The sequence below is a fragment of the Triturus cristatus genome, chromosome 10 (genome assembly GCF_964204655.1).
Source record: "Triturus cristatus chromosome 10, aTriCri1.1, whole genome shotgun sequence".
Taxonomy (NCBI): Eukaryota; Metazoa; Chordata; class Amphibia; order Caudata; family Salamandridae; genus Triturus; species Triturus cristatus.
Genome location: NC_140593.1, coordinates 737556486 through 737626665, shown reverse-complemented (window position 1 = coordinate 737626665; position 70180 = coordinate 737556486).

Sequence of the window (70180 nt, the reverse complement as noted above, 5' to 3'; positions counted from 1 at the left end):
GGGCTCAAGTGGACCGGTGAGAGCATCTCCGAATGCTAGGACTACCCGAATGGGCCTGCGCCACCACCCGGTCCATGGCCGCCCAGGCCCCCCGTTCGTCCATGGCCACCGACACCGCCGAGCCCGAGGGGCCCGTGCCACCACCTGTCTCCAGCGAGAAAGAAGCGGACACCGATGCCAGATCCACGGTGCCCCCCCCCCCGGACGAGATCGCCTCTCTCGGCACACTCCCGGAGCTTGCCCAATGGCGCCACGACGGGGGCCCCACCAGAGAACAGTTCTTGCAGGAACAGAAGACCTGCCCCTCCCTTGAAGGAGTCCGGCAGCAAGCAGCCTCGCAGGCCAACGGTGACCAGACCGGAACCCACTGGGTCTATTGGACCGAAGGACTACTGTACAGCGAGCAGAAGATTGCAGAACTGGGGGCCAGTCGAGTGCTGGTGGTCCCCCTCCGATTCCGGGAGTTCCTCCTTAACCTGGCACATGATGTGCCCCTCGCCGGGCACCTGGGGCAGGACAAAACCTACAGCCGCCTGGTGACCCACTTCTACTGGCCCCGGATGCGGAAGGACGTGGACAACCACTGCCGGTCCTGCCAGATCTGCCAAGCCAGCGGCAAGACGGGGGGACGGGTCAAAGCCCCTCTCCAGCCCTTCCCAGCAGTCAACACCCCGTTCGAACGGGTCGGAAAAGACATCGTAGGGCCCCTGGACCCCCAGACCGCCCTGGGTCACCGCTTCATCCTGGTCCTCGTAGACCACGCAACCAGTTACCCTGAGGCCATCCCGCTTCGAACTGTGACAGCCCCCGTAGTGGGCCGGGCCTTAATGGGGATCTTCTCGAGAGTGGGGTTCCCCCGAGAGGTGGTGAGCGACTGAGGTACGAACTTCATCTCTAAATACATGCGGTCCCTGTGGCAGCAGTGTGTGGTCACGTACAAGTTCACCACCCCATACCACCCTCAGGGGAACGGACTGGTCGAGCGGTTCAACAGAACCTTAAAAGGCATGATCAAGGGCCTGGAAGAACCCCTACAGCGGAGATGGGATGTCCTGCTGCCGTGCCTCCTGTTTGCCTATCGGGAGGTCCCGCAGAAGTCCCGCAGAAGTCCCTGGGATTCAGCCCTTTCGAATTGTTGTACGGGCATCCAGTCCGAGGACCCCTCAGCCTGGTCAAGGAGGGCTGGGAGACGAAGCCCCGAGATGGCCTTGATCAAGAGCCCGGCCCTTTGGAGGGCGGCCAGGGTGGCTTGGAGGTGAGTTAGGTGCTCAGCCCAGTGGTTGCTGTACACGGCAATTGTGAGAAGTTGGCCTGATATGTAGTGCTCACTATTCTAGTGATCACTGTGTATCATTCCAAACAACCCTCATTGATGATTGGTTGTAAGTCAACCTTATAGACCAGCTATCCTAGTAGCGTGGATACGAGCAGTCTTAGGCTAAACTCTAGAGGGCGTGTTAAGCCAGCTGTTTACCATCACATATACCCCTTGAACACCAAGTGAAAGGACACCACACAAGTTGTTATGAAAATAAAGGATATTTATTTATAACAAGACTACCCTGGCTCTTTATGAGTCAGGGAGCTAAGCACAATACAAAACTCTTAGGAAAATACTTCTGGTTGCACAATTTACACAAATGCCCGAGGGCACGAAACCATTACACTGCAAGTGGAAGGGGAGAGTTAGAACGTTTAAAGTTACTGATTCCGGAGTGATCCGATCAGTGGGACTAAACGAAAAAGGAACTGGACACTTGTAAAGCGAACCTGCGATGGGGCACCGAAATGCTCGAGTTACCTAGCCCAGAGGCTGCGGCGGTGGAAGGTTCGGCAAGATGTCGGAAGTCCTCGTTGTAGTCTCAGGAGCCTGAAAGAAGAGTTGCTGGCAGGCGACCAGTGTCGATGTTCAGCGAGATCCAGGCCTGGATCGGTGTTGAAGGAAACCTGAAAGCAGAGGGGACTCAGTTCTCAACCGCTAGCCAGCGATCGTGTGGGCACCAGGAGGGTACCGGCTGAAGTCACCTCGACCAGGTGAGTGGATGACGTCGGACTCGGCTGTTCCTCGGACCAGGAGGCGCGGCGGCGACCAGGATGGAGGGCGAGCTGTCCCACGAAGGTATCTGCTGTCGATGATGCTGGGCCCAGGAATGGGGCAGCGGATCTTGGCAGTGGCAAACCCACGCGGTGGAGTCAAGATGGCGTCTGGAGTGGACCAGGAGGGTCCGTGGTACTCCTCGGTTGAAGGGGAGCAAGAGCCAGTCTGGAGCAACCAGACTAGTGATGAAACAATCGTGGTGCGTCGTGAAGAGGGCCACAAGCCGGTCGGCAAGTGGTCGAACAACGCGGTGAACAGCAAGGAGCGGAAGGGCCCCCACGCAGATCTCGTGGATGCTGGGGAGGCAGACTTCGGTGCTGGAGCTGCTCAAGGTTAGGGCTTCTTAAACCCTAGGTGCACTCACTCGAGGGTCCCTCGGTGGGCGTGCTAGATAAGCGTCGTGCAGGTTCTGAAGATGGCCGGTCCCGCAGGTCTCGTCACACCTACAAATGTCAGCTGGGCTGATGATGTAGGTAGAGGTCAGAGATGGCAGGGAACCCGGGTCTCGTCGAGCTGGGCAGTCTTGATCCGTGGGAGAGACGTGCAGCAAACCGCAAGCGCTTAGGTGGTGCCTGCTGGTGCAGGGTGGCTACTCCTTAGCCACAAGGGAGAGTCTTCAGAAATAGTCAAGAGTTCCTTTCGTGGAAAGTAGTTCAAGATTCAGAATTATCCAATTTGGGAAGGGGACCCGCTCCCACCTTTATTCTAGGAAAAAGGGGCTGGCCCGTGACTAGGTCCTACCTATGGGTGGGACCAGGAGGGGGGTGGTTACACCCCTATCCTTTGTCCGGCTTCGCCCCAGCTCAGGGGCTGGTGTGCCCCCGAAACTGGTTTGAGCTGGGCTATGCACAGTGAGCACCGGGGTGCCACTTGCAATCACCTTCCTTTCAGCCCTGCCTACCTGGGATACACAAACCCTGTCTGGGATGGTGCTAACACCGCCCTTGACAGGAAACCCTTTGTCCAAGCTCCCCTCGCTGGAAGGTCTCCCAGCAGCAGGAGGTCAGACTTGTGTCTGGTGGCAGCATCCATTTTGTGATGCTGAGGCTTGAGTCAACTTTAACCGGGGTTCAAGGTTACTTCCATGTCGTGTCCCTCTAAAAGGGGGGAACGCTAACCCCGTCGCCAGAACTGGCGAGGGGTTCGTATTCCAATTCGTATGACACCTTACTCGACATGTGTAGGTGATGCGATGCCAAAGTTAGCAAATAACCGCAAGGATTATAATGCATTTAAAAGTAGTTGGCCCGCGTCACCATGGAACGGCTATTAGGACTTGGTTCCGCAAGCCGTCGACGGGCTCAGCTCGCGCCAGAGCACCGTCCCACATGATTCCCTGCACTCTGCCTTCAGGATTGATAAGGCCTGCCATAGGAGTGACTGATAGGAATCCATGTGTCCATTTTAGGGTTAGGTGTAGGAATACTACACCTACAGCAAAGGGTGATTACACCACGTTGCCCCAGCTGTCGTGCAGCCAGTTGTGTCAGATTTGGGCGGCCATTCCAGGGGTGGCATAATACATGCTGCAGCCCCTGGTAGGCCCTGGGTACACCGATGCCCTGGATACCTGTGGTATGCTGAGACAGGGACTGACAAGGCGGCCCAGTTCCAATTGGTGGATGCACCTAATGTACATGTGTGTTAATTTCGAGAGAGAACAGCTAGGCTGTGGGTCTGATTGGCAGGCCCACAGCCGGGGAAAGTCGTAAACCAATGAAGCAAAAGCAAAAAATCTGGGTGATCATAGGATTGCAGACCCTACTCTCCTACAGCAATGTCATCCAAATAGGCCGCGCTGAAGGCCTCGAGCCCGGCCAGAACCTTGTTTACAAGTCTCTGAAAAGTGGCCGGGGCGTTCTTCATGCCGAAGGGCATCACCCGAAAGTGGTAATGCCCATCAGGGGTAGAAAAGGCGGATCTTTCTCGGGCGCCGGGGGTGAGCTGGATCTGCCAGTACCCGGCGGTGAGGTCCAGCGTGCTCAGGTAGCGGGCGGACCCCAAGCGGTCGATGAGTTCGTCGGCCCGGGGTATAGGATGGGCGTCCGTCTTGGTCACAGCATTCAGGGCTCGGTAGTCTACACAAAATCGTAACTCCGGGGGATGGCCGGGGGCTGCGGCCTTTGGTACCAGGACGACAGGGCTGGCCCACGGGCTGTCGGAGGGCTCGATGACCCCCAGGGCCAGCATCTTCGCTACTTCGGCCTGGATGCATGCCCGTACTCGGTCGGGTACCCTGTAGGCTCGGTGTCGCACGGGGAGGCTGTCCCCGGTGTCGATGTCGTGGACGCACCAGTGGGTCACCCCCGGGGTGAGGGAGAAGAGGGCTGCGTAGTTCTGCAGCAGTTGTTGACAGTCGATACGCTGCTCCGGGGTCAGGGAGGAGGCGAGTTGGACACCTTTGTTGGATCCGTCGTGGACGTCGTTCTGTAAGAGGTCGGGTAGGGGCTCGGAGTCGTCCTCGCCCCCCTCGTCGGTCGCCAGCAGCAGGCTCAGTTCGGTCCGGGCAAAGTGGGGTTTGAGCCTGTTAGCATGTAGAACCCGGAGGGGGTTCCGGGGGGACTCCAGGTCGACTAGGTAGGTGACGGGGCTTTTCTTCTCCAATACCTTGAAGGGCCCGGTCCACTTGTCCTGGAGGGCGCAGGGCTCAACAGGGGCCATGACCCAGACTTGCTGGCCTGGCTCGAACTCAATGGTAGAGGTGTTCCGATCGTACCACCGCTTCATTTCCTCCTGGCTGGCCTCGAGGTTGGCTTCGGCCATGGCTCGGAACTTGCGGGTCTGGTTTCGTAGGGTCAGGAGGTATCGTAGACGTCAGGAGGGGCGCCTTGGAGCTTCGTCTCCCAGCCCTCCTTGACCAGGCTGAGCGGTCCGCGGACCGGATGTCCGTACAATAGTTCAAACGGGCTGAACCCCAGGGACTTCTGCGGGACCTCCCGATAGGCGAACAGGAGGCATGGTAGTAGGACATCCCATCTCCGCCGGAGGGGCTCTTCCAAGCCCTGAATCATCCCCTTCAGGGTTCTGTTAAAGCGTTCGACCAGCCCGTACCCCTGAGGGTGATAGGGGGTTGTGAATTTGTACGTGACCCCGCACTGTTGCCACAGGGACTGCATGTACTTGGAGATGAAGTTTGTGCCCCGGTCGCTCACCACTTCGCGGGGAAATCCCACTCGGGACAAGATCCCCATTAAGGCCCGGCCCACCACGGGGGCCATTACAGTTCTTAGTGGGACCGCCTCCGGGTACCGGGTGGCGTGGTCCACGAGGACCAGGATGAAGCGGTGGCCCAGGGCGGTCCGGGGGTCCAGGGGCCCCACGATGTCGATCCCGACCCGTTCGAACGGGGTGCTGACGGCTGGAAAGGGCTGGAGGGGGGCCTTGACCCGACCCCCCGTCTTCCCGCTGGCTTGGCAGGTCTGGCAGGACCGGCAGTGGTGGTCCACGTCTCTCCGCATCCAGTAGAAGTGGGTCACCAGACGGCTGTAAGTTTTGTCTTGCCCTAGGTGTCCGGCGAGGGGCACGTCATGTGCCAGGTTGAGAAGGAACTCCCGGAAGCGGAGGGGTACCACCAACACGTGGCTGGCCCCGAGTTCTGCCATTTTCTGTTCACTGTATGTTGGAAGGCGGACCCCGAGGAGTCGGTGAGACCACCAAGGGGGGGGCCCTCTCACTGCACGAAGTAGCCGAGCGCTGCCGAGAAGTCTCCTGAGAGATCCTTCTCCTATCACGTACTAGCACAGTAACCCCACCACACAGGACTCAAGGAGGTTGTCTTGTGACAAGCAATTCTTTATCAGCAATAAAAAGGTTACGAGGTCAATATTTACACGAAGGGATCAAGGGATCCACCAAAAGTCTCAGTGTCTCTTTGGAAGGGTCGGGGTAGCGGGACAGTCTTTGGCAGGAATGCGGTACGAGGGTACCTGGGGCCCAGTTCTTATCCTCAAGCTGGAGGACCTCCGGATCTCGGAGGGGTCGAGCCGCGACGGCGTCAGCAGGGCTCTGGCGTACAGTTCGTGGAGAGCCGCGATTCAATCAGCTGGGCTCTCAAGATGGTTTCTGCTCAGCTCGAGCCGCGACGTCGTCAGCAGGGCTCCGAGGAAGGTTTCAGCGAGGGAGGGCCGCGACAGCGTCAGCAGGGCTCCGATGTTCCAGGTGGTTCAGAAAGGGTTCACAAGAAGGAGCCGCGATGCAGTCAGCAGGGCTCGTGATGGTTCCGACAAGAGTTCTTCTCCGTAGGGTCAGCCGCGATTCAATCAGCAGGGCTCTCGACTCCGGGATACAACTGCCGAGCTGTGGTGGGGTCGCCCCAGATATAGGTCTGGAGCCCTTTGATGTCCGGACCTATGCGCCCGAGGGGGCGGAGTGGCCGGGTGGAGGTGGCCAGACACCCAGCAGGAGAGGCGCCAGGCCCATGGGAGTTGCCGGGCGATCACACCTCGAGAGGGGAGGACAGTTGGGGGTCTCATCGATACTGTCCTCCGCCGGGGGCGATGAATGGTTCCTGCGGCACCCCCTGGCTAGTTCGTGGTGCCTCGATATCGGGGCTTCGCTGGGGTCGAGGCCGGGTTGAGCGGGGTCGCGCCGGCTGGTGCACGGGGTGACGTGGATGCCAACAAGATGGCGGAGCCACGAGGAGTATGCGACCACGTGCAGCTCCGGGTGAAGGGCCTTGGTGCAGTTCAGACGGGTGGCCCGTGAAGGCCGGGGCGGGGAACGGGCACAATCCAGGGGGATAAGGACCACGCCACGAGGCCGGGTCCAACAGGCGTCCCCCCCAGCCGAAGGCATGGAGAGTCACCCATCTCCTTGGGGATTCTCCTCGTCAAGGCGGAAGAAGCGGGACAGGCCGTCGGCGTTGGCGTGGTCATTGCCGGGCCGGTGTTCGACGTCAAAGTCCATCCCTTGTAGCGAGATGGACCACCGCAGCAGCTTGGGGTTCTCGCCCCGCATTTGCATTAACCATTGCAAGGGCCGGTGGTCGGTCTGGACCCGGAAGTGGGTGCCAAAGAGGTAGGGCCGGAGCTTCTTGAGGGCCCACACCACAGCGAAGGCCTCGCGCTCAATAGTGCTCCAGCGTTGCTCTCGGGGCAGTAGTCGTCGGCTGATGAAGGCCACTGGTCGGTCGAGCCCCTTTTCGTCGGCTTGGGATAGGACGGCCCCGATCCCATACTCGGAGGCGTCCGTCTGTACCACGAACTCCTTCTGATAGTCCGGGGCCTGCAGCACCGGAGCAGAACACATGGCTGTCTTTAGGGTGTCGAAGGCTGTTTGGCAGCGGGGTGTCCAGTGTACCTTCTTGGGCTGCTTTTTGGACGTTAACTCTGTGAGGGGGCCAACAATGCTCCCATAGTCCCGGATAAACCGCCGGTAGTATCCGGTGAGGCCCAGGAAGGCCCGGACAGCGGTCTGGGTAGTGGGGGGTTCCCAGGTCTGGATGGCGTCTATCTTCGCTTGGAGGGGGGCCACCTGCCCGCTCCCCACTTGATGGCCCAGGTAGGTCACGGATCCGTGGCCGATTTGACATTTGCTGGCCTTGATTGTGAGCCCGGCCTGCTGGAGGGCGGCCAGGACGGCCTTCAGGTGGCGGAGGTGCTCGGCCCAGTGGTTGCTGTACACGGCAATGTCATCTAAGTAGGCCGCGCTGAAGGCCTCAAGCCCGGCCAAAACCTTGTTCACCAGTCTTTGGAAGGTGGCCGGGGCGTTCTTCATTCCGAAGGGCATCACCCGAAAGTGGTAATGCCCATCCGGAGTCGAAAAGGCGGATCTTTCTTGGGCGCCGGGGGTGAGCTGGATTTGCCAGTACCCGGCGGTGAGGTCCAGCGTGCTCAAGTAGCGAGCGGCCCCTAGGCGGTCGATGAGTTCGTCGGTCCGGGGTATCGGGTGTGCGTCTGTCTTGGTTACTGCATTCAGGGCTCGGTAGTCCACGCAGAATCGCAACTCCGGGCGGTGACCGGGAGCTGCGGCCTTGGGCACCAGGACGACAGGGCTGGCCCACGGGCTGTCGGAAGGCTCGATGACCCCCAGGGCCAGCATCTTCGCTACTTCGGCCTGGATGCAGGCCCGCACTCGGTCAGGCACCCGGTAGGCTCTGTGTCGTACGGGGGGGCTCTCCCCGGTGTCGACGTCGTGGACGCACCAGTGGGTCACCCCCGGGGTGAGAGAGAAGAGGGCTGCGTAGTCCCGCAGTAATTGCTGGCAGTCGTTGCGCTGTTCCGGGGTCAGGGACGAGGCGAGTTGGACCCCTTCGATCGATCCATCGTGAATGTCGGATTGCAAGAGGTCGGGCAAGGGCTCGGAGTCGTCCTCGCCCCCCTCGTCGGTCGCCAGCAGCAGGCTCAGTTCGGTCCGGGCGAAGTGGGGTTTTAGCCTGTTAGCATGTAGGACCCGGAGGGGGTTCCGGGGGGACTCCAGATCCACCAGGTAGGTGACGGGACTTTTCTTCTCCACCACCTTGAAGGGCCCGGTCCACTTGTCCTGGAGGGCGCCGGGTTCGACCGGGGCCATGACCCATACTTTATGACCTGGCTCGAATTCTACAGTAGAGGTGTTGCGATCGTACCACCGCTTCATGTCCTCCTGGCTGGCCTCGAGGTTGGCTTCGGCCATGGCTCGGAACTTGCGGGTCTGGTTTCGGAGGGTCAGGAGGTATCGGTAGACGTCAGGGGGGGCGCCTCGGGGCTTCATCTCCCAGCCCTCCTTGACCAGGCTGAGCGGTCCGCGGACCGGGTGTCCATACAATAGTTCAAACGGGCTGAACCCCAGGGACTTCTGTGGGACCTCCCGATAGGCAAACAGGAGGCAGGGCAGCAGGACATCCCATTTCCGCCTGAGGGGTTCTTCCAGGCCCTGGATCATCCCTTTTAATGTTCTGTTGAACCGCTCAACCAGTCCGTTCCCCTGAGGGTGATAGGGGGTCGTGAACTTGTATGTGACCCCGCACTGTTGCCACAGGGACCGCATGTACCTGGAGATAAAGTTCGTGCCGCGGTCGCTCACCACTTCGCTGGGGAATCCCACTCGGGAGAAGATCCCCATCAAGGCCCGGCCTACCACAGGGGCCGTTATAGTTCTTAGCGGGACCGCCTCCGGGTACCTGGTGGCGTGGTCCACGAGGACCAGGATGAAGCGGTGGCCCAGGGCGGTTTGGGGGTCCAGGGGTCCCACAATATCGATTCCGACCCGTTCGAACGGGGTGCTGACGGCGGGAAAGGGCTGGAGGGGGGCCTTGAACCGACCCCCCGTCTTTCCGCTGGCTTGGCAGGTCTGGCAGGACCGGCAGTGGTTGTCCACATCTCTCCGCATCCGGGGCCAGTAGAAGTGGGTCACCAGACGACTGTACGTTTTGTCTTGCCCCAAGTGTCCGGCGAGAGGCACATCATGGGCCAGGTTGAGAAGGAACTCCCGGAAGCGGAGGGGGACCACCAACACGCGGCTGGCCCCGAGTTCTGCTACTTTCTGTTCACTGTACAACAGGCCCTCGGCCCAGTAGATCCAGTGGGTGCCGGTCTGGTCACCGTTGGCTTGCGCGGTCGCCTGTTGTCGGACCCCTTCGAGAGAGGGACAGGACTGCTGTTCTTGCTGGAACTGCTCTCGGGTGGGGCCCCCTTCGTGTCGCCATTGTGTCAGCTCTGGTAGGGCGCTCGGAGAAGCCATCTCTTCGGGGGAGGATTCGCTGGGTCCAGGGTCGGTGTCCGCCGCCTCCTCGCTGCTGGTGGGAGGGGGTGTGAGCCCCTCGGGTTGGCCAGTCCCGGAGGTCGAGGATGAGCGGGGGGCCTGGGCGGTCATGGACCGGGTGATGGGGCAGGCCCAATCAGCCAGTCCCAACATTCGGAGGTGCTCTCGTCGCTCTACTTGAGCCCAGGGGGAACTTTCCAAGTCGTTCCCCAGGAGGCAGTCGACCGGGGCGTCGTCGCGCACTGTCACCTTCAGCAGGCCCGTCACCCCTCCCCACTCGAAGGGGACCAGGGCCATCTGGCATAGGCTTTCACTGTTGTCGGCCGTCCGCACGGGGCACAGCACATTCGGTAGAATCTGTTCAGGGGTCACCAGGTGGCAGCGGACAGCGGTGATACTGGCGCCTGTGTCACGAAGGGCTTCGGCCCGTTGTCCATTGACCGTGACCTGCTGCCGGTACTTCTGGGTGTTGGTTGGGATGGGGGTGCAGGGTACCATCTCTCGGCTACCCAGGCAGACCAGGGACATGGCTGCCGGCTCCCACTCAGTGTTCTCTCGGTCGAGGGCCTCCTCTTCCTCTTCTCCTCCCCCCAAGGCGGCGGCTGTCAGCTGCCGGGGCGGGGGCCCGCCGGCCCCGTTTCTTCGGTTCAGAGGGCAGGCCGGATCGCTGGCAAAGTGTCCGGTTTGTTGGCAGCCGTAGCAGGTCACTGGTGGCCGTGGCCCGGGTCGGGCCGGGCCCACCCTTCGGGCTAGGCTCGGGGAGAGATGTGGCTGCGGTGGCCCTCGAGGGGGGCTCCTGGGGGCCCCGGCGGGAGGGTCTCGGTTCCTGTTCGGCCCTCCCCCCCACCGCGCTGGCGGGGGGGTCCGTTGGGGTTCCTCTGGTACTCCCCCATTGAGTTCCGGGGGACCCGGGAGTTGACCCATCGATCGTCCTCGACGGCAAGTTTTCGCGGGTCGGTCATTTTGCTGTCGAGGAGGTGCTGTCTCAGTTCCACGAAGCAATTGTTGGAAAGGTGTTCCCACACGATGAGGTCGACCAGCTGCCCGTAGGTGGTTACTTTGCTCCCTTTGATCCACCCTTCTAGGGCCCGACTGAAAAAGTCCACATATTCCACCCATGTGGTACCCGGGATTTTCTTGCAGTCTCTGAACCGCTGGCGGTACATTTCCGCTGTTAGCCCGTAGCGGGTGAGCAGGGCCTCCTTCATGTGATCGTAGGAGGTCATCACCTCCTCCGGCAGCTGGAGCAGCGTGTCTCGACCCTCACTCAGGAACCGCCCCCACAGGCCCGCGCCCCAGTCCTTTCGGGGCACCCGATGAGAGGTCATGGCCACCTCGTAGGCCTTGAACCATTGTTGGATGTCGTCATTCTTGTAATACTCCTTGACGACTTCTTTCGGGATATGTACCTTGGCCTCGGAAGGCGGTAGAGTGTCTCTAGTACTGGGGGTGTCAGTCCCTCCGTTCTTGGCCTTGATCTCGAGCTCCTTGAGACTGCGCTCGTGCTCAAGAGTTAGTTTCTTTTCCTCCAACTCCCGGTGTCGTCTCTTCTCCTCTATCTCTTCTTGAAGGCGTAGCTGCTCTAGGGCCAGTTTCTTTTCTGCCAGCTGGAGTTCGCCGTCCAACCGCAGTCGGGCGAGCTCTAGCTCGTGGCTCCGGACCTTTTCCCGCTCTCGTATTTCTTCTTCGGAGAGGCCGGTTTCTAGGCTCTTTCTTCCTCCGGTTGCCGGAGTCAGTGCGGTTGCTGTGGTCTCAGTCAGGGGCAAGGGCCCTTCTTCCTGGGAGGGGCCTGCCCTGGCCTCCAACCATGCCCTCAGAGCTTTCTGCATCTCCTCTTTGGTACCTAGGCTGGTGGTTGCAATGCCTTTGTCTTTGCAGAACTGTTTTAATTCTTTGTGCGTATATTCTTGCAGCCGTTCGGGCTGGAACTCCATTGTCGCGTTGTTTTCCTGGCTGCTCATGATGCTGTTCGTTTGGATGGGTAGTTAGTGGGTACTGGCTGGTACGTACTGCGTTCGGCTCGGATCCCGTCGCTGGCCACCAAATGTTGGAAGGCGGACCCCGAGGAGTCGGTGAGACCACCAAGGGGGGGCCCTCTCACTGCACGAAGTAGCCGAGCGCTGCTGAGAAGTCTCCTGAGATATCCTTCTCCTATCACGTACTAGCACAGTAACCCCACCACACAGGACTCAAGGAGGTTGTCTTGTGACAAGCAATTCTTTATCAGCAATAAAAAGGTTACGAGGTCAATATTTACACGAAGGGATCAAGGGATCCACCAAAAGTCTCAGTGTCTCTTTGGAAGGGTCGGGGTAGCGGGACAGTCTTTGGCAGGAATGCGGTATGAGGGTACCTGGGGCCCAGTTCTTATCCTCAAGCTGGAGGACCTCCGGATCTCGGAGGGGTCGAGCCGCGACGGCGTCAGCAGGGCTCTGGCGTACAGTTCGTGGAGAGCCGCGATTCAATCAGCTGGGCTCTCAAGATGGTTTCTGCTCAGCTCGAGCCGCGAAGTCGTCAGCAGGGCTCCGAGGAAGGTTTCAGCGAGGGAGGGCCGCGACAGCGTCAGCAGGGCTCGGATGTTCCAGGTGGTTCAGAAAGGGTTCACAAGAAGGAGCCGCGACGCAGTCAGCAGGGCTCGTGATGGTTCCGACAAGAGTTCTTCTCCGTAGGGTCAGCCGCGATTCAATCAGCAGGGCTCTCGACTCCGGGATACAACTGCCGAGCTGTGGTGGGGTCGCCCCAGATATAGGTCTGGAGCCCTTTGATGTCCGGACCTATGCGCCCGAGGGGGCGGAGTGGCCGGGTGGAGGTGGCCAGACGCCCAGCAGGAGAGGCGCCAGGCCCATGGGAGTTGCCGGGCGATCACACCTCGAGAGGGGAGGACAGTTGGGGGTCCCATCGATACTGTCCTCCGCCGGGGGCGATGAATGGTTCCTGCGGCACCCCCTGGCTAGTTCGTGGTGCCTCGATGTCGGAGCTTCGCTGGGGTCGAGGCCGGGTTGAGCGGGGTCGCGCCGGCTGGTGCACGGGGTGACGTGGATGCCAACAAGATGGCGGAGCCACGAGGAGTATGCGACCACGTGCAGCTCCGGGTGAAGGGCCTTGGTGCAGTTCAGACGGGTGGCCCGTGAAGGCCGGGGCGGGGAACGGGCACAATCCAGGGGGATAAGGACCACGCCACGAGGCCGGGTCCAACACTGTACAATAGGCCCTCGGCCCAGTAGACCCAGTGGGTGCCGGTCTGGTCCCCGTTGGCTTGTGCGGACGCTTGTTGTCGGACCCCTTCGAGAGAGGGACAGGACTGTTGCTCGTGCTGGAACTGCTCTCGGGTGGGGCCCCCTTAGTGGCGCCATTGTGCAAGTTCTGGTAGGGCGCCTAGGGAAGCAATCTCTTCGGGGGAGGGTTCAGTAGGTCCAGTGTCGGTGTCCGCCTCCCCCTCGCTGCAGGCGGGGGGTGGTGCAAGCCCCTCGGGCTGGGCGGCACCGGGGGCCAGGGACGAGCGGGGGGCCTGGGCGGTCATGGACCGGGTGATGGCGCAGGCCCATTCGGACAGTCCCAGCATTTGGAGGTGCTCTCGTCGCTCCACTTGAGCCCAGGGGGAACTCTCCAGGTCGTTCCCCAGGAGGCAGTCTACTGGTGCGTCGTCGCGGACAGTCACTTTTAGTAGGCCTGTCACCCCTCCCCACTCGAAGGGGACCAGGGCCATCTGGCACAGGCTTTCGCTGTTGTCGGCCGTCCGGACGGGGAACAGCACATTTGGTAGGATCTGTTCGGGGGTCACCAGGTGGCAGCGGACAGCGGTGACACTGGCGCCGGTGTCACGAAGGGCTTCGGCCCGTTGTCCATTGACGGTGACCTGCTGCCGGTACTTCTGGGTGTTGTTTGGGATGGGGGTGCGGGGCACCATTTCTCGGCGGCCCAGGCAGACCAGGGCCATGGCCGCCGGCTCCCATTTGGTGGTTCCTCGGTCGAGGGTTTCTTCTTCTTCTTCTCCTTCCCCCAGGGCAGCGGCCGCCAGCTGTCGGGGCGGGGGCCCGCCGGCCCCGCTTCTTCGGTTCAGGGGGCAGACCGGATCGCTGGCGTAGTGTCCGGTTTGTTGGCAGCCGTAGCATGTTACTGGGGGCCGTGGTCCGGTTCTGGCTGGGGTCGCCCCTCTTCGGGCTGGGCTCGGGGAGAGGTGTTGCTGTGGCGGCCCTCGAGGTGGGCTCCTGGGGGCCCCGGCGGGGGGGTCCCGGTTCCTGTTCGGCCCTCCCCCTCCACCGCGTTGGCGGGGAGGTCCGGTGGGGCTCCTCTGGTACTCCCCCATCGAGTTCCGGGGGACTCGGGTGTTGACCCATCGATCGGCCTCGACGGCGAGTTTTCGTGGGTCGGTCAGCTTGCTGTCGAGGAGGTGTTGCCTCAGCTCCACGAAGCAATTGTTGGAGAGATGTTCCCAAACAATGAGGTCGACCAGCTGCCCGTAGGTGGTGACTTTACTACCCTTGATCCATCCTTCTAGGGCCCGGCTAAAAAAGTCCACATATTCCACCCAGGTAGTACCCGGGATCTTCTTGCAGTCTCTGAACTGCTGGCGGTACATTTCCGCGGTTAGCCCGTAGCGGGTGAGCAGGGCCTCCTTCATGTGGTCGTAGGAGGTCATCACCTCCTCTGGCAGCTGGAGCAGTGTGTCTCGACCTTCACTAAGGAACCGACCCCACAGGCCGGCGCCCCAGTCCTTTCGGGGCACCCGATGGGAGGTCATGGCCACCTCGTATGCCTTGAACCATTGTTGGATGTCGTCATTATTATAGTACTCCTTGACGACATCTTTCGGGATATGTACCTTGGCCTCGGCAGGCGGTAGGGTGTCTCTATTACTGGGGGTGTCGGTCCCCCCTTGCTTTGCCTTGATCTCGAGCTCTTTGAGACTTCGCTCGTGCTCAAGGGTCAGTCTTTTTTCCTCCAACTCTCGGTGCCGGCTCTCCTCTTCTATCTCCTCTTGTAGCCGTAGCTGCTCTAGGGCCAGTTTCTTTTCCGCCAGCTGGAGTTCGCCGTCCAGCCGCAGTCGTGCGAGCTCTAGTTCGTGGTTCCGGAGCTTCTCCCGCTCTCGTATCTCCTCTTCGGAGAGGCCGGTTTCTAGGCTATTTCTTCTTCCGGTTGCCGGAGTCGGTGCGGTGGATGTGGCCACAGTCAGGGGCAGGGGACCTTCTTCCTGGGAGGGGCCTGCCCCGGCCTCCAGCCAGGTCCTCAAGGCTTTCTGCATCTCCCCTTTGGTACCTAGGCCGGTGGTTGCAATGCCCTTGTCCTTGCAGAACTGTTTCAATTCTTTGTGCATGTATTCCTCCAACCGTTCGGGCTGGAACTCCGTGGTCGCGTTGTTTTCTTGGTTGCTCATGACTTCCGTTTGTCTGGATGGTTAGCTAGTGGGTTACTGGCTGGTACGTACTGCGTTCGGCTCGGATCCCACCGCTGCCACCAAATGTTGGAAGGCGGACCCCGAGGAGTCGGCGAGACCACTCAGGGGGGGGGGCCCCACACTGTACGAAGTAGCCGAGCGCTGCAGAGAAGCCTCCTGGGAGATCCTTCTCCTAGAATGTACTAGCACAGTAACACCACCACACCGGACTCAAGGAGGTTGTCTCAAGATGAGCAATTCTTTATCAGCACTTAAAAGGTTACGGGATCAATATGTACAGAAAAGGGGGATCAAGGGATCCGCAAAAAGTCTCAGTGTCTCAATTTAGGAGGGAAGAGGTAGCGGGACAGTCTTTGGTAGGGGTTTGGTACAAGGGTACCTGGGGCCTAGTTCTTATCCTCAAGCTGGAGGACCTCCGGGTCTCGGAGGGGTCGAGCCGCGACGGCGTCAGCAGGGCTCTGGCGTTCAGTTCGTGGGGAGCCGCGACCAGGTCAGCGGGACTCTCAAGATGGTTTCTGCTCAGCTCGAGCCGCGATGTCGTCAGCAGGGCTCCGAGGGAGGTTTCAGCGAGGTTGGGCCGCGACAGCGTCAGCAGGGCCCCGATGTTCCGGGGGACTCCAAGGTTTCAGCAAGAAGGAGCCGCGACGCAGTCTGCAAGGCTCGTGGTGGTTTCAAGCAAGGGTTTCTTCTCCGTAGGGTCGGCCGCGATTCAATCAGCAGGGCTCTCGACTCCGGGATACAACTGCCGGTCTGTGGCGGGGTCGCCACAGATATAGGTCTGGGACCCTTTGATGTCCGGACCCTTGCGCCCGGGGGGCGGAGAGGCCGGGTTGGGAGTGACCAGACGCCCAGCAGGAGAGGCGCCCGGCCCAGGAGAGATGGAGGCCGATCGCACCTCGGTGTGTGGGAGTGGTTGGGGGTCCCATCGATACCGCCCTCTGCCAGGGCGATGAGGTGTTCACGTGATACCCCCTGGCCAGTTCTTGGTGCCTCAATGTCTGGGCCTTGCTGGGGCCGAGGCCGGGTTGAGCGGAGTCATGAGGAATGGTGTGCAGGGTCACGTGGTAGGCGGCAAAATGGCGGAGCCCCGAGGTGTAGGTGACCTCGTGCGGCCCGAACGGGTAGCTCGTGGGGGCTAGGGCGGGGAACGGGCCCAACCCCCGGGAAGTCAGGACCACGCCACGAGGCCGGGTCCAACAAGTGAGTAGTAGAGAGTGAGTAATAGAGTGAGTAATAGAGAGTAGTAGAGTGAGTAGTAGAGAGTAGTAGAGTGAGTAGTAGAGAGTTAGTAGAGTGAGTAGCAATGAGTAGTAGAGAGAGTGTAGTAGAGAGTGTAATAGAGTAGTAGAGAGCGAGTAGTAGAGAGTGAGTAGTAGAGAGTGAGTAGTAGAGAGAGAGTACTGGAGAGAGTAGTAGAGAGTAGTAGAGAGTGAGTAGTAAAGTAGTAGAGAGTAGTAGTGAGTGAGTAGTAGAGAGAGAGTAGTAGAGAGAGTAGTTGAGAGCGAGTAGTAGAAAGCGAGTAGTAGAGAGCGAGTAGAAGAGAGCAAGTAGTAGAGAGTAGGAGAGAGTAGTAGAGAGAGTAGTAGAGAGTGAGTTGTAGAGAGTAGTAGAGTGAATAGTAGAGAGTAGTAGAGAGTGAATGGTAGAGAGTAGTAGAGAGTAGTAGAGTGTGAGTAGTAGAGAGTGAGTAGTAGAGTAATAGAGAGTGAGTAGTAGAGAGTGAGTAGTAGAGAGTGAGTAGTAGAGCGAGTAGTAGAGAGTAGTAGTGAGCGAGTAGTAGAGAGCGAGTAGTAGAGAGCGAGTAGTAGAGAGCGAGTAGTAGAGCGAGTAGTAGAGAGTAGTAGAGAGTGACTAGTAGAGAGTGACTAGTAGAGTGAGTAGTAGAGAGTGAGTAGTAGAGACAGTAGTAGAGCGAGAGTAGTAAAGAGAGTAGTAGAGAGTAGTAGTGAGTGAGAAGTAGAGTGAGTAGTAGTGAGTAGTAGAGAGTGAGTAGTAGAGAGAGTAAAAGAGAGCAGTAGTCAGTGAGTAGTAGAGAGTGTAGTAGAGAGTGTAGTAGAGAGTGAGTAGTAGAGAGTAGGAGAGAGTAGGAGAGAGTAGTAGAGAGTGAGTAGTAGAGTGAGTAGTAGAGAGTGACTAGTAGAGTGAGTAGTAGAGTGTTTGGTAGAGATTGTAGTAGAGTAGTAGAGTGAGTAGTAGAGTAGTAGAGAGTGAGTAGTAGAGAGAGTAGTAGAGAGTGAGTAGTAGAGAGTGAGTAGTAGAGAGTGAGTAGTAGAGAGAGTAGTAGAGAGAGTAGTAGAATGAGTAGTAGAGCTAGTAGAGAGCAAGTAGTAGAGAGAGTAGTAGAGAGAGTAGTAGTGAGTGAGTAGTAGTGAGTAGTAGAGAGCAAGTAGTAGAGAGTAGAAGAGAGTGAGTAGTAGAGTGAGAGTAGCAGAGAGAGTAGTAGAGAGAGTAGTAGAGTAGTAGTGAGTAGTAGAGAGAGAGTAGTAGTGAGTGAGTAGTAGAGAGTGAGCAGTAGAGTGAGTAGTAGAGAGTGACTAGTAGAGTGAGTAGTAGAGTGTTTGGTAGAGAGTGTAGTAGAGAGTGTAGTAGAGTAGTAGAGTGAGTAGTAGAGTGGTAGAGAGTGAGTAGTAGAGAGAGTAGTAGAGAGTGAGTAGTAGAGAGTAGTAGAGAGAGTAGTAAAGAGAGAGTAGTGGAGAGTGTAGTAGAGAGTGTAGTAGAGAGTGTAGTAGAGAGTGAGTAGGATAGAGTAGGAGAGAGAAGGTGAGAGTAGGAGAGAGTAGGAGAGAGTGAGTAGTAGAGAGTGAGTAGTAGAGAGTGAGTAGTAGAGAGTGAGTAGTAGAGAGTAGTAGAGAGAGAGTAGGAGAGAGTAGGAGAGAGCGAGTAGAAGAGAGAGAGTAGTAGAGAGTGAGGAGTAAAGTAGAGAGTAGTAGAGAGTGAGTAGTAGAGAGTGTGTAGTAGAGAGTGTAGTAGAGAGTGTAGTAGAGAGTGTAGTAGAGAGTGTAGTAGAGAGTGTAGTAGAGTGAGTAGTAGAGAGTGAGTAGGAGAGAGTAGGAGAGAGTAGTAGAGAGTAGTAGAGAGTGAGTAGTAGAGAGTGAGTAGTAGAGAGTAATAGAGTGAGTAGTAGAGAGAGAGTAGGAGAGAGAGTACTAGAGTAGTAGAGTAGTAGAGAGAGTACTATAGTAGTAGAGTAGTAGAAAGTAGTAGTGAGTAGTAGAGAGTGAGCAGTAGGAGTAGTAGAGAGTTAGTAGAGAGTGAGTAGTAGAGTTAGTAGAGTGAGTAGTAGAGAGCAAGTAGGAGAGTGAGTAGTAGAGTGAGTAGTAGAGAGTGAGCAGTAGAGAGTGTGTTGGACCCGGCCTCGTGGCGTGGTCTTAACCCTCTTGGATTGTGCTCGTCCCCCGCACCGGCCTACACGGGCCGCCCTTTCAGGCCGCCAGGGACCCCTCCTCCCTTCGAGGCCCCCTTTGGATTGTACCCATTTTCCTACACCCGCCTCAGCGGCCCCCTTTTCCAGGCTGCACTGGGACCCCTCCTCCCTTCGGGGTCCCCCCCATGCTTCCTCCACGCACCTACCCACGCAGCCCGGCTCCCTCCGGCCTCGGCCCCAGCGAAGCCCCGACATCGAGGCACCAAGATCTGGCCAGGGGGCACTGCATGACCACTTCACCACTCCCGGAGGAGGAGAGTTTCGATGGGACCCCCACCGTCCCTCAATACCTAGGTGCGATCGTCCTCCGGCCTCCCCGGGCCTGGCGCCTCTCCCGCTGGGCGTCTGGCCTCTCCCAGCCCGGCCTCTCCGCCTCCCCAGGCGCAAGGGTCCGGACATCAAAGGGCTCCAGACCTATATCTGGGGCAACCCCGCAATGGGACAGTAGTTGTATCCCGGAGTCAAGAGCCCTGCTGATGGAATCGCGGCTGACCCTACAGAGAAGAACTCTTGCTTGACACTACACCACGAGCCCTGCTGACTGCGTCGCGGCTCCCCCTTATTGAGACAAGGAACCTCACGGAACATCGGGGCCCTGCTGACGCTGTCGCGGCCCAACCTCGCTGAAACCTCCCCCAGAGCCCTGCTGACGTCGTCGCGGCTCGAGCTGAACTGAAACACCTTAAGAGCCCTGCTGACCTGGTCGCGGCTCAAGCTCCACGAACTGATCGCCAGAGCCCTGCTGACGTCGTCGCGGCTCGAGCTGAACTGAAACACCTTAAGAGCCCTGCTGACCTGGTCGCGGCTCAAGCTCCACGAACTGATCGCCAGAGCCCTGCTGACGTCGTCGCGGCTCGAGCTGAACTGAAACACCTTAAGAGCCCTGCTGACGCCGTCGCGGCTCGACCCCTCCGAGACCCGGAGTCCCCCCAGCTTGAGGATCAAGAACTGGGCCTAAGGTACCCTCGTACCCAGCGGCTACTAAAGACTGTCCCGCTAACCCGTCCCTACCAAAGACTTTGAGACTCTTGCGGATCCCTCGATCCCCCCTTGTATATATCGATAACCGTAACTTCCTAAATGCTGATAATGAATTGCTCGTCTTGATAAACATCCTCGAGTCCTGTGTGGTGGTGTTACTGTGCTAGTACGGTGTAGGAGAAGGACCTCTCCTAGGAGGCTTCTCAGCAGCGCTCGGCTACTTCATACAGTGTGGGGGCCCCCCTGGGTGGTCTCTTCGACTCCCCCGAGGTCCGCCTTCCAACATTTGGTGGCCAGCGACGGGATCCGAGCCAAACGCAGATCGTACAAGCAAGTAACCCACTCGCTATCCATCCAGACGAACAGAGACCATGAGCAACCAGGAAACCACCGCGACCATGGAGTTCCAACCAGAACGATTGGAAGAGTACACGCACAAAGAGTTAAAACATTTCTGCAAGGACAAGGGCATTGCGACCACCGGCCTAGGTACCAAGGAAGAGATGCAGAAAGCCCTGAGAACCTGGATAGAGTCCGAAGCGGGTCCCTCCCAGAGTGAAAGTTCCCTGCCCCTGAATGCAGCCACGCCACCAGCACCGACCCCAGCGAACGGAGGGAGAAACAGCCTGGAAACCGGCCTCTCCGCGGAAGAAATACGAGAGCGGGAGAAGGTCCGGACCCATGAGCTAGAGCTCGCACGACTTCGGCTGGATGGCGAACTCCTGCTGGCCGAAAAGAAATTGGCCATGGAACAGCTACGGCTACAAGAGGAGATAGAGGAGAAGAAGCAGCATCGAGAGCTGGAGGAGAAAAGGCTGACCCTCGAACATGAGCGGGGCCTCAAAGAACTCGAGCTCAAGGCCCAGAAGGGGGAGACCGGCACCCCCAGCAATAGAGACGCTCTGACACCCACCGAAGCCAAGGTCCATATTCCCAAAGATGTCGTCAAGGAGTACTATAAAAACAACGACATCCAGCAGTGGTTTAAGGCGTACGAGGTGGCCATGACCTCCCATCGGGTACCCCGGAAGGATTGGGGTGCCGGCCTATGGGGTCGGTTCCTTAGCGAGGGCCGAGACACCCTACTCCAGCTCCCGGAAGAGGTGATGACCTCGTACGACCATATAAAGGAGGCCCTGCTCACCCGCTATGGACTAACCGCGGAAATGTACCGCCAGCGTTTCAGAGACTGCAAGAAAATCCCCGGTACCACGTGGGTAGAGTATGTTGACTTTTTCAGCAGGGCCCTGGAAGGTTGGATCAAGGGGAGCAAGGTCACCACCTACGGGCAGCTGGTCGACCTCATTATTTGGGAACACCTCTCCAACAACTGCTTCGTGGAGCTAAGACAACACCTCCTCGACAGCAAGCTGACCGAGCCGTGGAAGCTCGCCGCCGAGGCCGATCGATGGGTCAACACCTGAGTCCCCCGGAGCTCGATGGGGGAGTACCAGCGAAACCCCACCGGACCCCCCCCCGCCAGCGCGGCGGGGGAGGAGGGTCGAACAGGAATCGAGACATTCCAGCCGGGCCGCCCCGGAGTCCGCCTCGGGGGCTGCCTCAGCAACACACCTCCACGAACCTAGCCCGAAGAGGGACGACGCCAGCCAAAACCGGACCCCGGCCCACGATAACCTGCTACGGCTGCCAACAAACAGGACACTATGCCAGCGACCCTGCCTGCCCCCGGAACCGACGAAGTGGGACCAGCGGGCCCCCGCCCCGACAACTAGCGGCTGCCGCCCTGGGAGAAGGGGAGGAAGAGGAAGAACCCCTCGACGGGGGGTCCACTGAGTGGGAGCCGGCGGCCATGTCCCTGGTCTGCCTGGGCAGCCGAGAAATGGTGCCCCGAACACCCATCCCGAGCAACACCCAGAAGTACCAACAGTGGGTCACTATCAATGGACGACGGGCCGAAGCCCTCCGTGACACCGGAGCCAGTGTCACCGCTGTCCGCCGCCACCTGGTGGCCTCCGAACAGATCCTGCCGAATGTGCTATGCCCCGTCCGGACGGCCGACAACAGCGAGAGCATGTGCCAGATGGCCCAGATTCCCTTCGAATGGGGAGGGGTGACGGGCATGCTGAAGGTGACTGTCCACGACGACGCTCCGGTGGACTGCCTCCTGGGGAACGACCTCGAGAGTTCCCCCTGGGCTCAAGTGGAGCGGTGAGAGCATCTCCGAATGCTAGGACTACCCGAATGGGCCTGCGCCACCACTAGGTCCATTGCCGCCCAGGCCCCCCGTTCGTCCATGGCCACCGACACCGTCGAGCCCGATGGGCCCGTACCACCACCTGTCTCCAGCGAGAAAGAAGCGGACACCGATGCCAGATCCACGGTGCCCCCCCCCGGACGAGATCGCCTCTCTCGGCACACTCCCGGAGCTTGCCCAATGGCGCCACGACGGGGGCCCCACCAGAGAACAGTTCTTGCAGGAACAGAAGACCTGCCCCTCCCTTGAAGGAGTCCGGCAGCAAGCAGCCTCGCAGGCCAACGGTGACCAGACCGGAACCCACTGGGTCTATTGGACCGAAGGACTACTGTACAGCGAGCAGAAGATTGCAGAACTGGGGGCCAGTCGAGTGCTGGTGGTCCCCCTCCGATTCCGGGAGTTCCTCCTTAACCTGGCACATGATGTGCCCCTCGCCGGGCACCTGGGGCAGGACAAAACCTACAGCCGCCTGGTGACCCACTTCTACTGGCCCCGGATGCGGAAGGACGTGGACAACCACTGCCGGTCCTGCCAGACCTGCCAAGCCAGCGGCAAGACGGGGGGACGGGTCAAAGACCCTCTCCAGCCCTTCCCAGCAGTCAACACCCCGTTCGAACGGGTCGGAATAGACATCGTAGGGCCCCTGGACCCCCGGACCGCCCTGGGTCACCGCTTCATCCTGGTCCTCGAAGACCACGCAACCAGTTACCCTGAGGCCATCCCGCTTCGAACTGTGACAGCCCCCGTAGTGGGCCGGGCCTTAATGGGGATCTTCTCGAGAGTGGGGTTCCCCCGAGAGGTGGTGAGCGACCGAGGTACGAACTTCATCTCTAAATACATGCGGTCCCTGTGGCAGCAGTGCGGGGTCACGTACAAGTTCACCACCCCATACCACCCTCAGGGGAACGGACTGGTCGAGCGGTTCAACAGAACCTTAAAAGGCATGATCAAGGGCCTGGAAGAACCCCTACAGCGGAGATGGGATGTCCTGCTGCCGTGCCTCCTGTTTGCCTATCGGGAGGTCCCGCAGAAGTCCCGCAGAAGTCCCTGGGATTCAGCCCTTTCGAATTGTTGTACGGGCATCCAGTCCGAGGACCCCTCAGCCTGGTCAAGGAGGGCTGGGAGACGAAGCCCCGAGATGCCCCTCCCGACGTCTACAGATACCTCCTGACCCTACGAAACCAGACACGAAGGTTCCGAGCCCTGGCCGAAGCCAACCTCGAGGCCAGCCAAGAGGACATGAAAAGATGGTACGATCAAAACGCCTCTACCATCGAGTTTGAGCCGGACCAGCAAGTCTGGGTCATGTCACCGGTTGACCCCTGCACCCTACAGGACAAATGGACCGGGCCCTTCAAGGTGGTGGAAAAGAAGAGCCCTGTCACCTACCTGATCGACATGGAGTCTCCCCGGAACCCCCTCCGGGTTCTACACGCTAACCGGCTCAAACCCCACTTTGCCCGGACCGAACTAAGCCTCCTGCTAGCGACCGACGACGGGGGCGAAGGCGACTCCGAGCCCCTACCCAACCTCCTGCGGTCCAGCGACCACGACGGGACCATCGAAGGCGTCCAACTCGCCTCCTCCCTGACCCCGGAACAGTACCACGACTGTCAGCAACTGTTGCAGCCCTTTGCGGCCCTCTTCTCCCTCACTCCGGGGGTGACTCCATGGTGTGTCCACGACGTCGACACTGGGAACAGTCCCCCCGTGCGACACAGAGCCTACAGAGTACCCGACCGGGTGCGGGCCTGCATCCAGGCTGAGGTGGCGAAGATGCTGGCCCTCGGGGTCATCGTGCCCTACGACAGCCCGTGGGCCAGTCCCTTCGTCCTGGTGCCAAAGGCCGCCGCACCAGGCACCCCCCCGGAGCTACGATTTTGTGTGGACTACCGGGCCCTGAACGCTGTTACCAAGACCGATGCCCATCCTCTTCCCCGGGCCGACGAGCTCATCGACCGCTTAGGGGCAGCCTGCTACCTGAGCACTTTTGACCTCACCGCCGGGTACTGGCAGATCCAGCTCACCCCCGGTGCCCAAGAGAGATCCGCTTTCTCCACCCCTGATGGGCACTACCACTTTCGGGTGATGCCCTTCGGCATGAAGAACGCCCCGGCCACCTTCCAGAGACTAGTGAACAAGGTCCTGGCCGGGCTAGAGGCCTTCAGCGTGGCTTATTTAGATGACATTGCCGTATACAGCAGCCACTGGGCTGAGCACCTGGGGCACCTCAAAGCAGTCCTGGCCGCCCTCCAAAGGGCCGGGCTCACGATCAAGGCCAGCAAATGCCAGATAGGCCAAGGATCGGTGACCTATCTGGGCCATCGAGTAGGGAGCGGTCAGGTGGCTCCCCTCCAACCAAAAGTTGATGCCATCCAGGCGTGGGAGCCCCCCACCACCCAGACAGCTGTCCGGGCCTTCCTGGGCCTCACCGGGTAGTACCGGCAATTCATCAGAGACTATGGGAGCATTGTCGGCCCCCTCACAGAGCTCACGTCAAAAAAGCAGCCCAAGAAGGTACACTGGACCCCCCGCTGCCAGACGGCCTTCGAGACTCTCAAAACGGCGATGTGCACTGCCCCCGTGCTACAGGCCCCTGACTATAGCAAGGAGTTCGTGGTGCAGACGGACGCCTCCGAATATGGAATTGGGGCCGTCCTGTCCCAGGTAGATTCGGAGGGACTCGACAGACCCGTGGCCTTCATCAGCCGACGGCTGCTGCCCCGGGAGCAGCGGTGGAGCACCATCGAGCGGGAGGCCTTCGCTGTAGTGTGGGCCCTCAAAAAGCTCCGGCCCTATCTCTTCGGCACCCACTTCCGGGTCCAGACCGACCACCGGCCCTTGCGGTGGTTAATGCAAATGAGGGGCGAGAACCCCAAGCTGCTGCGATGGTCCATCTCGCTGCAAGGGATGGACTTCTCTGTTGAACACCGGCCCGGCAATGACCACGCCAATGCCTATGGCCTGTCCCGCTTCTTCCGCTTCGACGAGGAGAACCCCCAAGGAAATGGGTGACTCTCCCTGCCTTTGGCTGGGGGGGGATGCCTGTTGCATCGGCCTCGTGGCGTGGTCTTAACCCTCTTGGATTGTGCTCGTCCCACGCACCGGCCTACACGGGCTGCCCTTTCAGGCTGCCAGGGACCCCTCCTCCCTTTGAGGCCCCCTTTGGATTGTACCTGTTTTCCTACACCCGCCTCAGCGGCCCCCTTTTCCAGGCCGCACAGGGACCCCTCCTCCCTTCGGGGTCCCCCCCATGCTTGCGCCACGCACCAGCCCACGCAGCCCGGCTCCCTCCAGCCTCGGCCCCAGCGAAGCCCCGACATCGAGGCACCAAGATCTGGCCAGGGGGCACCGCATGACCACTTCACCACTCCCGGAGGAGGAGAGTTTCGATGGGACCCCCACCGTCCCTCAACACCTAGGTGCGATCGTCCTCCGGCCTCCCCGGGCCTGGCGCCTCTCCCGCTGGGCGTCTGGCCTCTCCCAGCCCGGCCTCTCCGCCCCCCCAGGCGCAAGGGTCCGGACATCAAAGGGCTCCAGACCTATATCTGGGGCAACCCCGCAATGGGACAGTAGTTGTATCCCGGAGTCAAGAGCCCTGCTGATGGAATCGCGGCTGACCCTATGGAGAAGAACTCTTGCTTGACACTACACCACGAGCCCTGCTGACTGCGTCGCGGCTCCCCCTTATTGAGACAAGGAACCTCACGGAACATCGGGGCCCTGCTGACGCTGTTGCGGCCCAACCTCGCTGAAACCTCCCCCAGAGCCCTGCTGACGTCGTCGCGGCTTGAGCTGAACTGAAACACCTTAAGAGCCCTGCTGACGCCGTCGCGGCTCGACCCCTCCGAGACCCGGAGTCCCCCCAGCTTGAGGATCAAGAACTGGGCCTAAGGTACCCTCGTACCCAGCGGCTACTAAAGACTGTCCCGCTACCCCGTCCCTACCAAAGACTTTGAGACTCTTGCGGATCCCTCGATCCCCCCTTGTATATATCGATAACCGTAACTTCCTAAATGCTGATAAAGAATTGCTCGTCTTGATAAACATCCTCGAGTCCTGTGTGATGGTGTTACTGTGCTAGTACGGTGTAGGAGAAGGACCTCTCCTAGGAGGCTTCTCAGCAGCGCTCGGCTACTTCGTACAGTGTGGAGGCCCCCCTGGGTGGTCTCTCCGACTCCCCCGAGGTCCGCCTTCCAACAGAGTGGTAGAGTGAGTAGTGGAGAGTGAGTAGTAGAGAGTTAGTAGAGAGTGAGTAGTAATGAGTAGTAGAGAAAGTAGTAGAGAGTGAGTAGTAGAGAGTAGTAGAGAGCAAGTAGTAGAGAGTGAGTAGTAGAGAGAAGTACAGCGAATACTAGAGTGAGTAGTAGAGATTGAGTAGTATAGAGAGTGTAGTAGAGAGTGTAGTAGAGTAGTAGAGAGCAAGTAGAAGAGAGAAAGTAGTAGAGAGTAGTAGAGAGTGAGTAGTAAAGTAGAGAGTAGTAGAGAGTGAGTAGTAGAGAGCGAGTAGTAGAGAGAGTAGTAGAGAGCAAGTAGTATAGAGTAGTAGAGAGTGAGTAGTAGAGAGAGTAGTAGAGAGTGAGTAGTAGAGAGAGTAGTGGAGTGAATATTAGAGAGTAGTAGAGAGTGAATGGTACAGAGTGGTAGAGTGTGAGTAGTACTAGAGAGTAGTAGAGAGTAGTAGTAGAGAGAGTAGTAGAGAGAGAGTAGTAGAGAGTAGTAGAGTGATGTTGGAGCCGGCCTTGTGGCGTGGTCCTGTTCCCCCTCGCTAAGCCGCACGAGGTCCCATGCACCTCGGGGCTCCTCCATTTTGGATTACACGTGACTCTACGTAACCACCTACGTGACCCCGCTCCACCCGGCCTCGGTCCCAGCGAGGCCCGACATCGAGGCGCCAACCCCTGGCCCGGGGGATACCACGTGAACCCTTCCCACTCCCGGCGGAGGGAAGTATCGATGGGACCCCCAACCGTCTTTCCACACCTAGGTGCGATCGCCCCACAGCTCTCTGGGGCCTGGCGCCTCTCCTGCTGGGCGTCTGGCAGCTCCCGACCCGGCTTCTCCGCCCCCCCCGGGCGCAAGGGTCCGCACATCAAAGGGCTTCAGACCTATATCTGGGGCGACCCTGCAACAGCTCAGCAGTTGTATCCCGGAGTCAAGAGCCCTGCTGATCGGATCGCGGCTGACCCTACGGAGAAAGACTCATCCTGAAACCACACTCTGAGCCCTGCTGACGACGTCGCGGCTCCACCGTGCTTAAAGACCTTCACGAACCTTTGGGGCCCTGCTGACGCTGTCGCGGCCCGACCTTGTTGAACGTACCGTCAGAGCCCAGCTGACCCGTCGCGGCTCGACCAAAGCGGACCTACCACCGGAGCCCTGCTGACTGTGTCGCGGCTCGACCCAAGCGGAACTACCACCCGAGCCCTGCAGACGCCGTCGCGGCTCTCCACGTCCGAGCTGCTTTGAGACCAGCACGCAAGGTCTGGCGCAGAGCCTCCCCGTACCTGGCTGGCACTGAGACTGTCCCGCTACCCTATCCCTCTAAGGACATAGAGACTCTTTTCTGGATCACTCGATCCCACTGTAAATATTGAAGGTGCTACCATTGATAAAGAACCAAGATAAGCAACTGATACGGAGTCCTGTGTGGTGGTGTTACTGGGCCTAGTACGATCACAGGAGAAGGACCTCTCCTAGGAGGCTTCTCAGCGGCGCTCGGCTATAACTTTGCGGTAGGAAGGTGCCCCGGAGCAGTCCCCCCGACTCCCCGGTGGTCCTCCCTCCAACATTTGGTGGCCAGCGACGGGATCCGAGCCAGACGCAATCGTACAGGCAAGTAACGCAACCACTACCTAACCAAACGGAAAGAAGGGAACCATGAACGACCAAGAAGCAACCGTCGCCGCAACCTTCCAGCTGGAAAAGCTGGAAGAATACACCCACAAAGAACTGAAACAATTCTGCAAGGACAAAGGGATCCCAACCACAGGATTGGGCACCAAGGAAGAAATGCAGAAAGCCCTGAAAGCCTGGGCAGAATCCGAGACCGCTCCACCCCGAGCCGAAGGGACCTCGGCCCGAGGCGGAAACCTGCCACCGACCATAACCTCGACCGATGGGGGACGAAGCATCCCGGAAGCCGGCCTGTCCCACGAGGAGATGCAAGAACGGGAGAGGGCCCAGACACACGAAATGGACCTTGCACGACTCCGGCTGGACGGTGAACTCCTGCTGGCAGAGAAGAAACTCGCCTTGGAGCAACTACGGCTGCAGGAGGAAATCGAAGAAAAGAAACGGCAGCGAGAACTAGAAGAGAAACGGCTAACCCTCGAGCACGAGAGGGGCCTCAGGGAACTCGAACTGAAATCCAAAACGGGGGAGACCAGCACCCCCGGGCCCGGGACACTCTGCCACTAACCGAGCCGAAGGTCGAGAATTCCCGACCGGGCCGCCCAGAAGCCCGCCACGAGGCCAAGCCGCCAACCACACGTCCCCGACCCTGGCCCGAAGGGGGACCCCCATCGCCAGGCCTGGACCCCGACCAACAGTGACCTGCTTCGGCTGCCAACAGACCGGCCACTATGCGAGCGACCCGGCCTGCCCCGTGAACCGACGGAGCGGGACCGTTGGGCCCCCTCCCCGACAAATAGCCGCCGCAGCCCTGGGGGAAGGAGAGGAAGAGGAGTAAAACCGCGAGGACGGGTCCCCCGAGTGGGAACCCGCTGCCATGTCACTCGTATGCCTGGGCTCCCGAGAAATGGTGCCCCGAGCTGCCATCCCAAGCAACACCCAGAAGTACCAGCAGTGGGTCACCATCAATGGACAACAGGCCGAAGCCCTCCGGGACACTGGGGCCAGTGTGACCGCTGTCCGCTGCCACCTGGTGACCCCCGAGCAAATCCTGCCGCATGTCCTATGCCCTGTCCGGACCGCGGACAACACCGAAAGCATGTGCCGGATGGCCAGGATCCCCTTCGAGTGGGGAGGAGTGTCAGGCACCCTCAAATTAACTGTCCGCGACGACGCCCCAGTGGACTGCCTCCTGGGGAATGACCTAGAGAGCTCCCCCTGGGCCCAGGTGGAGCGCCGAGAGCATCTGGGGATGCTAGGTCTGCCCGAGTGGGCCTGCGCCACCACCCGGTCCATCACCGCCCAACCTGCCGCTGCTGCGGCCCCTGACAAGCCTACGGGCCCAGAACTACCACCCTCCTCCGGCACGGAGGAACCTGCCGATGAGGCCGGGCCATCCGAACTTTCTCCCGGCGAGGCCGCCTCCCTCAGCGAGATCCCCGAGCTGGCCCAGTGGCGCCACGACAGGGGCCCCACCCGCGAACAATTCCAGCAAGAGCAGAAGGCCTGCCCATCCCTCGAGGGGGCCCGACAGCAAGCGGCCGCCCAGGCCTCGGGAGACCCCACAGGAACCCACTGGATCTATTGGGACAATGACTTATTGTATAGCGAGCAAAAAGTCGCCGAACTGGGAGCCGGCCGGGTGTTGGTGGTTCCCCTCCAATTCCGAGAGTTCCTCCTGAACCTGGCGCATGACGTGCCCCTCGCCAGACACCTCGGGCGAGACAAAACTTACAGCCGCCTAGTGACCCATTTCTATTGGCCCCGAATGCGGAGAGATGTGGACCATCACTGCCGGTCCTGCCAGACCTGCCAGGCTAGCGGAAAGACTGGGGGTCGAGTTAAGGCCCCCCTCCAACCATTTCCAGCCGTCCACACCCCGTTCGAACAAGTAGGGATCGACATCGTGGGGCCCCTCGACCCCCGAACCGCCCTGGGACACAGCTTCATCCTGGTACTGGTCGACCACGCCACCCGATACCCCGAGGCCATCCCACTCCGCACTGTGACAGCTCCAGTGGTGGGCCGGGCCCTGATGGGCATCTTCTCCAGGGTGGGGTTCCCCCGAGAAGTGGTGAGCGACAGGGGTACGAACTTTATTTCGAAGTACATGAGATCCCTCTGGCAACAATGTGGGGTCACCTACAAATTCACCACCCCTTACCACCCCCAGGGGAATGGACTGGTCGAGCGGTTCAACAGAACCCTGAAGGGGATGATCAAGGGCCTGGAAGAGCCCCTGAGGAGGAGATGGGACGTCCTGCTGCCCTGCCTCCTGTTCGCCTATCGAGAGGTACCACAGAAATCCTTGGGCTTCAGCCCCTTCGAACTGTTGTATGGGCACCCCGTCCGAGGGCCCCTCAGCCTGGTCAAGGAGGGCTGGGAGGCGAATGTCCAAGGTGCCCCCCCCGACGTCTACCGGTACCTCCTGACCCTGCGGAGCCAGACTTGGAAGTTCCGGGCCCTGGCAGAAGCCAAACTCGAAGCCAGCCAAGAAGACATGAAACGCTGGTATGACCAAAATGCATCGACCATCGAGTTCGAATCGGGCCAGCAAGTCTGGGTCATGTCACCCGTGAACCCCTGCGCCCTGCTGGACAAGTGGACCAGGCCCTTCAAGGTGGTTGAGAGGAAGAGCCCCGTCACCTACCTGGTCGACATGGAGTCCCCGAGGAACCCCCTCCGGGTCCTACACGCCAACCGGCTCAAGCCCCACTTTGCCCGAACTGAACTAAGCCTGCTGCTGGCTACCGACGATGGGGGCGAAAGCGACTCCGAGCCCCTACCAGACCTCCTGGGGTCTTCGGGCCAAGACGGCTCCTTGGAGGGCGTCCACCTCTCCGCCACCCTGACCCCAGAACAGCGCCATGACTGCCGGAAGCTGCTGCAACCCTTCGCTGCCCTCTTCTCTCTCCCGCCCGGGGTGACCCCCTGGTGCGTCCACGACGTGGACACCGGGGACAGCCCCCCTGTGCGGCACCGCGCCTACAGAGTACCCGACCGAGTCCGAGCCTGCATACAGACCGAGGTCTCCAAGATGCTCGCCCTCGGAGTCATCGAGCCATCAGACAGCCCGTGGGCCAGCCCGGTGGTCTTGGTGCCGAAGGCCGCCGCCCCCGGCACCCCCCCCGGAACTCAGATTTTGTGAAGACTACCGGGGCCTGAACGCAGTCACCAAGACCGATGCCCACCCCCTGCCACGGGCAGACGAGCTGATCGATCGCTTAGGGGCCGCCCGCTACCTAAGCACCTTCGATCTCACCGCTGGGTACTGGCAGATCAAGCTCACTCCCGGAGCCCAGGAACGATCCGCCTTTTCCACCCCCGATGGGCACTACCACTTTCGGGTGATGCCCTTCGGTATGAAGAACGCCCCAGCGACCTTCCAGAGGCTGGTGAACAAGGTCCTGGCCGGGCTAGAAGCTTTCAGCGCGGCCTACCTCGACGACATTGCCGTCTTCAGCAACCACTGGACCGCGCACCTAGGACACCTCGGAGAAGTCCTGGCCGCTCTCCAAAGGGCCGGGCTCACAATTAAGGCCAGCAAATGCCAGATCGGTCAAGGAACTGTGACCTATCTGGGCCACCAGGTGGGGAGTGGCCAGGTGGCACCCCTCCAGTTAAAGGTCGATGCCATCCAGGCGTGGGAGCCCCCCGCAACCCAAACCGCTGTCCGGGCCTTCTTAGGCCTCACATGCTACTACCGGCAATTTATTAAGGATTATGGCAGCATTGTGGGGCCCCTTACGGAGCTCACTTCCAAGAAACAGCCCAAGGCGGTGCACTGGACGCCCCGCTGTCAGTCCGCTTTTGAAGCCCTCAAGGCGGCCATGTGTGCTGCCCCTGTGCTACAGGCCCCTGACTACAGAAGGGAATGTGTGGTTCAGACCGATGCATCGGAGTACGGGGTCGGTGTCGGGGCGGTCCTCTCCCAGATGGACGCCGAGGGCCTCGACCGACCTGTGGCCTTTATCAGCCGCCGACTGCTGCCACAGGAACAGAGGTGGAGCACCATCGAGCGGGAAGCCTTCGCTGTGGTATGGGCTCTCAAGAAGCTCCGGCCCTACCTTTTCGGCACCCACTTCAGAGTCCAAACTGACCACCGGCCCCTGCGATGGCTAATGCAAATGCGGGGCGAGAACCCCAAGCTGTTGCGATGGTCCATCTCGCTGCAAGGGATGGACTTCACAGTGGAGCACCGGCCCGGCAACGACCACGCCAATTCTGACGGCCTGACCAGATTCTTCCGCCTCGGCGAGGAGAACCCCCGAGGAGATGGGTGACTCTCCCTGCCTTCAGCTGGGGGGGACGCGTGTTGGAGCCGGCCTCGTGGCGTGGTCCTGTTCCCCCTCGCTAAGCTGCACGAGGTCCCATGCACCTCGGGGCTCCTCCATTTTGGATTTCCACACCTAGGTGCGATCACCCCACAGCTCTCTGGGGCCTGGCGCCTCTCCTGCTGGGCGTCTGGCCGCTCCCGACCCGGCCTCTCCGCCCCCCCGGGCGCAAGGGTCCAGACATCAAAGGGCTTCAGACCTATATCTGGGGCGACCCTGCAACAGGTCAGCAGTTGTATCCCGGAGTCAAGAGCCCTGCTGATCGGATCACGGCTGACCCTACGGAGAAAGACTCATCCTGAAACCACACTCTGAGCCCTGCTGATGACGTCGCGGCTCCACCGTGCTTAAAGACCTTCACGAACCTTTGGGGCCCTGCTGACGCTGTTGCGGCCCGATCTTGTTGAACGTACCATCAGAGCCCAGCTGACCTCGTCGCGGCTCGACCGAAGCGGACCTACCACCGGAGCCCTGCTGACTGTGTTGCGGCTCGACCCAAGCGGAACTACCACCCGAGCCCTGCAGACGCCGTCGCGGCTCTCCACGTCCGAGCTGCTTTGAGACCAGCACGCAAGGTCTGGCGCAGAGCCTCCCCGTACCTGGCTGGTACTGAGACTGTCCCGCTACCCTATCCCTCTAAGGGCATTGAGACTCTTTTCTGGATCACTCGATCCCACTGTAAATATTGAAGGTGCTACCATTGATAAAGAACCAAGATAAGCAACTGATACGGAGTCCTGTGAGGTGGTGTTACTGGGCCTAGTACGATCACAGGAGAAGGACCTCTCCTAGAAGGCTTCTCAGCGGCGCTCGGCTATAACTTTGCGGTAGGAAGGTGCCCCGGAGCAGTCCCCCCGACTCCCCGGTGGTCCTCCCTCCAACAAGTGAGTAGTAGAGAGTAGTAGCGAGTGAGTAGTAGATAGAGAGTAGTAGAGTAGTAGAGAGTGAATAGCAGTGTAGTAGAGAGTGAGTAGGAGAGAGTAGTAGAGAGTAGTAAAGAGTGAGTAGTAGAGAGTGAGTAGTAGAGAGTGAGTAGGAGAGAGTAGTAGAGAGTGAGTAGTAGAGAGTGAGTAGTAGAGAGTGAGTAGTAGAGTGTGTAGTAGAGTGTAGCAGAGTAGTAGAGAGTGAGTAATTGAGAGAGTAGTAGAGTAGTAGAGAGTGAGTAGTGGAGAGTGAGTAGTAGGGAGTAGTAGAGAGCGAGTAGTACACAGCGAGTAGTAGAGAGTGAGTAGTACACAGCGAGTAGTAGAGAGTGAGTAGTAGAGAGTAATAGAGTGAGTAGTAGGGAGAGTAGTAGAGAGAGAGTAGTAGAGAGAGTACTAGAGTAGTAGAGAGTAGTAGAGAGAATAGTAGAGAGAGTACTAGAGTAGTAGAGAGTAGTAGAGAGTAGTAGTGAGTAGTAGAGAGTGAGAAGTAGCGAGTGAGTAGTAGACTAGTAGTAGAGAGTTAGTAGAGAGTGAGTAGTAGAGTGAGTAGTATAGTGAGAAGTAGAGTGAGTAGTAGAGAGCAAGTAGTAGAGAGTGAGTAGTAGAATGAGTAGTAGAGAGTGAGTAGTAGAGTGTGAGTAGTAGAGTTAGTAATAGAGAGTAGTAGAGTGAGTAGTAGAGAGTGAGTAGTAGAGAGTTAGTAGAGAGTGAGTAGTAATGAGTAGTACAGAAAGTCGTAGAGAGCGAGTAGTAGAGAGTAGTAGAGAGCAAGTAGTAGAGAGTAGTAGAGAGTGAGTAGTAGAGTGAGTAGTAGAGAGTGAGTAGTAAAGAGTAGTAGAGAGAGTGTACTAGAGAGTGTAGTAGAGTAGTAGAGAGCGAGTAGTAGAGAGCGAGTAGTAGAGAGAGTAGTAGAGAGTAGTAGAGAGTGAATAGTAGAGAGTAATAGAGAGTAAATAGTAGAGAGTGGTAGAGAGAGTAGTAGAGAGTGAGTAGTAGAGAGTGAGCAGTAGAGAGTGAGTAGTAGAGAGAGTAGTAGAGAGTAGTAGAGCTAGTAGTAGAGAGCGAGTAGTAGAGAGCGAGAGGTAGAGAGCGAGTTGAAGAGAGCGAGTAGTAGAGAGAGTAGTAGAGTGAGTAGTAGAGAGTGAGTAGTAGAGAGTGAGTAGTACAGAGTGAGTAGTAGAGTGTGTAGTAGAGTGTAGCAGAGTAGTAGAGAGTGAGTAGTAGAGTGAGTAGTAGAGAGTGAGTAGTAAAGAGTAGTAGAGAGAGTGTACTAGAGAGTGTAGTAGAGTAGTAGAGAGCGAGTAGTAGAGAGCGAGTAGTAGAGAGCGAGTAGTAGAGAGCGAGTAGTAGAGAGAGTAGTAGAGAGTAGTAGAGAGTGAATAGTAGAGAGTAATAGAGAGTAAATAGTAGAGAGTGGTAGAGAGAGTAGTAGAGAGTGAGTAGTAGAGAGTGAGCAGTAGAGAGTGAGTAGTAGAGAGAGTAGTAGAGAGTAGTAGAGCTAGTAGTAGAGAGCGAGTAGTAGAGAGCGAGAGGTAGAGAGCGAGTTGAAGAGAGCGAGTAGTAGAGAGAGTAGTAGAGTGAGTAGTAGAGAGTGAGTAGTAGAGAGTGAGTAGTACAGAGTGAGTAGTAGAGTGTGTAGTAGAGTGTAGCAGAGTAGTAGAGAGTGAGTAATTGAGAGAGTAGTAGAGTAGTAGAGAGTGAGTAGTAGAGTGAGTAGTAGAGTGAGTAGTAGAGAGAGTAGTAGAGAGAGAGTAGTAGAGAGAGTAGTAGAGAGTAGTAGTGAGTGAGTAGTAGAGTGAGTAGTAGGGTGAGTAGTAGAGTGAGTAGTAGAGAGAGAGTAGTAGAGAGAGTAGTAGAGAGTAGTAGTGAGTGAGTAGTAGAGTGAGTAGTAGAGAGAGAGTAGTAGAGAGAGAGTAGTAGAGAGAGTAGTAGAGAGAGAGTAGTAGAGAGAGTAGTAGAGTAGTAGTGAGTAGTAGAGAGTGAGTAGTAGATAGTGAGTAGTAGAGTGAGTAGTAGAGAGAGAGTAGTAGAGAGAGTAGTAGAGAGAGATTAGTAGAGAGAGTAGTAGAGAGAAAGTAGTAGAGAGAGTAGTAGAGAGAGAGCAGTAGAGAGCGAGTAGTAGAGAGTGAGTAGTAGAGAGTGAGTAGTAGAGAGTGAGTAGTAGAGAGAGTAGTAGAGAGTAGTAGAGCGAGTAGTTGAGAGCGAGTAGTAGAGAGCGAGTAGTAGAGAGCGAGTAGAAGAGAGCAAGTAGTAGAGAGTAGTAGAGAGAGTAGTAGAGAGAGTAGTAGAGAGAGTAGTAGAGAGTGAGTAGTAGAGAGTGAGTAGTAGAGTGTGTAGTAGAGTGAATAGTAGAGAGTAGTAGAGTGAATAGTAGAGAGTAGTAGAGTGAATGGTAGAGAGTAGTAGAGTGTGAGTAGTAGAGAGTGAGTAGTAGAGTAATAGAGAGTGAGTAGTAGAGATTGAGTATTAGAGAGTGAGTAGTAGAGAGTAGTAGTGAGCGAGTAGTAGAGCGAGTAGTAGAGATCGAGTAGTAGAGAGCGAGTAGTAGAGAGCGAGTAGTAGAGCGTAGTAGAGAGTGAGTAGTAGAGAGTGACTAGTAGAGTGAGTAGTAGAGAGTGAGTAGTAGAGACAGTAGTAGAGTGAGAGTAGTAAAGAGAGTAGTAGAGAGTAGTAGTGAGTGAGTAGTAGAGAGTGAGTAGTAGTGAGTAGTCGAGAGTGAGTAGTAGAGAGTAATAGAGAGCAGTAGTGAGTGAGTTGTAGAGAGTGAGTAGTAGAGAGAGTAGTAGAGAGTGAGTAGTAGAGAGTGAGTAGTAGAGAGTGAGTAGTAGAGAGTGAGTAGTAGAGAGTAGTAGAGAGAGTAGTAGAATGAGTAGTAGAGCACGAGTAGTAGAGAGAGTAGTAGAGAGAGTAGTAGTGAGTGAGTAGTAGTGAGTAGTAGAGAGCAAGTAGTATAGAGAGTAGTAGAGAGCAAGTAGAAGAGAGTGAGTAGTAGAGAGAGTAGTAGAGAGTGAATAGTAGAGAGAGTAGTAGAGTGAATAGAAGAGTAGTAGAGAGTAGTAGTGAGTGAGTAGTAGAGAGTGAGTAGTAGAGAGTAGAAGAGTGAGTAGTAGAGTGAGAGTAGTAGAGAGTGTAGTAGAGAGAGTAGTAGAGAGAGTAGCAGAGAGTAGTAGAGTAGTAGTGAGTAGTAGAGAGTGAGTAGTAGTGAGTAGTAGAGAGTGAGTAGTAGAGAGTGAGTAGTAGAGTGAGTAGTAGAGTGAGTAGTAGAGTGAATAGTAGAGTGTGTAGTAGAGTGTAGTAGAGTAGTAGAGTGAGTAGTAGAGTAGTAGAGAGTGAGTAGTAGAGAGAGTAGTAGAGTGTAGTAGAGAGTGAGTGGTAGAGAGTGAGTAGTAGAGAGTGTGGTAGAGAGTGTAGTAGAGAGTGAGTGGTAGAGAGTGAGTAGTAGAGAGTGTAGTAGAGAGTGAGTAGGAGAGAGTAGGAGAGAGTAGGCGACAGTAGGCGAGAGTAGGAGAGAGTAGGAGAGAGTAGGAGAGAGTGAGTAGTAGAGAGTGAGTAGTAGAGAGTAATAGAGTGAGTAGTAGAGAGTAGGTAGTAGAGGGAGTAGTAGAGAGTATGTAGTAGAGTGTGTAGTAGAGTAGTAGAGAGTGAGTAATTGAGAGTAATAGAGTGAGTAGTAGAGAGAGTAGGAGAGAGAGAGTACTAGAGTAGTAGAATAGTAGAGAGAGTACTATAGTAGTAGAGTAGTAGAGAGTAGTAGTGAGTAGTAGAGAGTGAGTAGTAGAGAGTTAGTAGAGAGTGAGTAGTAGAGTTAGTAGAGTGAGTAGTAGAGAGCAAGTAGGAGAGTGAGTAGTAGAGTGAGTAGTAGAGAGTGAGCAGTAGAGAGTAGTAGATTGAGTAGTGGAGAGGGAGTAGTAGAGAGTTAGTAGAGAGTGAGTAGTAATGAGTTGTAGAGAGAGTAGTAGAGAGTGAGTAGTAGAGAGTAGTACAGTGAATACTAGAGTGAGTAGTAGAGATTGAGTAGTATAGAGAGTGTAGTAGAGAGTGTAGTAGAGTAGTAGAGAGCGAGTAGTAGAGAGTAGTAGAGAGCGAGTAGAAGAGAGAGAGTAGTAGAGAGCGAGTAGAAGAGAGAGAGTAGTAGAGAGTAGTAGAGAGCGAGTAGAAGAGAGTAGTAGAGAGTAGTAGAGAGTGAGTGTTGGAGGGAGGACCGCCGGGGAGTCGGGAGGGCTACTCCGGGGCACCTTCCTACCGCAAAGTTATAGCCGAGCGCCGCTGAGAAGCCTCCTAGGAGAGGTCCTTCTCCTATGATCGTACTAGGCCCAGTAACACCACCACACAGGACTCCGTGTTAGTTGCTTATCTTGGTTCTTTATATAAAAAGGAGCACGGTTCAATATTTACAATGGGATCGAGTGATCCGGTAAGAGTCTCAATGTTCTTGGAGGGATAGGGTAGCGGGACAGTCTTAGTACCAGCCAGGTGCGGGAAGGCTCTGCGCCAGACCTTGGGTGCTGGTCTCAGAGCGGCTCGGACGTGGAGAGCTGCGACGGCGTCTGCAGGGCTCAGGTGGTAGTTCCGCTTGGGTCGAGCCGCGACACGGTCAGCAGGGCTCCGGTGGTAGGTCCGCTTGGGTCGAGCCGCGACGAGGTCAGCTGGGCTCTGATGGTACGTTGCAACAAGGTCGGGCCGCGTCAGCGTCAGCAGGGCCCCAAAGGTTCGTGAAGGTCTTGTAAGCACGATGGAGCCGCGACGTCGTCAGCAGGGCTCAGAGTGTCGGTTCAGGAAGAGTCTTTCTCCGTAGGGTCAGCCGCGATCCGATCAGCAGGGCTCTTGACTCCGGGATACAACTGTCGTCTTGTTGCCGGGTTGTTGGACCCGGCCTCGTGGCGTGGTCCTTAACCCCCTGGATTGTGGCCGTTCCCCGCCCCGGCCGTCACGGGCCACCCGTCTGAACTGCACCAAGGCCCTTCACCCGGAGCTGCACGTGGACGCATACTCCTCGTGGCTCCGCCATCTTGTTGGCATCCACGTCACACCGTGCACCAGCCGGCGCGACCCCGCTCAACCCGGCCTCGACCCCAGCGAAGCCCCGACATCGAGGCACCACGAACTAGCCAGGGGGTGCCGCAGGAACCATTCATCGCCCCCGGCGGAGGACAGTATCGATGGGACCCCCAACTGTCCTCCCCTCTCGAGGTGTGATCGCCCTGCAACTCCCATGGGCCTGGCGCCTCTCCTGCTGGGCGTCTGGCCACCTCCACCCGGCCACTCCGCCCCCTCGGGCGCATAGGTCCGGACATCAAAGGGCTCCAGACCTATATCTGGGGCGACCCCACCACAGCTCGGCAGTTGTATCCCGGAGTCGAGAGCCCTGCTGATTGAATCGCGGCTGACCCTACGGAGAAGAACTCTTGTCGGAACCATCACGAGCCCTGCTGACTGCGTCGCGGCTCCTTCCTGTGAACCCTTTCTGAACCACCTGGAACATCGGAGCCCTGCTGACGCCGTCGCGGCCCAACCTCGCTGAAACCTCCCTCGGAGCCCTGCTGACGACGTCGCGGCTCGAGCTGAGCAGAAACCATCTTGAGAGCCCTGCTGATTGGATCGCGGCTCTCCACGAACTGTACACCAGAGCCCTGCTGACGCCGTCGCGGCTCACCCCCTCCGAGATCCGGAGGTCCTCCAGCTTGAGGATAAGAACTGGGCCCCAGGTACCCTCGTACCGCATTCCTGCCAAAGACTGTCCCGCTACCCCGACCCTTCCAAAGAGACACTGAGACTTTTGGTGGATCCCTCGATCCCTTCGTGTAAATATTGACCTCGTAACCTTTTTATTGCTGATAAAGAATTGCTTGTCACAAGACAACCTCCTTGAGTCCTGTGTGGTGGTGTTACTGTGCTAGGACGTGATAGGAGAAGGATCTCTCAGGAGACTTCTCGGCAGCGCTCGGCTACTTCGTGCAGTGTGAGGGCCCCCCCTTGGTGGTCGCACCGACTCCTCGGGGTCCGCCTTCCAACATTTGGTGGCCAGCGACGGGATCCGAGCCGAACGCAGTACGTACCAGCCAGTACCCACTAGCTACCCATCCAAACGAACAGCATCATGAGCAGCCAGGAAAACAACGCGACAATGGAGTTCCAGCCCGAACGGCTGGAAGAATATACGCACAAAGAATTGAAACAGTTCTGCAAAGACAAAGGCATTGCAACCACCAGCCTAGGTACCAAAGAGGAGATGCAGAAAGCTCTGAGGGCATGGTTGGAGGCCGGGGCAGGCCCCTCCCAGGAAGAAGGGCCCTTGCCCCTGACTGAGACCGCAGCAACCGCACGGACTCCGGCAACCGGAGGAAGAAAGAGCCTAGAAACCGGCCTCTCCGAAGAAGAAATACGAGAGCGGGAAAAGGTCCGGAGCCACGAGCTAGAGCTCGCCCGACTGCGGCTGGACGGTGAACTCCAGCTGGCAGAAAAGAAACTGGCCCTAGAGCAGCTGCGCCTTCAAGAAGAGATAGAGGAGAAGAGACGACACCGGGAGTTGGAGGAAAAGAAACTAACTCTTGAGCACGAGCGCAGTCTCAAGGAGCTCGAGATCAAGGCCAAGAACGGAGGGACTGACACCCCCAGTACTAGAGACACTCTACCGCCTTCCGAGGCCAAGGTACATATCCCGAAAGAAGTCGTCAAGGAGTATTACAAGAATGACGACATCCAACAATGGTTCAAGGCCTACGAGGTGGCCATGACCTCTCATCGGGTGCCCCGAAAGGACTGGGGCGCGGGCCTGTGGGGGCGGTTCCTGAGTGAGGGGCGGGACACGCTGCTCCAGCTACCGGAGGAGGTGATGACCTCCTACGATCACATGAAGGAGGCCCTGCTCACCCGCTACGGGCTAACAGCGGAAATGTACCGCCAGCGGTTCAGAGACTGCAAGAAAATCCCGGGTACCACATGGGTGGAATATGTGGACTTTTTCAGTCGGCCCCTAGAAGGGTGGATCAAAGGGAGCAAAGTAACCACCTACGGGCAGCTGGTCGACCTCATCGTGTGGGAACACCTTTCCAACAATTGCTTCGTGGAACTGAGACAGCACCTCCTCGACAGCAAAATGACCGACCCGCGAAAACTTGCCGTCGAGGCCGATCGATGGGTCAACTCCCGGGTCCCCCGGAACTCAATGGGGGAGTACCAGAGGAACCCCAACGGACCCCCCCGCCAGCGCGGTGGGGGGGAGGGCCGAACAGGAACCGAGACCCTCCCGCCGGGGCCCCCAGGAGCCCCCCTCGAGGGCCACCGCAGCCACATCTCTCCCCGAGCCTAGCCCGAAAGGTGGGCCCGGCCCGACCCGGACCACGGCCGCCAGTGACCTGCTACGGCTGCCAACAAACAGGACACTTTGCCAGCGATCCGGCCTGCCCTCTGAACCGAAGAAACGGGGCCGGCGGGCACCCGCCCCGGCAGCTGACAGCCGCCGCCTTGGGGGGAGGAGAAGAGGAAGAGGAGGCCCTCGACCGAGAGAACACTGAGTGGGAGCCGGCAGCCATGTCCCTGGTCTGCCTGGGTAGCCGAGAGATGGTACCCTGCACCCCCATCCCAACCAACACCCAGAAGTACCGGCAGCAGGTCACGGTCAATGGACAACGGGCCGAAGCCCTTCGTGACACAGGCGCCAGTATCACCGCTGTCCGCTGCCACCTGGTGACCCCTGGGCAGATTCTACCGAATGTGCTGTGCCCCGTACGGACGGCCGACAACAGTGAAAGCCTATGCCAGATGGCCCTGGTCCCCTTCGAGTGGGGAGGGGTGACGGGCCTGCTGAAGGTGACAGTGCGCGACGACGCCCCGGTCGACTGCCTCCTGGGGAACGACTTGGAAAGTTCCCCCTGGGCTCAAGTAGAGCGACGAGAGCACCTCCGAATGTTGGGACTGGCTGATTGGGCCTGCGCCATCACCCGGTCCATGACCGCCCAGGCCCCCCGCTCATCCTCGACCTCCGGGACCGCCCAGCCCGAGGGGCTCACACCCCCTCCCCCCAGCAGCGAGGAGGAGGCGGACACCGACCCTGGACCCAGCGAATCCTCCCCCGAAGAGATGGCTTCTCCGAGCGCCCTCCCAGAGCTGACACAATGGCGACACGAAGGGGGCCCCACCCGAGAGCAGTTCCAGCAAGAACAACAGTCCTGTCCCTCTCTCGAAGGGGTCCGACAACAGGCGACCGCGCAAGCCAACGGTGACCAGACCGGCACCCACTGGATCTACTGGACCGAGGGCCTGTTGTACCGTGAACAGAAAGTAGCAGAACTCGGGGCCAGCCGCGTGTTGGTGGTCCCCCTCCGCTTCCGGGAGTTCCTTCTCCACCTGGCCCATGATGTGCCCCTCGCCGGACACTTGGGGCAAGACAAAACGTACAGTCGTCTGGTGACCCACTTCTACTGGCCCCGGATGCGGAGAGATGTGGACAACCACTGCCGGTCCTGCCAGACCTGCCAAGCCAGCGGAAAGACGGGGGGTCGGGTCAAGGCCCCCCTCCAGCCCTTTCCAGCCGTCAGCACCCCGTTCGAACGGGTCGGGATCGATATTGTGGGACCCCTGGACCCCCAAACCGCCCTGGGCCACCGCTTCATCCTGGTCCTCGTGGACCACGCCACCAGGTACCCGGAGGCGGTCCCGCTAAGAACTATAACGGCCCCTGTGGTAGGCCGGGCCTTGATGGGGATCTTCTCCCGAGTGGGATTCCCCAGCGAAGTGGTGAGCGACCGCGGCACGAACTTTATCTCCAGGTACATGCGGTCTCTGTGGCAACAGTGCGGGGTCACATACAAGTTCACGACCCCCTATCACCCTCAGGGGAACGGACTGGTTGAGCGGTTCAACCGAACATTAAAAGGGATGATCCAGGGCCTGGAAGAACCCCTCTGGCGGAAATGGGATGTCCTGCTGCCCTGCCTCCTGTTTGCCTATCGGGAGGTCCCGCAGAAGTCCCTGGGGTTCAGCCTGTTTGAACTATTGTATGGACACCCGGTCCGCGGACCGCTCAGCCTGGTCAAGGAGGGCTGGGAGATGAAGCCCCGAGGAGCCCCTCCTGACGTCTACCGATACCTCCTGACCCTCCGAAACCAGACCCGCAGGTTCCGAGCCATGGCCGAAGCCAACCTCGAGGCCAGCCAGGAGGACATGAAGCGGTGGTACGATCGCAACACCTCTACTATAGAATTCGAGCCAGGACAGAAAGTATGGGTCATGGCCCCGGTCGAACCCGGCGCCCTCCAGGACAAGTGGACCGGGCCCTTCAAGGTGGTGGAGAAGAAAAGTCCCGTCACCTACCTGGTCGATCTGGAGTCCCCCCGGAACCCCCTCCGGGTCCTACATGCTAACAGGCTAAAACCCCACTTCGCTCGGACCGAACTGAGCCTGCTGCTGGCGACTGACGAAGGGGGCGAGGACGACTCCGAGCCCTTGCCCGACCTCTTGCAATCCGACATTCACGATGGATCGATCGAAGGGGTCCAACTCGCCTCGTCCCTGACCCCGGAACAGCGCAACGACTGCCAGCAATTACTGCGGGACTACGCAGCCCTCTTCTCTCTCACCCCGGGGGTGACCCACTGGTGCGTCCACGATGTCGACACCGGGGAGAGCCCCCCCATACGACACAGAGCCTACCGAGTGCCTGACCGAGTGCGGGCCTGCATCCAGGCCGAAGTAGCGAAGATGCTGGCCCTGGGGGTCATCGAGCCTTCCGACAGCCCGTGGGCCAGCCCTGTCGTCCTGGTGCCCAAGGCCGCAGCTCCCGGTCACCCCCTGGAGTTGCGATTCTGCGTGGACTACCGAGCCCTGAATGCAGTAACCAAGACAGACGCACACCCGATACCCCGGGCCGACGAACTCATCGACCGCCTAGGGGCCGCTCGCTACTTGAGCACGCTGGACCTCACCGCCGGGTACTGGCAAATCCAGCTCACCCCCGGCGCCCAAGAAAGATCCGCCTTTTCGACCCCGGATGGGCATTACCACTTTCGGGTGATGCCCTTCGGAATGAAGAACGCCCCGGCCACCTTCCAAAGACTGGTGAACAAGGTTTTGGCCGGGCTTGAGGCCTTCAGCGCGGCCTACTTAGATGACATTGCCGTGTACAGCAACCACTGGGCCGAGCACCTTCTCCACCTGAAGGCCGTCCTGGCCGCCCTTCAGCGGGCCGGGCTCACAATCAAGGCCAGCAAATGCCAAATCGGCCACGGATCCGTGACCTACCTGGGCCATCAAGTGGGGAGCGGGCAGGTGGCCCCCCTCCAAGCAAAGATAGATGCCATCCAGACCTGGGAACCCCCCACTACCCAGACCGCTGTCCGGGCCTTCCTGGGCCTCACCGGATACTACCGGCGGTTTATCCGGGACTATGGGAGCATTGTTGGCCCCCTCACAGAGTTAACGTCCAAAAAGCAGCCCAAGAAGGTACACTGGACACCCCGCTGCCAAACAGCCTTCGACACCCTAAAGACAGCCATGTGTACTGCTCCGGTGCTGCAGGCCCCGGACTACCAGAAGGAGTTCGTGGTACAGACGGACGCCTCCGAGTATGGGATCGGGGCCGTCCTATCCCAAGCCGACGAAAAGGGGCTCGACCGACCAGTGGCCTTCATCAGCCGACGACTACTGCCCCGAGAGCAACGCTGGAGCACTATTGAGCGTGAGGCCTTCGCTGTGGTGTGGGCCCTCAAGAAGCTCCGGCCCTACCTCTTTGGCACCCACTTCCGGGTCCAGACCGATCACCGGCCCTTGCAATGGCTAATGCAAATGCGGGGCGAGAACCCCAAGCTGCTGCGGTGGTCCATCTCGCTACAAGGGATGGACTTTGACGTCGAACACCGGCCCGGCAATGACCACGCCAACGCCGACGGCCTGTCCCGCTTCTTCCGCCTTGACGAGGAGAATCCCCAAGGAGATGGGTGACTCTCCATGCCTTCGGCTGGGGGGGACGCCTGTTGGACCCGGCCTCGTGGCGTGGTCCTTAACCCCCTGGATTGTGGCCGTTCCCCGCCCCGGCCGTCACGGGCCACCCGTCTGAACTGCACCAAGGCCCTTCACCCGGAGCTGCACGTGGACGCATACTCCTCGTGGCTCCGCCATCTTGTTGGCATCCACGTCACACCGTGCACCAGCCGGCGCGACCCCGCTCAACCCGGCCTCGACCCCAGCGAAGCCCCGACATCGAGGCACCACGAACTAGCCAGGGGGTGCCGCAGGAACCATTCATCGCCCCCGGCGGAGGACAGTATCGATGGGACCCCCAACTGTCCTCCCCTCTCGAGGTGTGATCGCCCTGCAACTCCCATGGGCCTGGCGCCTCTCCTGCTGGGCGTCTGGCCACCTCCACCCGGCCACTCCGCCCCCTCGGGCGCATAGGTCCGGACATCAAAGGGCTCCAGACCTATATCTGGGGCGACCCCACCACAGCTCGGCAGTTGTATCCCGGAGTCGAGAGCCCTGCTGATTGAATCGCGGCTGACCCTACGGAGAAGAACTCTTGTCGGAACCATCACGAGCCCTGCTGACTGCGTCGCGGCTCCTTCCTGTGAACCGTTTCTGAACCACCTGGAACATCGGAGCCCTGCTGACGCCGTCGCGGCCCAACCTCGCTGAAACCTCCCTCGGAGCCCTGCTGACGACGTCGCGGCTCGAGCTGAGCAGAAACCATCTTGAGAGCCCTGCTGATTGGATCGCGGCTCTCCATGAACTGTACGCCAGAGCCCTGCTGACGCCGTCGCGGCTCACCCCCTCCGAGATCCGGAGGTCCTCCAGCTTGAGGATAAGAACTGGGCCCCAGATACCCTCGTACCGCATTCCTGCCATAGACTGTCCCGCTACCCCGACCCTTCCAAAGAGACACTGAGACTTTTGGTGGATCCCTCGATCCCTTCGTGTAAATATTGACCTCGTAACCTTTTTATTGCTGATAAAGAATTGCTTGTCACAAGACAACCTCCTTGAGTCCTGTGTGGTGGTGTTACTGTGCTAGGACATGATAGGAGAAGGATCTCTCAGGAGACTTCTCGGCAGCGCTCGGCTACTTCGTGCAGTGTGAGGGCCCCCCCTTGGTGGTCGCACCGACTCCTCGGGGTCCGCCTTCCAACACGGGTCGCCCCAGATATAGGTCTGGAGCCCTTTGATGTCCGGACCCTTGCGCCCAGGAGGGCGGAGAGGCCGGGTAGGGCACGGCCAGACGCCCAGCAGGAGAGGCGCCAGGCCCCAGAGAGCTGTGGGGCGATTGCACCTAGGTGTGGAAGGACGGTTGGGGGTCCCATCGATACTGCCCTCCGCCGGGAGTGGGAAGGGCTCACGTGGTATCCCCCAGGCCAGGGGTTGGCGCCTCGATGTAGGGCCTCACTGGGACTGAGGCCGGGTAGAGCAGGGTCATGTAGGTGGTCACGTGGAGTGACGTATAATCCAAAATGGAGGCGCCCCGAGGTGCATGGGACCTCGTGCGGCTTAGCGAGGGGGAACAGGACCACGCCACGAGGCCGGCTCCAATGCGCGTCCCCCCCAGCTGAAGGCAGGGAGAGTCACCCATCTCCTTGGGGGTTCTCCTCGCCGAGGCGGAAGAATCTGGACAGGCCGTCAGCATTGGCGTGGTCGTTGCCGGGCCGGTGTTCCACGGTGAAGTCCATCCCTTGCAGCGAGATGGACCATCGCAACAACTTGGGGTTCTCTCCCCGCATTTGCATGAGCCACCGCAAGGGCCGGTGGTCAGTCTGGACCCGGACGTGGGTGCCGAAAAGGTAGGGCCGGAGCTTCTTGAGAGCCCATACCACAGCGAAAGCCTCCCGCTCGATGGTGCTCCACCTCTGTTCTCGGGGCAGCAGTCGGCGGATGATAAAGGCCACAGGTCGGTCGAGGCCCTCGGCGTCCATCTGGGAGAGGACCGCCCCGACCCCGTACTCTGACGCGTCGGTCTGCACCACAAATTCCTTGCTGTAGTGCGGGGCCTGTAGCACCGGGGCAGCACACATGGCCGCCTTGAGGGCTTCAAAAGCGGTCTGACAGCAGGGCGTCCAGTGCACCACTTTGGGCTGTTTCTTGGAAGTGAGCTCTGTAAGGGGGCCCACACTGCTGCCATAATCTTTAATAAAGTGCCGGTAGTAGCCTGTGAGGCCTAAGAAGGCCCGGACAGCGGTTTGGGTTGCGGGGGGCTCCCACGCCTGGATGGCATCGACCTTCAACTGGAGGGGCGCTACCTGGCCACTCCCCACCTGGTGGCCCAGATAGGTCACAGATCCTTGACCGATCTGGCACTTGCTGGCCTTAATTGTGAGCCCGGCCCTTTGGAGAGCGGCCAGGACTTCTCCGAGGTGCCCTAGGTGCGCGGCCCACTGGTCGCTAAAGACTGCAATGTCATCGAGGTAGGCCGCGCTGAAGGTTTCTAGCCCGGCCAGGACCTTGTTCACCAGCCTCTGAAAGGTCGCTGGGGCGTTCTTCATACCAAAGGGCATCACCCGAAAGTGGTAGTGCCCATCGGGGGTAGAAAAGGCGGATCGTTCCTGGGCGCCGGGAGTGAGCTTGATCTGACAGTACCCAGCGGTGAGATCAAAGGTGCTTAGGTAGCGGGCGGCCCCTAAGCGGTCGATCAGCTCATCTGCCCGTGGCAGGGGGTGGGCATCGGTCTTGGTGACTGCGTTCAGGCCCCGGAAGTCTACACAAAATCTGAGTTCCGGAGAGGTGCCGGGGGCGGCGGCCTTCGGCACCAAGACCACCGGGCTGGCCCACGGGCTGTCGGAGGGCTCGATGACTCCGAGGGCGAGCATCTTGGCGACCTCAGTCTGTATGCAGGCTCGGACTCGGTCAGGTACTCTGTAGGCGTCGTGGACGCACCAGGGGGTCACCCCGGGCGTGAGAGAGAAGAGGGCAGCGAAGGGTTGCAGCAGCCTCCGGCAGTCATGGCGCTGTTCCGGGGTCAGTGTGGCGGAGAGGTGGACGCCCTCCAAGGAGCCGTCTTGGCCCGAGGACCCCAGGAGGTCTGGTAGGGGCTCGGAGTCACTCTCGCCCCCATCGTCAGTAGCCAGCAGCAGGCTTAGTTCAGTTCGGGCAAAGTGGAGCTTGAGCCGGTTGGCGTGTAGGACCCGGAGGGGGTTCCTCGGGGACTCCATGTCGACTAGGTAGGTGACGGGGCTCTTCTTCTCAACCACCTTGAAGGGCCCGGTCCACTTGTCCTGCAGGGCGCAGGGGTCCACGGGTGACATGACCCAGACTTGCTGGCCCGGCTCGAACTCGATGGTCGAGGCATTTGCGTCATACCAGAGCTTCATGTCCTCTTGGCTGGCTTCGAGGTTGGTTTCTGCCAGGGCCCGGAACTTCCGAGTCTGGTTCCGCAGGGTCAGGAGGTACCGGTAGACGTCGGGGGGGGGCATCTTGGACGTTCGCCTCCCAGCCCTCCTTGACCAGGCTGAGGGGCCCTCGGACGGGGTGCCCATACAATAGTTCGAAGGGGCTGAAGCCCAGGGATTTCTGTGGTACCTCCCGATAGGCGAACAGGAGGCAGGGTAGCAGGACATCCCACCTCCTCCTCGAGGGCTCTTCCAGGCCCTGGATCATCCCTTTTAGGGTTCTGTTGAACCGCTCGACCAGTCCGTTCCCCTGGGGGTGGTAAGGGGTGGTGAATCTGTAGGTGACCCCACATTGTTGCCAGAGGGATTTCATGTACTTTGAAATAAAGTTCGTACCCCTGTCGCTCACCACTTCTCGGGGGAACCCCACCCTGGAGAAGATGCCCATCAGGGCCCGGCCCACCACTGGAGCTGTCACAGTGCGGAGTGGGTTGGCCTCGGGGTATCGGGTGGCGTGGTCGACCAGTACCAGGATGAAGCGGTGTCCCAGGGCGGTTCGGGGGTCGAGGGGCCCCACGATGTCGATCCCCACTCGTTCGAACAGGGTGTGGACGGCTGGAAATGGTTGGAGGGGGGCTTTAACTCGACCCCCAGTCTTTCCGCTAGCCTGGCAGGTCTGGCAGGACCGGCAGTGGTGGTCCACGTCTCTCCGCATTCGGGGCCAATAGAAATGGGTCACTAGGCGGCTGTAAGTCTTGTCCTGCCCAGGTGTCCGGCGAGGGGCACGTCATGCGCCAGATTCAGGAGGAACTCCCGGAACCGGAGGGGAACCACCAACACCCGGCCGGCTCCCAGTTCGGCGATTTTCTGCTCGCTGTATAGTAAGTCATTGTCCCAATAGACCCATTGGGTTCCCGTGGGGTCCCCCGATGCCTGGGCGGCCGCTTGCTGTTGGGTCCCCTCGAGGGACGGGCAGGCCTTCTGTTATTGCTGGAATTGTTCGCGGGTGGGGCCCCATCGTGGCGCCACTGGGCCAGCTCGGGGATCTCGCTGAGGGAGGCGGCCTCATCGGAAGAAAGTTCGGATGGCCCGGCCTCATCGTCGGGTTCCTCTGTGCCGGAGGATGGTGATAGTTCTGGGCCCGTAGGCTTGTCGGTGGCCGCGGCAGCGGCTGGTTGGGCAGTCATGGACCAGGTGGTGGCGCAGGCCCACTCGGGCAGCCCTAGCATCCCCAGATGCTCGCGGCGCTCCACCTGGGCCCAGGGGGAGCTCTCTAGGTCATTCCCCAGGAGGCAGTCCACGGGGGCGTCGTCGCGGACAGTCACTTTTAGGGTGCCGGACACTCCTCCCCACTCGAAGGGGATCCTGGCCATCCGGCACATGCTCTCGGTGTTGTCCGCGGTCCGGACAGGGCATAGGACATGTGGCAGGATTTGTTCGGGGGTCACCAGGTGGCAGCGGACAGCGGTCACGCTGGCCCCAGTGTCCCGGAGGGCTTCGGCCCGTCGTCCATTAATGGTGACCCACTGCTGGTACTTCTGGGTGTTGCTGGGGATGGCCGCTCGGGGCAGCATTTCTCGGGAGCCCAGGCATACGAGCGACATGGCAGCGGGTTCCCGCTCGGGGGATCCGTCGTCGCGGTTTTCCTCCTCGTCCTCTCCTTCCCCCAGGGCTGCGGCTGCTATTTGTCGGGGAGGGGGCCAAGCTGTCCCGTTCCACCGGTTCATGGGGCAGGCTGGGTCGCTGGCATAGTGGCCGGTCTGCTGGCAGCCGAAGCAGGTCACTGGTGGTCGGGGTCCAGGCCGGGCGATGGGGGTCCCCCTTCGGCCCATGGTCGGGGACGTGTGGTTGGCGGCTTGGCCTCGTGGCGGGCTTCTGGGCGGTCCGGCCGGGAATTCTCGACCGTGGTGGGATCCCCCCTCCTCCGCCCCGCTGGCGAGGAGGACCCGTGGTACTCCGTTGGTAGTCCCCCACGGGGTTCCGGGGAACCCGGGTGTTGACCCATCGGTCTGCTTCGGCGGCGAGCTTCCGGGGCTCGGTCAGTTTACTGTCCAGGAGGTGTTGCCTTAGTTCCACAAAGCAGTTGTTGGCGAGGTGCTCCCAGACAATGAGGTCGAACAGTTCATTGTACGATGTGACCTTGCTCCCTTTTATCCACCCTTCAAAGGCCCGGCTGAAAAAGTCCACGTACTCGACCCATGTGGTACCGGGGAGCTTCTTGCAGTCTCGGAAGCGCTGCCGGTACATCTCGGCGGATAGTCCGTAGCGGGTGAGTAGGGCTTCTTTCATGTGGTCGTAGGAGGTCATCACTGCGTCGGGGAGTTGCAGCAGGGTATCACGGCCCTCGCTGAGGAACCTCCCCCATAGGCCGGCACCCCAATCCTTCCGGGGTACCCGATGGGAGGTCATGGCTACCTCGTAGGCTCGGAACCATTGCTGGATGTCGTTGTTCTTGTAGTATTCTTTGACGACATCCTTGGGGATATGAACCTTTGGCTCGGTCAGTGGCAGAGCGTCCCGGTTCCCGGGGGTGCTGGTCTCCCCCGTTTTGGCTTTCAGTTCGAGTTCTTTGAGGCTCCTCTCGTGCTCGAGGGTTAGCCGTCTCTCTTCGAGTTCCCGATGCCGTTTCTTTTCTTCAATTTCCTCTTGCAGCCGTAGTTGCTCCAGGGCTATTTTCTTCTCCGCCAGTTGGAGCTCGCCGTCCAGCCGGAGTCGTGCGAGGTCCATTTCGTGTGCCCGGACCCTCTCTCGTTCTCGCATTTCTTCGTGGGATAGGCTTGCTTCGGGGATGCCTCGCCCCCCATCTGTCGGGGTTGTGGTCGGCAGGTTTTCGTCCCGGGCCGAGGTCCCTTCGGTGCGGGGTGGAGTGGCCTCGGCTTCTGCCCAGGCTTTCAGGGCTTTCTGCATTTTCTCCTTGGTGCCCAATCCGGTGGTTGGGATCCCTTTGTCCTTGCAGAATTGTTTGAGTTCTTTGTGGGTGTATTCTTCCAGTTTTTCCAGCTGGAAGGTTGCGGCCACGGTTGCTTCTTGGCCGTCCATGGTTCCCTTTTTCTTTTTCCGTCTGGTTAGGTAGTGGGTGCGTTAATTGCCTGTACGATTGTGTCTGGCTCGGATCCCGTCGCTGGCCACCAAATGTTGGAGGGAGGACCACCGGAGAGTCGGGAAGGCTACTCCGGGGCACCTTCCTACCGCAAAGTTATAGCCGAGCGCCGCTGAGAAGCCTCCTAGGAGAGGTTCTTCTCCTAGGATCGTACTAGGCCCAGTAACACCACCACACAGGACTCCGTGTTAGTTGCTTATCTTGGTTCTTTATATAAAAAGGAGCACGGTTCAATATTTACAATGGGATCGAGTGATCCGGTAAGAGTCTCAATGTTCTTGGAGGGATAGGGTAGCGGGACAGTCTTAGTACCAGCCAGGTACGGGAAGGCTCTGCGCCAGACCTTGGGTGCTGGTCTCAGAGCGGCTCGGACGTGGAGAGCCGCGACGGTGTCTGCAGGGCTCAGGTGGTAGTTCCGCTTGGGTCGAGCCGCGACACGGTCAGCAGGGCTCCGGTGGTAGGTCCGCTTGGGTCGAGCCGCGACGAGGTCAGCTGGGCTCTGATGGTACGTTGCAACAAGGTCGGGCCGCGACAGCGTCAGCAGGGCCCCAAAGGTTCTTGAAGGTCTTGTAAGCACGATGGAGCCGCGACGTCGTCAGCAGGGCTCAGAGTGTCGGTTCAGGAAGTCTTTCTCCGTAGGGTCAGCCGCGATCCGATTAGCAGGGCTCTTGACTCCGGGATACAACTGTCGTCTTGTTGCCGGGTCGCCCCAGATATAGGTCTGGAGCCCTTTGATGTCCGGACCCTTGCGCCCAGGAGGGCGGAGAGGCCGGGTAGGGCGCGGCCAGACGCCCAGCAGGAGAGGCGCCAGGCCCCAGAAAGCTGTGGGGCGATCGCACCTAGGTGTGGAAGGATGGTTGGGGGTCCCATCGATACTGCCCCCTGCAGGGAGTGGGAAGGGCTCACGTGGTATCCCCCAGGCCAGGGGTTGGCGCCTCGATATCGGGCCTCGCTGGGACTGAGGCCGGGTAGAGCAGGGTCATGTAGGTGGTCACGTGGAGTGACGTATAATCCAAAATGGAGGTGCCCCGAGGTGCATGGGACCTCGTGCGGCTTAGCGAGGGGGAACAGGACCACGCCACGAGGCCGGCTCCAACAGTGAGTAGTAAAGTAGAGAGTAGTAGAGAGTGAGTAGTAGAGAGTGAGTAGTAGAGAGTGAGTAGTAGAGAGTGTAGTAGAGAGTGTAGTAGAGAGTGTAGTAGAGTGAGTAGTAGAGTGAGTAGTAGAGAGTGAGTAGGAGAGAGTAGGACAGAGTAGTAGAGAGTAGTTGAGAGTGAGTAGTAGAGAGTGAGTAGTAGAGTGTGTAGTAGAGTAGTAGAGAGTGAGTAATTGAGAGTAATAGAGTGAGTAGTAGAGAGAGAGTAGGAGAGAGAGTACTAGAGTAGTAGAGTAGTAGAGAGAGTACTATAGTAGTAGAGTAGTAGAGAGTAGTAGTGAGTAGTAGAGAGTGAGTAGTAGGAGTAGTAGAGAGTTAGTAGAGAGTGAGTAGTAGAGTTAGTAGAGTGAGTAGTAGAGAGCAAGTAGGAGAGTGAGTAGTAGAGTGAGTAGTAGAGAGTGAGCAGTAGAGAGTGGTAGAGTGAGTAGTGGAGAGTGAGTAGTAGAGAGTTAGTAGAGAGTGAGTGTTGGAGGGAGGACCAACGGGGAGTCGGGGAGACTACTCCGGGGCACCTTCCTACCGCAAAGTTACAGCTGAGCGCCGCCGAGAAGCCTCCTGGAAGAGGTCCTTCTCCTGTGATCGTACTAGGCCCAGTAACACCACTACACAGGACTCCGTATCAGTTGCTTATCTTGGTACTTTATCAATGGTAGCACATTCAATATATTTACAGGGGGATCGAGTGATCCAGAAGAGTCTCAATGTCTTTGTGGGGGTAGGGTAGCGGGACAGTCTTAGTACCAGCCTGGTACGGGGAGGTTCTGCGCCAGACCTTGCGGGCTGGTCTCAAAGCAGCTCGGACGTGGGGAGCCGCGATGGTGTCTGCAGGGCTCGGGTGGTAGTTCCGCTTGGATCGAGCCGCGACACAGTCAGCAGGGCTCCGGTGGTAGGTCCGCTTCGGTCGAGCCGCGACGAGGTCAGCTGGGCTCTGATGGTAAGTTCAACAAGGTCGGGCCGCGACAGCGTCAGCAGGACCCCAAAGGTTCGTGAAGGTCTTTTAAGCACGATGGAGCCGCGACGTTGTCAGCAGGGCTCAGAGTGTGGTTTCAGGATGAGTCTTTCTCCATAGGGTCAGCCGCGATCCGATCAGCAGGGCTCTTGACTCCGGGATACAACTGTCGTCTTGTTGCCGGGTCGCCCCAGATATAGGTCTGGAACCCTTTGATGTCCGGACCCTTGCGCCCGGGGGGGGCGGAGAGGCCGGGTAGGGAGCGGCCAGATGCCCAGCAGGAGAGGCGCCAGGCCCCAGAGAGCTGTGGACGATCGCACCTAGGTGTGGAAGGACCGTTGGGGGTCCCATCGATACTGCCCTCCGCCGGGAGTGGGAAGGGTTCACGTGGTATCCCCCGGGCCAGGGGTTAGCGCCTCGATGTCGGGCCTCACTGGGACCGAGGCCGGGTGGAGCGGGGTCACGTAGGTGGTTACGTAGAGTCATGTACAATCCAAAATGGAGGAGCCCCGAGGAGCATGGGACCTCGTGCGGCTTAGCGAGGGGGAACAGGACCACGCCACGAGGCCGGCTCCAACACGCGTCCCCCCCAGCTGAAGGCAGGGAGAGTCACCCATCTCCTTGGGGGTTCTCCTCGCCGAGGCGGAAGAATCTGGACAGGCCGTCAGCATTGGCGTGGTCGTTGCCGGGCCGGTGCTCCACGGTGAAGTCCATCCCTTGCAGCGAGATGGACCATCGCAACAACTTGGGGTTCTCGCCCCGCATTTGCATTAGCCACCGCAAGGGCCGGTGGTCAGTTTGGACTCTGAAGTGGGTGCCGAAAAGGTAGAGCCAGAGCTTCTTGAGAGCCCATACCACAGCGAAGGCTTCCCGCTCGATGGTGCTCCACCTCTGTTCTCGTGGCAGCAGTCGGCGGCTGATAAAGGCCACAGGTCGGTCGAGGCCCTCGGCGTCCATCTGGGAGAGGACAGCCCCGACCCCTTACTCCGAGGCATCGGTCTGAACCACAAATTCCTTGCTGTAGTCAGGGGCCTGTAGCACAGGGGCAGCACACATGGCTGCCTTGAGGGCTTCAAAAGCGGTCTGACAGCGGGGCATCCAGTGCACCGCCTTGGGCTGTTTCTTGGAAGTGAGCTCCGTGAGGGGCCCCACAATGCTGCCATAATCCTTAATAAATCGCCGGTAGTAGCCTGTGAGGCCTAAGAAGGCCCGGACAGCGGTTTGGGTTGCGGGGGGCTCCCACGCCTGGATGGCATCGACCTTTAACTGGAGGGGCGCCACCTTGCCACTCCCCACCTGGTGGCCCAGATAGGTCACAGATCCTTGACCGATCTGGCATTTGCTGGCCTTAATTGTGAGCCCGGCCCTTTGGAGAGCGGCCAGGACTTCTCCGAGGTGTCCTAGGTGCGCGGCCCAGTGGTCGCTGAAGACGGCAATGTCGTCGAGGTAGGCCGCGCTGAAAGCTTCTAGCCCGGCCAGGACCTTGTTCACCAGCCTCTGGAAGGTCGCTGCGGCGTTCTTCATACCGAAGGGCATCACCCGAAAGTGGTAGTGCCCATCGGGGGTGGAAAAGGCGGATCTATCCTGGGCGCCGGGAGTGAGCTTGATCTGCCAGTACCCAGCGGTGAGATCAAAGGTGCTTAGGTAGCGGGCGGCCCCTAAGCGATCGATCAGCTCGTCTGCCCGTGGCAGGGGGTGGGCATCGGTCTTGGTGACTGCGTTCAGGCCCCGGTAGTCTACACAAAATCTGAGTTCCGGGGGGGTGCCGGGGGCGGTGGCCTTCGGCACCAAGACCACCGGTTTGGCCCACGGGCTGTCTGAGGGCTCGATGACTCCGAGGGCGAGCATCTTCGCGACCTCGGTCTGTATGCAGGCTCGGACTCGGTCAGGTACTCTGTAGGTGCGGTGCCGCACAGGGGGGCTGTCCCCGGTGTCCACGTCGTGGACACACCAGGGGGTCACCCCGGGCGTGAGAGAGAAGAGGGCAGCGAAGGGTTGCAGCATCCTCCGGCAGTCATGGCGCTGTTCTGGGGTCAGCGTGGCGGAGAGGTGGACGCCCTCCAAGGAGCCTTCTTGGCCCGAGGACCCCAGGAGGTCTGGTAGGGGCTCGGAGTCGCTTTCGCCCTCATCGTCAGTAGCCAGCAGCAGGCTTAGTTCAGTTCGGGCAAAATGGGGCTTGAGCCGGTTGGCGTGTAGGACCCAGAGGGGGTTCCTCGGGGACTCCATGTCGACCAGGTAGGTGACGGGGCTCTTCCTCTCAACCACCTTGAAGGGCCCGGTCCACTTGTCCTGCAGGGCGCAGGGGTCCACAGGTGACATGACCCAGACTTGCTGGCCTGGCTCGAACTCGATGGTCGAGGCATTTGCGTCATACCAGCGCTTCATGTCTTCTTGGCTGGCTTCGAGGTTGGCTTCTGCCAGGGCCCGGAACTTCCGAGTCTGGTTCCGCAGGCTCAGGAGGTACCGGTAGACGTCGGGGGGGCATCTTGGACGTTCGCCTCCCAGCCCTCCTTGACCAGGCTGAGGGGCCCTCGGACGGGGTGCCCATACAATAGTTCGAAGGGGCTGAAGCCCAGGGATTTCTGGGGTACCTCTCGATAGGCGAACAGGAGGCAGGGCAGCAGGACATCCCACCTCCTCCTCAGGGGCTCTTCCAGGCCCTTGATCATCCCTTTTAGGGTTCTGTTGAACCGCTCGACCAGTCCGTTCCCCTGGGGGTGGTAAGGGGTGGTGAATCTGTAGGTGACCCCACATTGTTGCCAGAGGGATCTCATGTACTTTGAAATAAAGTTCGTACCCCTGTCGCTCACCACTTCTCGGGGGAACCCCACCCTGGAGAAGATGCCCATCAGGGCCCGGCCCACCACTGGAGCTGTCACAGTGCGGAGTGGGATGGCCTCGGGGTATCGGGTGGCGTGGTCGACCAGTACCAGGATGAAGCGGTGTCCTAGGGCGGTTCGGGGGTCGAGGGGCCCCACGATGTCGATCCCCACTCGTTCGAACGGGGTGTGGACGGCTGGAAATGGTTGGAAGGGGGCTTTAACTCGACCCCCAGTCTTTCCGCTAGCCTGGCAGGTCTGGCAGGACCGGCAGTGGTGGTCCACGTCTCTCCGCATTCGGGGCCAATAGAAATGGGTCACTAGGCGGCTGTAAGTCTTGTCCCGCCCGAGGTGTCCGGCGAGGGGCACGTCATGCGCCAGGTTCAGGAGGAACTCCCGGAACCGGAGGGGAACCACCAACACCCGGCCGGCTCCCAGTTCAGCGACTTTCTGCTCGCTATATAGTAAGTCATTGTCCCAATAGACCCAGTGGGTTCCCGTTGGGTCCCCCGAGGCCTGGGCGGCCGCTTGCTGTCGGGCCCCCTAGAGGGATGGGCAGGCCTTCTGTTCTTGCTGGAATTGTTCGCGGGTGGGGCCCCCATCGTGGCGCCACTGGGCCAGCTCGGGGATCTCGCTGAGGGAGGCGGCCTCGTCGGGAGAAAGTTCGGATGGCCCGGCCTCATCGTCGGGTTCCTCCGTGCCGGAGGAGGGTGATAGTTCTGGGCCCGTAGGCTTGTCGGTGGCCGCGGCGGGTTGGGCGGTCATAGACCGGGTGGTGGCGCAGGCCCACTCGGGCAGCCCTAGCATCCCCAGATGCTCTCGGCGCTCCACCTGGGCCCAGGGGGAGCTCTCTAGGTCATTCCCCAGGAGGCAGTCCACGGGGGCGTCGTCGCGGACAGTCACTTTTAGGGTGCCGGACACTCCTCCCCACTCGAAGGGGATCCTGGCCATCCGGCACATGCTTTCGGTGTTGCCCGCGGTCCGGACAGGGCATAGGACATGTGGCAGGATTTGTTCGGGGGTCACTAGGTGGCAGCGGACAGCGGTCACGCTGGCCCCAGTGCCCCGGAGGGCTACGGCCCGTCATCCATTGATGGTGACACACTGCTGGTACTTCTGGGTGTTGCTTGGGATGGCCGCTCGGGGCACCATTTCTCGGGAGCCCAGGCATACGAGCGACATGTCAGCTGGTTACCACTCGGGGGATCCGTCGTCGCGGTTTTCCTCCCCGTCCTCTCCTTCCCCCAGGGCTGCGGCGGCTATTTGTCGGGGAGGGGGCCCAGCGGTCCCGTTCCGTTGGTTCACGGGGCAGGCCGGGTCGCTCGCATAGTGGCCGGGCTGCTGGCAGCTGTAGGAGAGTAGGGTCTGCTTTCTATGTTCACCCCCACTTTTTGCTTTTGCTTTACTGGTTTTCGACTTAGATGTGGCTGTGGGCCTGCTAATCAGACCCACAGACCTGCTGTTCTCTCTCTAAATTAATACTATGTACTTTAGGTGCATAACCCATTTGGATAGGATCACCTTATTGGCCCCTGTACAGTGTACCCTAGGTACCCAGGGCATAGGTGTACCCTAGGCCTACCAGGGGCTGCAGCATGTATTATGCCACCCCTGGCCTGGCCTTCCATTCTGACACAACTGGCTGATCACTCAGCTGGGGCAAGGTCGTGTAATCACCCCTTGCTTAGGTGTAGTATTCCTATACCTAACTTACATATAGACACATGTGTACCTATCAGTCACTCCTATGGCAGGCCTTAACAATCCTGGAGGCAGAGTGCTTGGTAACATGTGAGATGGTGCTCTAGCATGAGCTGAGCCTGTCTGCAGCTTTCGGAACCAAGTCCTTATAGCTGTTCTATGATATAGCCTACCATATACTCTTAAAGTGCCTTATAATCTTAGACGGTTATGGTAACTATGGTTTGGCTTTATCGAAACATGTCGTGTAAGGTGTCTAACACTGTGGAATAATACCCCCATACCATTTCTGGACATGAGGATATTATTCCCCCCTTCTAGAGGGAAAGACATGTTAAAATCATACTTCACTGTTAGCCTCTGACCAAAGCCTCAGCATCACAAAATGGATGCTGCTGCCACGACACAAGTCTGACCTCCTGCAGCTGGGAGTGATCCCAGCCAGGGAGGCCTGGACAATAGGTTTCCTGCTTGGGGAGGTGCTAGCACCTCCCCAGACAGCCTTTAGTGTATTGGGGCAGGGTGGGCTGAAAGGAATGAGACATGCCTGGGGCACACAAGGTGTTCCTTGCATAGTCCAGTTCAAACCGGCGCTGGGGCACTCCAGCCCCAGCTCTGGCGCGAAACTGGACAAAGGGAAGTGGGTGTAACCACCCCCTCCCAGGTCCCACCCATAAGGCGTGACCTAGCAGGTATCCCAGCCCCCCAGATTAGTATAAGAGTGGGAGTTGGGCCTCAAGACTTTAGATTATCCTGAACCTGCAACTTGAACAGAAACTCTGGACCTTCGACATTCGACGAAAGAAGAAGACTGAAGAATCTCCCTTGTGGCCAAGGAGTGGCTACCCTGTGCAAACAGGCACCATCAAGAGACTACCCTTTGCTTTGCCCACGTTCTACGAGGAACCGACTGCAGAGCCCGACCAGAGCCTTGACTTCCAGACTTCTCCGACCCTGATCCACATCCACAGCAAAGCTGAGATCCGTGGAGGCGACGAGCGACGTGGGACCGGCTACCTGGGAAAAGTGGCTAGTAACTTAAAGCGCAGCTTCTGAGGCACCCTCAAAGTTGTGCACCGGGGATTGAGAAGCTCCAACCCCAAGCACCATCTGCACCGAAGATCAGCCCCCCACACTCCACGAGTCCTGCGTGGGGCCCTTCTGCATTTTCCTGCTTGCCGCGTCTGTCCGGTTGCTTGCCCGCTGGCTAGTGGCCTTTGTGACGACGCACCCTGAAATCTTCTGCGCTGGTTTGGCTCCTCCAGACTGGCTCCCGCTTCTCTGCAAAGAAGAAGCACCCCAGACCGACCTGGTCTGCACCAGAAGCAAGTCCTCCGTTCTTCGTGGGTTCCGCTTGCCAAGGCTTGGTGAGTCCTAGTCCAACTTCGACGCCGCCGACAGGAAGTGCTTTTGTGGGACAGCTCGCCTCCTGGTCCTGGTCGTCCTCGACGCTTCCTGGTCCTCCTGGCTGCAGCGACAAGCTTCACCTTCACCAGCAATCTTCACGACATCGCCTGGTTCCTTCCTGGTTCCACGTGGTCACTGGCTAGTGACCTTGACTCTGTCCCTTCTGCTTGCAGGTCTCCTCTCTTCTTGATCCCAGCCTTGGGATCCACCGGACACTCTTCACTGACTGCCTGTCAGCATCTTTCTTCAGGCATCCATAGGAGTCGACGACGAAAACCGACGCATCTTCACCCCTATGCACCCACAGCCTGTGGGCTAGGTAACTTGGGTACTCTGGTGCTCATCAGGATAGTGACTATCCTAGTGTCTAGTTTTCCAGTCTCAACTTCCTAGCTACTCCGGAAGTGTCCTAAATCTATCATTTTCTAAACTGTACTATTGCTAGTGACTTTTACGCATTACGCGTGAGTATTTCCACTCTGCACACGAATCCCGTGGGCCTCCCACTTCCTAACTAACGCTAGTGTAGTGTAGCCCCAGCGATTCCCTAGGCCTAGGCCTATTCTATTTCCGTGACAGTGGTCCTTATACCACTTACTTAGTATATGGTTTGCGTGGCCCCTAGGGCCTAACTGTATTAAATAAGACTGTGTTGTACTTACCTCTAATCTCATAAAGAGTGCTGAGGGTTTGACTAGAATAAATACACTTTATTTTATATATATATCTGTTGTGGTGGCCTTTCATTTGGTATTCAAGGGATTATATATGGTATCACAGCTGGCTTCACATGCCATTCAGAGTTTAGCCTAAGACTGCTCTTGTCCATGCTACCACTAGGATAGCTGGTCTATAAGGTTGACTTTACAACCAATCACCATAAGGGTATTTGGACTGATATAAGGTGTACACTAGAACTAGTGACATCATAAATCAGGCCAACTTCTCACATTGGTGAGCAGCGGTTGGGATCTGAGCTTGCTGTTGTAATACCATTGTAATCTTGAGATACTAAATTGAAAGATCACACAGATATTGTCTAGGTACATATAACATAGATTATAATACTTAAGTCCTACTGGACTTAGTAGTTGTAGGTTGAAGGGAGTAACACACCCTGACTACAACTACTAGAGAGGTTTAGTAGAAACAACTAGTGTAGGTAGGTGCACACACCACACCCTCACTAGATCATGTCTCTGAGAGGAGATCAAGTAGATGCTCTCTCAGGAGGGTCAGGTCTGCAAAAGACCCCCTCTAGATATGATACCTTAACATTCCAGGAGATGAGACGCTTGTGTACCTCCAGAGGAATAAAACAGGGTGCAAACCCTACCCTCCTTCAGTTAAGACAACTCCTAGAGGAGTATGATACTCTTAGGGCATCTCAGGCAGGTACCCTAGGTACAGAGGAGGGTCTACCCACCACAGAGGAGTCAGATGGGGCTTCAGATGGAGAGGTAGACAGCCAGGGCCAAGTAGGAAGACTTAGCCAGGCTAACCTAAGTTTACATGGGAGTTTGCATGGGGTCCCCCCATACAGACCCCCAAGTGGGCTTAACCAGAGAAACAGGAGGGACAGATCCCCTTCAAGGGAATCCATCCACTCCCATGTCTCTAGCATCTCTAGTGTTTCCTCTCACAGGGGAATGACTTCCCCTGAGAGAAAGGAACATGAAGCCAGAATGAGGGAAGCTAATCTGAGGATTCAGAGGGAAGAACTTGCCCTTGCCACGGAGAAGCTTGCTCTGGCTAGAGAGCAAAAGTTAAGTGGGTCAGAACCCACTGGTGGCAGCAATATCCCTAAGGATAGAGACAGGCACTATGATAATAGAAACCTGAGCAAGATTGTCCCTCCCTACAAGTGTGGGGATGACATCCACAAGTGGATAACTGCTTTGGAGAGAGCTTGCAAAGTACAGCAGGTACCCCAAAGTCAGTGGGCAGCTATCTTGTGGCTCTCCTTCTCTGAGAAAGGTAGAGACAAGCTCCTCACAGTTAGTGATGAGGATGCAGATAATTACACTGTCCTGAAGAGTGCTCTGATTGATGGGTTTGGCCTAACCACTGAACAATACAGGTTGTTGTTCAGGGATACCCAGAAGACACAGACTCAGGACTGGACTGACTTTGTAGATTGTGCCACTAAGGCTCTGGAAGGCTGGCTAATGGGAAGTAAGGTTAAGGACTATACAGGATTGTATAATTTGATCATGAGAGAGCAAATACTTAACAACTGTCAAAACCAGCTATTGCATCAACACCTGATTGATTCTGATCTGACTTCTCCCCAAGAATTGGGAAAGAAGGCAGATAGATGGGTCAGGACTAGAGTTAAGCAGAAAAACCAGAACCAGGGCGGTGATCAGAAAAAGGCAGACCAGAAGGGTAATGATCAGAAACAAAAAGACCAGAAGTCTTCACCAGGCCCCCAAAAGGCTCAGGGGGAGGGTGGTCCCAAAAAGGATAAAAAGAAAGATGGCCAAAAGAAACCATGGTGCAACTATTGTAAGTCCAACTCACATTGGTTTAGTGAGTGCACCAAAAAGGATAAGCCCCCAGCCACCATTGCCCCTAAGGCAACTGTACCCCCTAGTTCAGCTGTAAGTGGTGGTTCCCAGCAAAAGGATGTAGTAGGGTTAACCCTGGGAACTGAGGAGGATTCTGGCCTAGTCAGAGTACCTACTCAGGCTGTTCTGATCTGTGATGGGGACTTAGCTTTGTCCTCTACTGTAGGCCCCAGTAACCTGGGCAAGTACAGACAGACTCCTTTTATCAACCAAAGAATGGCTCAGGCCTACAGGGACACTGGAGCTAGTGTCACAATGGTGACACCTGCTTTTGTGGACCCTGGACAGATCATACTAGGTGAGAATTACCTAGTGACCAACGCTAGCAATGCCACTACCTCCCATAGTGTGGCTATTGTTAACTTCTCCTGGGGAGGGGTAACTGGCCTCAAGAAAGTTGTTGTTAGTTCAGACCTTCCTGTAGAGTGTTTACTGGGCAATGATCTTGAAACTTCAGTTTGGTCTGAAGTGGAGTATAGGACCCATGCAGAAATGCTGGGGATAGATGCACATGTCCTTGCTGTGACCAGGTCACAGGCCAAAAAGTGCACCACTGAACAAGTGCTGGATCCTGAAACTATGGACCAGTCACAACCCAAGAGAAAGAGCAGTAGGGTTAAGGCTGTGCCTTCCCCCCTGCCTCAGGTGGTGGATCAGCCCTCCCAGGAGGATGATTCTGAGAGCCCTGAAGGAACTGTCCTAGAAGAACTTGAACCTGTATCAGGTTGAGTTTCTTGGGACAGGGGGACCTTCAAGGGCAGATCTGAGGCAGGCTCAATTAGACTGCCACTCTCTTAAACCCCTCAGACAGCTGGCTGCTGCTGAGGCTGCAGGGAATGCTCAAGGTACCCATAGAGTGTATTGGGATGAAGGGCTACTGTATTCAGAGGCTAGAGACCCCAAGCCTGGTGCATCCAGGAGGTTGGTCATACCACTGAAGTTCAGAGGCTTCCTTCTTACCTTCGCCCATGATATTCCCCTTGCAGGACATCTAGGCCAGAACACGACTTGGGACAGGCTTGTCCCTCACTTTCACTGGCCCCATATGTCAGAAGATACTAAGGAGTTTTGTCGCTCCTGTGTCACCTGCCAAGCCAGTGGCAAATCAGGTGGCACCACAAAGGCCCCCCTCATACCACTACCTGTGGTGGGGGTCCCCTTTGAAAGAGTGGGCATAGATATTGTAGGACCAATGGACCCACAAACAGCATCTGGGCACAGATTCATACTGGTGATAGTGGACGATGCCACCAGGTACCCAGAAGCAATTCCCCTGAGGACGACAACAGCCCCTGTTGTGGCAAGGGCCCTGCTTGGAGTATTCTCCAGAGTGGGCTTTCCAAAGGAGGTCATTTCTGACAGAGGTGCCAACTTCATGTCAGGATACTTGACTGCAATGTGGAAGGAGTGTGGTGTTAACTACAAGTTCACCACACCCTATCACCCACAGTGCAATGGGCTTGTTGAGAGATTCAACAAGACCCTAAAGGGAATGATAAAAGGATTACCAGACAAGCTTAGGCGAAGATGGGACATCCTTTTACCCTGCCTTCTGTTTGCTTACAGAGAGGTCCCACAAAAGGGGGTTGGCTACAGCCCTTTTGAGCTTTTGTTTGGGCATCCTGTAAGAGGACCCCTGTGTTTGGTGAAGGAAGGATGGGAGAGACCTCTCAGACAACCCAAACTAGACATAGTGGATTATGTACTTGGTCTCCGCTCCAGGATGGCAGAGTATATGAAGAAGGCTTCTAAAAACCTTGAGGCAAGCCAAGAACTCCAAAAAGCTTGGCATGACCAAAAGGCTGTACTGACTGTTTACCAGCCAGGACAGAAAGTGTGGGTGTTGGAGCCAGTGGCCCCAGCAGCACTCCAAGACAAATGGTCTGGACCCCACACTATTGTTGAGAAAAAGGGAGAAGTCACCTACTTGGTGGACCTTGGGACTCCCAGAAGCCCACACAGGGTGCTTCATGTCAACAGATTGAAGGCATATGTTGACAGGGCAGACATGGGGCTACTCATGGCTACAGATGAGGGGCAGGAGGAAGAGAGTGACCCTCTCCCAGACCTGTTGACTCAGAACCCTGATGATGGCTCAGTTGATGGTGTGGTCTTTTCTGACAGCCTCACTGTCCATCAGCAACAGGACTGCAGACAAGTTCTGCAATCCTACAGACATATGTTCTCTCTGACCCCAAGTCAGACAAACTGGTGCACCCATGAGGTGGACACTGGTGACAGTCTGCCTGTGAAGAGTAAAATCTACAGGCAACCTGACCATGTCAGGGACTGCATAAAAGTTGAGGTACAAAAGATGTTGGAGCTGGGAGTCATTGAACCTTCAGAGAGCCCTTGGGCTAGTCCTGTAGATCTTGTGCCAAAACCTCACACCCAAGATGGTAAGAGAGAGATGAGGTTTTGCGTGGATTACAGAGGTCTCAATGCTGTCACTAGGACAGATGCCCACCCAATACCTAGGGCAGATGAGCTCATTGACAGACTGGCAGCTGCTAAGTTTTTGAGCACATTTGACCTGACAGCAGGCTACTGGCAAATCAGACTAGCTGAGAGTGCAAAGGCCAAAACTGCTTTCTCGACCCCAGGAGGACATTATCAATTTGTGGTAATGCCCTTTGGTTTGAAGAATGCACCTGCCACTTTCCAAAGGTTGGTGAATCAAGTCCTTACTGGGTTGGGTGATTATTGTGCAGCTTATCTTGATGATATTGCTGTCTTTAGCTCCACCTGGGAGGATCACCTGGTCCACCTGAGGAATGTTTTAGAGGCCCTGCAAAAGGCAGGCCTCACTATCAAGGCCACTAAGTGCCAGATAGGGCAGAGCAAGGTTGTATACCTGGGCCACCTAGTTGGTGGGGGTCAGGTTCAACCACTGGAGAGCAAGATCCAGACCATAAAGGACTGGGCTCCTCCAACTACCCAGACTCAGGTCAGAGCTTTCTTGGGCCTGACTGGGTACTACAGAAAGTTTGTTAAGAACTATGGGTCCATAGTGACACCACTTAATGACTTGACCTCCAAGAAGATGCCAAAGAAAGTTCAGTGGACAGTAAGCTGTCAAAAAGCATTTGATGACCTGAAGCAGGCCATGTGCAGTGCACCTATTCTGAAAAGTCTAGACTACTCCAAAGAGTTCATTGTCCAGACAGATGCTTCTGAGTTAGGTGTGGGAGCTGTTCTTTCACAACTGAATGTAGATGGTCAAGACCAGCCCATTGCTTTTATAAGTAGAAGGCTGACCCCTAGAGAGAAACGTTGGTCAGCTATTGAGAGGGAGGCCTTTGCTGTGGTTTGGGCCCTGAAGAAGCTGAGGCCATACTTGTTTGGCACTCACTTCAAGATTCAGACAGACCATAAGCCCCTCTTGTGGCTAAATCAGATGAAGGGTGAAAATCCCAAACTTCTTAGGTGGTCCATTTCCCTACAGGGGATGGACTTCACAGTGGAACATAGACCTGGGACTGACCATGCCAATGCAGATGGACTCTCCAGATATTTCCACTTAGAACATGAAGACTCAACTGGTCAAGGTTAGTTTAATGTCCCTAAGTTTGGGGGGGGGGGGGTTGTGTAGGAGAGTAGGGTCTGCTTTCTATGTTCACCCCCACTTTTTGCTTTTGCTTTACTGGTTTTCGACTTAGATGTGGCTGTGGGCCTGCTAATCAGACCCACAGCCCTGCTGTTCTCTCTCTAAATTAATACTATGTACTTTAGGTGCATAACCCATTTGGATAGGATCACCTTATTGGCCCCTGTACAGTGTACCCTAGGTACCCAGGGCATAAGTGTACCCTAGGCCTACCTGGGGCTGCAGCATGTATTATGCCACCCCTGGCCTGGCCTTCCATTCTGACACAACTGGCTGATCACTCAGCTGGGGCAAGGTCGTGTAATCACCCCTTGCTTAGGTGTAGTATTCCTATACCTAACTTACATATAGACACATGTGTACCTATCAGTCACTCCTATGGCAGGCCTTAACAATCCTGGAGGCAGAGTGCTTGGTAACATGTGAGATGGTGCTCTAGCATGAGCTGAGCCTGTCTGCAGCTTTCGGAACCAAGTCCTTATAGCTGTTCTATGATATATCCTACCATATACTCTTAAAGTGCCTTATAATCTTAGACGGTTATGGTAACTATGGTTTGGCTTTATCGAAACATGTTGTGTAAGGTGTCTAACACTGTGGAATAATACCCCCATACCATTTCTGGACATGAGGATATTATTCCCCCCTTCTAGAGGGAAAGACATGTTAAAATCATACTTCACTGTTAGCCTCTGACCAAAGCCTCAGCATCACAAAATGGATGCTGCTGCCACGACACAAGTCTGACCTCCTGCAGCTGGGAGTGATCCCAGCCAGGGAGGCCTGGACAATAGGTTTCCTGCTTGGGGAGGTGCTAGCACCTCCCCAGACAGCCTTTAGTGTATTGGGGCAGGGTGGGCTGAAAGGAATGAGACATGCCTGGGGCACACAAGGTGTTCCTTGCATAGTCCAGTTCAATCCGGCGCTGGGGCACTCCAGCCCCAGCTCTGGCGCGAAACTGGACAAAGGGAAGTGGGTGTAACCACCCCCTCCCAGGTCCCACCCATAAGGCGTGACCTAGCAGGTATCCCAGCCCCCCAGATTAGTATAAGAGTGGGAGTTGGGCCTCAAGACTTTAGATTATCCTGAACCTGCAACTTGAACAGAAACTCTGGACCTTCGACATTCGACGAAAGAAGAAGACTGAAGAATCTCCCTTGTGGCCAAGGAGTGGCTACCCTGTGCAAACAGGCACCATCAAGAGACTACCCTTTGCTTTGCCCACGTTCTACGAGGAACCGACTGCAGAGCCCGACCAGAGCCTTGACTTCCAGACTTCTCCGACCCTGATCCACATCCACAGCAAAGCTGAGATCCGTGGAGGCGACGAGCGACGTGGGACCGGCTACCTGGGAAAAGTGGCTAGTAACTTAAAGCGCAGCTTCTGAGGCACCCTCGAAGTTGTGCACCGGGGATTGAGAAGCCCCAACCCCAAGCACCATCTGCACCGAAGATCAGCCCCCCACACTCCACGAGTCCTGCGTGGGGCCCTTCTGCATTTTCCTGCTTGCCGCGTCTGTCCGGTTGCTTGCCCGCTGGCTAGTGGCCTTTGTGACGACGCACCCTGAAATCTTCTGTGCTGGTTTGGCTCCTCCAGACTGGCTCCCGCTTCTCTCCAAAGAAGAAGCACCCCAGACCGTCCTGGTCTGCACCAGAAGCAAGTCCTCCGTTCTTCGTGGGTTCCGCTTGCCAAGGCTTGGTGAGTCCTAGTCCAACTTCGACGCCGCCAACAGCAAGAGCCTTCGTGGGACAGCTTGCCTCCTGGTCCTGGTTGTCCTCGACGCTTCCTGGTCCTCCTGGCTGCAGCGACAAGCTTCACCTTCACCTGCAATCTTCACGACATCGCCTGGTTCCTTCCTGGTTCCACGTGGTCACTGGCTAGTGACCTTGACTCTGTCCCTTCTGCTTGCAGGTCTCCTCTCTTCTTGATCCCAGCCTTGGGATCCACCAGACACTCTTCACTGACTGCCTGTCAGCATCTTTCTTCAGGCATCCATAGGAGTCGACGACGAAAACCGACGCATCTTCACCCCTATGCACCCACAGCCTGTGGGCTAGGTAACTTGGGTACTCCGGTGCTCATCAGGATAGTGACTATCCTAGTGTCTAGTTTTCCAGTCTCAACTTCCTAGCTACTCCGGAAGTGTCCTAAATCTATCGTTTTCTAAACTGTACTATTGCTAGTGACTTTTACGCATTACGCGTGAGTGTTTCCACTCTGCACACGAATCCCGTGGGCCTCCCACTTCCTAACTAACGCTAGTGTAGTGTAGCCCCAGCGATTCCCTAGGCCTAGGCCTATTCTATTTCCGTGACAGTGGTCCTTATACCACTTACTTAGTATATGGTTTGCGTGGCCCCTAGGGCCTAACTGTATTACTTACCTGTGTGACTTAATGTATGCTTAAATAAGACTGTGTTGTACTTACCTCTAATCTCATAAAGAGTGCTGAGGGTTTGACTAGAATAAATACACTTTATTTTATATATATATCTGTTGTGGTGTCCTTTCATTTGGTATTCAAGGGATTATATATGGTATCACAGCTGGCTTCACATGCCATTCAGAGTTTAGCCTAAGACTGCTCTTGTCCATGCTACCACTAGGATAGCTGGTCTATAAGGTTGACTTTACAACCAATCACCATAAGGGTATTTGGACTGATATAAGGTGTACACTAGAACTAGTGACATCATACATCAGGCCAACTTCTCACAGCAGCCGAAGCAGGTCACTGGTGGTCGGGGTCCAGGCCGGGCGATGGGGGTCCCCCTTCGGCCCAGGGTCGGGGACGTGTGGTTGGCGGCTTGGCCTCGTGGCGGGCTTTTGGGCGGTCCGGCCGGGAATTCTCGACTGCGGTGGGACCCCCCTCCTCCGCCCCGCTGGCGAGGAGGTCCCGTGGTACTCCGTTGGTAGTCCCCCACGGGGTTCCGGGGGACCCGGGTGTTGACCCATCGGTCTGCTTCGGCGGCGAGCTTCCGGGGCTCGGTCAGCTTACTGTCCAGGAGGTGTTGCCTTAGTTCCACAAAGCAGTTGTTGGCGAGGTGCTCCCAGACAATGAGGTCGAACAGTTCATTGTAGGAGGTGACCTTGCTCCCTTTTATCCACCCTTCAGAGGCCCGGCTGAAGAAGTCCACGTACTCGACCCATGTGGTACCGGGGAGCTTCTTGCAGTCCTGGAAGCTCTGCCGGTACATCTCGGCTGATAGTCCGTAGCGGGTGAGTAGGGCTTCTTTCATGTGGTCGTAGGAGGTCATCACTGCGTCGGGGAGTTGCAGCAGGGTATCATGGCCCTCGCTGAGGAACCTTCCCCATAGGCCGGCACCCCAATCCTTCCGGGGTACCCGATGGGAGGTCATGGCTACCTGGTAGGCTCGGAACCACTGCTGGATGTCGTCGTTCTTGTAGTATTCCTTGACGACATCCTTGGGGATATGAACCTTTGGCTCGGTCAGTGGCAGAGCGTCCCGGGCCCCGGGGTGCTGGTCTCCCCCGTTTTGGCTTTCAGTTCGAGTTCTTTGAGGCTCCTTTCGTGCTCGAGGGTTAGCCGTCTCTCTTCGAGTTCCCGATGCCGTTTCTTTTCTTCGATTTCCTCTTGCAGCCGTAGTTGCTCCAAGGCTATTTTCTTCTCCGCCAGTAGGAGCTCACCGTCCAGCCGGAGTCGTGCGAGGTCCATTTCGTGTGTCCGGACCCTCTCCCGTTCTCGCATTTCTTCATGGGATAGGCTGGCTTCAGGGATGCCTCGCCCCCCATCTGTCGGGGTTGTGGTCGGCAGGTTTTCGTCCCGGGCCGGGGTCCCTTCGGTGCGGGTGGAGTGGCCTCGGCTTCTGCCCAGGCTTTCAGGGCTTTCTGCATTTCTTCCTTGGTGCCCAATCCTGTGGTTGGGATTCCTTTGTCCTTGCAGAATTGTTTTAGTTCTTTGTGGGTGTATTCTTCCAGTTTTTCCAGCTGGAAGGTTGAGGCCACGGTTGCCTCTTGGCCGTCCATGGTTCCCTTTTTCTTTTTCCGTCTGGTTAGGTAGTGGGTGCGTTACTTGCCTGTACGATTGCGTCTGGCTCGGATCCCGTCGCTGGCCACCAAATGTTGGAGGGAGGACCACCGGGGAGTCGGGGGACTACTCCGGGGCACCTTCCTACCGCAAAGTTATAGCCGAGCGCCGCTGAGAAGCCTCCTAGGAGAGGTCCTTCTCCTATGATCGTACTAGGCCCAGTAACACCACCACACAGGACTCCGTATCAGTTGCTTATCTTGGTTCTTTATATAAAAAGGAGCACGCTCCATATTTACAGTGGGATCGAGTGATCCAGTAAGAGTCTCAATGTCCTTGGAGGGATAGGGTAGCGGGACAGTCTTAGTACCAGCTAGGTACGGGAGGGCTCTGCGCCAGACCTTGGGTGCTGGTCTCAGAGCGGCTCGGACGTGGAGAGCCGCGACGGCGTCAGCAGGGCTCGGGTGGTAGTTCTGCTTGGGTCGAGCCGCGACACAGTCAGCAGGGCTCCCGTGGTAGGTTCGCTTCGGTCGAGACGCGACGAGGTCAGCTGGGCTCTGATGGTACGTTTCAACAAGGTCGGGCCGCAACAGCGTCAGCAGGGCCCCAAAGGTTCGTGAAGGTCTTGTAAGCGCGATGGAGCCGCGACGTCGTCAGCAGGGCTCAGAGTGTGGTTTCAGGAAGAGTCTTTCTCCGTAGGGTCAGCCGCGATCCAATCAGCAGGGCTCTTGACTCCGGGATACAACTGTCGTCTTGTTGCCGGGTCGCCCCAGATATAGGTCTGGAGCCCTTTGATGTCCGGACCCTTGCGCCCAGGAGGGCGTAGAGACCGTGTAGGGCGCGGCCAGACGCTCAGCAGGAGAGGCGCCAGGCCCCAGAGAGCTGTGGGGCGATCGCACCTGGGTGTGGAAGGACGGTTGGGGGTCCCATCGATACTGCCCTCCGCTGGGAGTGGGAAGGGCTCACGTGGTATCCCCCGGGCCAGGGGTTGGCGCCTCGATGTCGGGCCTTGCTGGGACCGAGGCCGGGTAGAGCAGGGTCACGTAGGTGGTCACGTGGAGTGACGTATAATCCAAAATGGAGGAGCCCCGAGGTGCATCGGACCTCGTGCGGCTTAGCGAGGGAAAATAGGACCACGCCACGAGGCCGGCTCCAACACAGGCCATCAGGTGGGGAGTGGCCAGGTGGCGCCCCTCCGGTTGAAGGTCGATGCCATCCAGGCGTGGGAGCCCCCCGCAACCCAAACAGCTGTCCGGGTCTTCTTGGGCCTCACAGGCTACTACCGGCAATTTATCAAGGATTATGGCAGTATTGTGGGGCCCCTCACGGAGCTCACTTCCAAGAAACAGCCCAAGGCGGTGCACGGGACGCCCCGCTGTCAGACCGCTTTTGAGGCCCTTAAGGCGGCCATGTGCGCTGCCCCTGTGCTACAGGCCCCTGACTACAGCAAGGAATTTGTGGTTCAGACCGATGCCTCGGAGTACGGGGTTGGGGCGGTCCTCTCCCAGATGGACACCGAGGGCCTCGACCGACCTGTGGCCTTCATCAGCCGCCGACTGCTGCCACGAGAACAGAGGTGGAGCACCATCGAGAGGGAGGCCTTCGCTGTGGTATGGGCTCTCAAGAAGCTCCGGCCCTACATTTTCGGCACCCACTTCAGAGTCCAAACT